Source organism: Diplotaxodon limnothrissa, linkage group LG14 (assembly GCF_057381915.1).
Source record: "Diplotaxodon limnothrissa isolate DT_005_m linkage group LG14, D_limnothrissa_male_GT1.1, whole genome shotgun sequence".
Taxonomy (NCBI): Eukaryota; Metazoa; Chordata; class Actinopteri; order Cichliformes; family Cichlidae; genus Diplotaxodon; species Diplotaxodon limnothrissa.
In genome coordinates, this window is record NC_140609.1 from 37,811,064 (window position 1) to 37,883,152 (window position 72,089).

The 72,089-nt window shown below is 40.6% G+C and overlaps 2 protein-coding genes and 4 pseudogenes across 2 annotated transcripts; 3 read left to right on the top strand and 3 right to left on the bottom strand.

Moving 5' to 3' along the window:
• Positions 1-1,442, bottom strand: part of LOC146619384 (uncharacterized) — a 1,750-nt pseudogene extending 308 nt beyond the window's left edge.
• Positions 1,443-10,977: 9,535 nt separating this feature from the next.
• Positions 10,978-30,506, top strand: LOC146619385 (uncharacterized; annotated as a pseudogene).
• A 13,420-nt stretch (positions 30,507-43,926) lies between these two features.
• LOC146619386 (uncharacterized) lies at positions 43,927-45,703 on the bottom strand (annotated as a pseudogene).
• A 12,644-nt stretch (positions 45,704-58,347) lies between these two features.
• Positions 58,348-59,276, top strand: LOC146619387 (tubulin alpha chain-like; annotated as a pseudogene).
• Positions 59,277-62,738: 3,462 nt separating this feature from the next.
• On the top strand, positions 62,739-65,311 carry LOC146619388 (uncharacterized). The gene is made up of 6 exons (XM_085371223.1): positions 62,739-62,936; positions 63,246-63,508; positions 63,704-63,894; positions 64,028-64,121; positions 64,303-64,496; positions 65,117-65,311. The coding sequence occupies exons 1-6, from the start codon at positions 62,739-62,741 to the stop codon at positions 65,302-65,304; spliced, it is 1,128 nt and encodes a 375-aa protein (XP_085227349.1). The 3' UTR covers positions 65,305-65,311.
• Positions 65,312-65,383: 72 nt separating this feature from the next.
• On the bottom strand, positions 65,384-67,715 carry LOC146619389 (uncharacterized). The gene is made up of 6 exons (XM_085371222.1): positions 67,506-67,715; positions 67,115-67,243; positions 66,715-66,908; positions 66,071-66,218; positions 65,771-65,975; positions 65,384-65,688 (listed from the first exon to the last, which is right to left on the bottom strand). Exons 1-6 carry the CDS (start codon positions 67,713-67,715, stop codon positions 65,384-65,386), a joined length of 1,191 nt encoding a protein of 396 aa, XP_085227348.1.
• Positions 67,716-72,089: the final 4,374 nt, after the last annotated feature.

Sequence of the window (72,089 nt, forward strand, 5' to 3'; positions counted from 1 at the left end):
AACAGTTCAGGAGGCCGGGCAGGTGGGAGGCACCGGCGGAGCAGATCAGGAGGCCGGCCGGGCGGGAGGCACCGGCGGCAACCGAGCAGATCAGGAGGCCGGGCGGGCGGGAGGCACCAGCGGCGACCGAGCAGATCAGGAGGCCGGCCGGGCGAGAGGCACCGGCGGCGACGTAGTTCAGGGGGCTGTCCATGACGGCGGCGTAGTTCAGGGAGCCGGCCATGATGGCAACGACGTCCAGTCATCGGCCGGACCGGACGTACAGGACAAGCAGGCCGGACGGGACGGAAGGAACGTGCAGTCCGAGCAGGCCGGACGGGACGTGCAGGACCAGACAGCATGGGGACCTCAGGCGCAGACGAAGCGAGACCGAGCGAGGCTGGACCAGGAAACGCAGAGGCTGAGGCTGGACTAGGCGGAGCTGCAGAGGCTGGACCAGGCGGGGCTGAAGACTCGGAGGCTGGACCAGGCGGAGCTGCAGAGGCTGAGGCTGGACCAGGCGGAGCTGCAGAGGCTGGACCAGGCGGAGCTGAAGACTCGGAGGCTGGACCAGGCGGAGCTGAAGCTGAAGACTCGGAGGCTGGACCAGGCGGAGCTGCAGAGGCTGGACCAGGCGAGGCGGAAGCAGATGCTGCGGGCGGTGTGGATGTTGAGGTTGCAGGCAGTGGAGCCGGTGGTGGCTGAATGGCCTCGCCAGAACCGTCAACAGACACTGGGATGTGCTGGCTGGGTCCTCCCGGACCCCCAGCTGAAGAGGCAAGAGGCTGAACGGGCCCCTCGGACCCTCCAGCGGAGACAGGAGGCTGAACGGGCCCCTCGGACCCCCCAGCGGAGACAGGAGGCTGAACGGGCCCCTCGGACCCCCCAGCGGAGACAGGAGGCTGAACGGGCCCCTTGGACCCTCCAGCGGGAACAGACGGCTGAAGCGGTCCCTCGGACCCTCCAGCGGAGGCAGGTTGCTGAACGGATGACCGAGGAGAGGAGTGACGGTGGCGTCGCTTCCTTCTAGACGAGGGAACAGGAACCGGTGGAGAAATGGAGACCTCATCCTCTGACCACATGGCCGCCAGGAAAAAGGCAGGCGAATGGACAGGCGAACAAGGTCCCGGCTGGTGTGAGGAAGGAGAGGCAGTCTGAGGTAGCGACGAGGCAGGTGGTGAGTGTGCGTTGTCCTGGGGTGGCGGTAAAGAAGTGGAGGTGGAGGTAGAGAGAGCAAGCTCGCCAGCCCTGACTTGCTCCCTCCAGGCAGCTATGGAGCTGCCCAGCACAGTGTCCATAGAAAGCTGAGTAAGCCGAGGGTTGCTCCGAATGATGGCATCTACAGCGCTTAGCCCAACGGCCATGGTCCTCAAATCATTGGCCTGAGCAATGCGGTCAAGGAGCTTAATCATCCGCTCCATCTCAGCGTTGAATCCAAAAGCTGAAAAGTCTGCGGGGTCCATGTTCTGGTCGTGATCTTCTGTCAGGTTAAGGCTGTGTGCAGGTAGGAGTGGAAGTAGAAGGACCCAAAGTGCAGACACTCGGAGGCGGAAAGTGGCTCAAAACTCAGCTGTTATTGCTGGATGGCAAAAAAGTGGCAAAATGTAACAGAAATCCAAAATCCAAATAAACTTACATGACCAGGCAAACGGACCACACAGCATAAATGAGAGTAGATCACGACACAGACACAAAGAAACACGCGGCTTAAATACACAGAGGGAGCAATCAGGGAATGGGTAACAGGAGGGAAACACAGCTGGGGCAAATCAGGCCTAACGAGACAAGGGGAAGCAAAACCAGACACATTAACATCAGACATGGACTTTCAAAACCAGAACACTAAAACTCTAACCAAACCCCACCCAGAGAACCTAAACTAAGAATGATCCTAAAACCCATAAAGCAAAGCTAGAATATAATGAAATAACAAAATCAAAGAACCAAAAACACAAAACACTGGGTCAACGACCCAGGGACCCTAACAGAGATATCTTGCAGAGGGATGCAGCAGTCTCAAAATTGCAAAGCTTCTGAAGCGTGATCATCGAACAATCAAGCGTTTCATTCAAAATAGTCAACAGGGTCTCAAGAAGCGTGTGGAAAAACCAAGGCGCAAAATAACTGCCCATGAACTGAGAAAAGTCAAGCGTGCAGCTGCCAAGATGCCACTTGCCACCAGTTTGGCCATATTTCAGAGCTGCAACATCACTGGAGTGCCCAAAAGCACAAAGTGTGCAATACTCAGAGACATGGCCAAGGTAAGAAAGGCTGAAAGACGACCACCACTGAACAAGACACACAAGCTGAAACGTCAAGACTGGGCCAAGAAATATCTCACGACTGATTTTTCTAAGGTTTTATGGACTGATGAAATGAGAGTGAGTCTATGGGCCAGATGGATGGGCCCGTGGCTGGATTGGTAAAGGGCAGAGAGCTCCAGTCCGACTCAGACGCCAGCAAGGTGGAGGTGGAGTACTGGTTTGGGCTGGTATCATCAAAGATGAGCTTGTGGGGCCTTTTCGGGTTGAGGATGGAGTCAAGCTCAACTCCCAGTCCTACTGCCAGTTTCTGGAAGACACCTTCTTCAAGCAGTGGTGCAGGAAGAAGTCTGCATCCTTCAAGAACAACATGATTTTCATGCAGGACAATGCTCCATCACACGCGTCCAAGTACTCCACAGCGTGGCTGGCAAGAAAGGGTATAAAAGAAGACAAACTAATGACATGGCCTCCTTGTTCACCTGATCTGAACCCCATTGAGAACCTGTGGTCCATCATCAAATGTGAGATTTACAAGGAGGGAAAACAGTACACCTCTCTGAACAGTGTCTGGGAGGCTGTGGTTGCTGCTGCACGCAATGTTGATGGTGAACAGATCAAAACACTGACAGAATCCATGGATGGCAGGCTTTTGAGTGTCCTTGCAAAGAAAGGTGGCTATATTGGTCGCTGATTTGTTTTTGTTTTGTTTTTGAATGTCAGAAATGTATATTTGTGAATGTGGAGATGTTATATTGGTTTCACTGGTAAAAATAAATAATTGAAATGGGTATATATTTGTTCTTTGTTGAGTTGCCTAATAATTATGCACAGTAATAGTCACCTGCACACACAGATATCCCCCTAAAATAGCTAAAACTAAAAACAAACTAAAAACTACTTCCAAAAACATTCAGCTTTGATATTAATGAGTTTTTTGGGTTCATTGAGAACATGGTTGTTGTTCAATAATAAAATTATTCCTCAAAAATACAACTTGCCTAATAATTCTGCACTCCCTGTAATTAAAACTTTTTGAATAGTTTTTTAGTTTCAAAACCAAATAAAAAATGTTGTTTCTTATGTGATCCTTCATAAAGCATCACATATTTTCCAACATAATTCAGGGTTTGGTTTGGTCTAAGTAAGCAGAGAAGTCCAGCCATCCAGTTTTCATGCAGATGTTTACATAACGCTCATCATCTGATGATGAAACTTACTTTGCACCCAAGCAGCCCAACCAGAAATTGAAAGTGTACATGCATCAAGGGACGGAGCGCATCCCGTCAATAGTTCCAAAGTGCAATCGAGGCTAATCCCATGATCTTCTTATTTTCTTGTAGACCGAAGTTGAAAATCTGGCAGTATTTATTTTTGTGATTTTTTTTCCACTCTCAGCCGTCCTTCTCCTGTATTTGGGTCTGTTTGTTAATTTATTTCAATCATGTAAACAATATACAGGTACATTTAGCAAAGAAAATTAGAGAAAAAAATACTATACAAAATAAAGTTAATACATTTCAATATTGCTTCTGTTCTGATTCATTTATATGTCGAAAGGGAGAGGGAAGAAGTACACACTTATTTAATCCCACCCCTTTGCCATAAGTTATCCGTCAACATTTAGTCAGCTTCCTTACTGATATAATCTGTAATAAAAAATAGTGAACAGATTTCTGATATAATATAATTTATTTTCATTCAGAAATTTATTTTCACTGACTCTTTCAATATCAACACCATTTAGTTTAATCTTAGCATTGTATTTAAAGTACTATTTCCAAATAACATAATTTTAGTTTTATTCAAATTTAATGATAATTTGTTTTTATCAAGCCTGTAGTTTATGAAATGGTGTTTGTTGCCAGATTTGTATAGAGGTATAACTTTTGCTATTTTCATTCTGTCTGGAAATCGACCAGTTTGAAATGATAAATTACAGATGTACGTAAACGGTTTTATAACAGCCTTACTATATCTTTTAACCACTCTCATATCAATATCAATTGGGTTCCGGCTTGAGTGAACGCTGGCGCGCCTGGCTACCGCTACTCACTGGTACATTTTCGATTATTTGGATTCAGATTTGAATGAACAGGGACATTCACACTCAGGACCAGATCGATCTCTGCCAGGGATTGATTTGCAACGCTTGTCCTCAACATCTGCTATTTCAGCTGAATGTGCTCTTACGTCGTCTTCTCAGTGAGCTGCACTAGCTTAACTGTTTGAACTATTTTAGCCTACCTGTTCGTCGCTCCGGCTGGCTCGGCTCCTTTTCCTCCACATAATCGACTCTTGGTGGCGCTGTCACTTGGTGTTCGCTCGCTCTGCGGTAGAGTATCACTCCCTGTTCCTGCTCAAACACAGTGGTGTTTCTGAGTAGCTTATTTGCTTAGCAATTTAATTAACAACTTTTAAATACATTCTTTTTCATAGTATAATCTTCACGTGCTTCATCCGAAGCACACTTTCTGTGTACTCACTACCTAATTTATAGCCAAAGTATTCACTCACTGTCTCTGTACTGTTTCGCTAGCTTAGCTTAGCTCGTAGCCGACTCGTTAGCACCATGGCTACTTCACCTGTCCCTCCTGCACTTTCTTGCTCATTGTGTCAGATGTTTAGTTACTCCTCAGCCTCCTTTAGCAATAATGATATCTGTAACAAATGTAGCATATTTGCAGCTCTGGAGGCCAGGATTACTGAATTGGAGACTCGGCTTCGCACCCTTCATTCACCCATAGCTATCCAGGCCCCTGAAGCTGGTGCAGCCGAAGATAGCGTAGGCCCCGCTAGCTGTTCCCCGGCAGACCCCAAGCAGCTGGGGAAAGAGGGCGGCTGGGTGACAGTGAGGAGGAAGCATAGTCCTAAACAGAAGCCCCAGGTACACCACCAACCCGTTCATGTGTCTAACCGTTTTTCCCCACTCGGAGACACACCCGCCGGGGGTCAAACTCTGGTAATTGGTGATTCTGTTCTCAGACATGTGAAGCTAGAGACACCGGCAACCATAGTCAATTGTCTTCCAGGGGCCAGAGCAGGCGACATTGAAGGAAATTTAAAACTGCTGGCTAAGGGTAAACGTAAATTCAGTAAGATCATAATTCACGTCGGCAGTAATGACAGCCGGTTACGCCAATCGGCGGTCACTAAAATCAATATTGAATCGGTGTGCAACTTTGCCAAAACAATGTCGGACTCTGTAGTTTTCTCTGGTCCCCTCCCCAATCAGACCAGGAGCAACATGTTTAGCCGCATGTTCTCCTTAAATTGCTGGCTGTCTGAGTGGTGTCCCAGAAACGATGTGGGCTTCATAGATAATTGGCAAACCTTCTGGAGGAAACCTGGTCTTGTTAGGAGAGACGGCATCCATCCCACTTTGGATGGAGCAGCTCTCATTTCTAGAAATATGGACAAATTTATTAAACCCCCCCAAAATATGACTATCCAGAGTTGGGACCAGGAAGCAGAGTTGCAGTCTTACATGCCTCTCTGCAGCTTCTCTCCTCCTGCTACCCCCCCAAAAACCCATCTCCATAGAGACTGTGTCAGCTTCCAAAAAGACAAAAAACAAACTAAAAACCAGCAACAAACAACTTAAACATAAACAATTACAAAGAAAGAACAATACAGTATCCACATCTGAACTAAAGAGTAAAACAGTGAAATGTGGATTATTAAATATTAGGTCTCTCTCCTCCAAGTCTCTGTTAGTACATGACTTAATAATTGATCAACAAATTGATTTACTCTGCCTTACAGAAACCTGGTTGCAGCAGGATGATTATGTTAGTTTAAATGAATCAACACCCCCGAATCATTCTAACTACCAGAAATCTCGAAGCACAAGCCGAGGGGGCGGTGTGGCAGCAATTTTTCACACCAGCCTATTAATCAACCAAAGACCAAGACAGACTTTTAATTCATTTGAAAGCCTGATGCTTAGCCTCGTCCACCCCAGCTGTAAAACTCAGAAACCAGTCTTACTTGTTATCATCTATCGTCCACCTGGGCCTTACACAGAGTTTCTGTCTGATTTCTCAGACTTTTTACCTAATTTAGTTCTGAGCTCAGATAAAATAATTATTGTGGGTAATTTTAACATCCATGTAGACGCTAAAAATGACAGCCTCAACATGGCATTTAATCTGTTATTAGACTCAATTGGTTTCTCTCAAAATGTAAAAGAACCCACCCACCACTTTAATCACACTCTAGATCTTGTTTTAACATATGGCATAGAAACTGAACATTTTACAGTGTTTCCTGAAAACCCTCTCCTGTCTGATCATTTCCTGATAACATTTACATTTACAATAATTGATTACACAGCGGTGGAGAGTAGACTTTATCAAAGTAGATGTTGTTCTGAAAGCGCTGTAACTAAGTTTAAGAATATAATCCACCCACTGTTATCATCTTCAATGCCCTGTACCAACACAGAGCAGAGCAGCTATCTGAACGCTACCCCAACAGAGGTCGATTATCTTGTTAATAATTTCACCTCCTCACTACGTACGACTCTGGATACTGTAGCTCCTGTGAAAACTAAGGTCTCTAATCAGAAGTACCTGACTCCGTGGTATAATTCTCAAACACGTAGCCTAAAGCAGATGACTCGTAATCTGGAGAGGAAATGACGTGTCACAAATTTAGAGGATCATCATTTAGCCTGGAGAAATAGTTTGCTGCTTTATAAGAAAGCCCTCGGCAAAGCCAGAACATCTTACTATTCATCACTGATTGAAGCAAATAAGAACAACCCCAGGTTTCTCTTCAGCACTGTAGCCAGGCTGACAAAAAGTCAGAGCTCTGTTGAGCCAACCATCCCTTTAACGTTAACTAGTAATGACTTCATGAACTTCTTCACAAATAAAATTTTTATCATTAGAGAAAAAATTACCAATAATCATCCCACAGATGTAATATTATCTACAGCTACTCTTAGTACCACTGATGTTAAGTTAGACTCTTTTTCTCCAATTGATCTTTCTGAGTTAACTTCAATAATTACTTCCTCCAAACCATCAACGTGTCTTTTAGACCCCATTCCTACAAAACTGCTCAAAGAAGTCCTTCCATTAATTAATTCTTCAATCAACCTATCTCTAATGATCGGCTATGTACCACAGGCCTTCAAGCTGGCTGTAGTTAAACCTTTACTCAAAAAGCCATCTCTAGACCCAGCAGTCTTAGCTAATTATAGGCCAATCTCCAACCTTCCTTTCATATCAAAAATCCTTGAAAGAGTAGTTGTCAAACAGCTAACAGATCATCTGCAGAGGAATGGTTTATTTGAAGAGTTTCAGTCAGGTTTCAGAGCTCATCACAGCACAGAAACAGCTTTAGTGAAGGTTACAAATGATCTTCTTATGGCCTCTGACAGTGGACTCATCTCTGTGCTTGTCCTGCTAGACCTTAGTGCAGCATTCGATACTGTCGACCATAATATCCTATTAGAGCGATTAGAACATGCTGTAGGTATTACAGGTACTGTGCTGCAGTGGTTTGTATCATATCTATCTAATAGACTCCAATTTGTGCATGTAAATGGAGAGTCCTCTTCACACACTGAGGTTAATTATGGAGTTCCACAGGGTTCAGTGCTAGGACCAATTCTGTTTACACTATACATGCTTCCCTTAGGCAGCATCATTAGAAGACATAGCATACATTTACACATGCAGATGACACCCAGCTCTATCTGTCCATGAAGCCAGATAACACACACCAATTAGTTAAACTGCAGGAATGTCTTAAAGACATAAAGATCTGGATGGCCGCTAACTTTCTGCTTCTTAATTCAGATAAAACTGAGGTTATTGTACTCGGCCCTGAAAATCGTAGAAATATGGTCTCTAACCAGATTCTTACTCTGGATGGCATTACCTTGGCCTCCAGTAACGCTGTGAGGAACCTTGGAGTCATTTTTGACCAGGACATGTCCTTCAACGCACATATTAAACAAATATGTAAGACTGCTTTATTCCATTTGCGCAACATCTCTAAAGTTAGAAATATCCTGTCTCAGAGTGACGCTGAAAAACTAGTTCACGCATTTATTACTTCCAGGCTGTAATTCATTATTATCAGGATGTCCTAAAAACAGTTTATCCTGATTACAAACGTTAGGGTAAGTGAATCCAGATGATGGAAAGATAGCCCGGGTCTGCTGATGAGCACTGTCTGCTCTAACACTGACTTTGTTTGTGTTTCCTGGAGTCCCGTCAGTCCTGTAAATCAGCGTCCCCAACCTTTTTTGTGCAATGGACCGGTTTATGTATGCAATATTCTCATGGACCAGCCTTTAAGGTGTCGAGGATAAATACAACAAAATAAAACCAGTACTGCTGCCAAAAAAAGAAGAGTTATTCAAACCCCTGAAAAACATCAATTTCACACCCGACCTCAACTCTCGCGGTCTGGTTCCAAATGATTTACGGACCGGTGCCAGTCCATGGCCTAGGGGTTGGGGACCGTTGTTGTAAATAAAAGAAACCCCTGCTTGGACGCTGTGCAGAGCAGCTGGACCACACATTGTCACTTAATGTTTCTCATCATATTAATATTTATTTGTAAAATTGTAACTTTTAGTTTTAATGTTCATCAAATAAAATTACATTATTGAATACTACGTGCTACGCAATAATAGTAATAATATTAACTGTAATAATCGTAATGGCAGTTGTTGTCATCATCATGCTGTTAATATCATGACTTTTAAATTCATAGTTTTTCATTAAAACATTTTTAATTCATCAAAATGAAATATTAAAAAAAAAACCTAAACTTTAAACTCTGCCACAAACAAAAATAGAATAAAAATAATAAATGATAACCATGTGCAGCTTCTCTCGTCTTCCATTTTTCCATAATATGTTTCACTCTACATGTTAAAGTGTGTTGGCTGCATGTTAAGTTCAAAACGCTGATTATTCATTTGAAGTCAAAGTTTAGGAGCTCTGATCCAGTTGACTGATATACTCTGCTCTACATCCTGCACTGAAATATGTGGATTGTGTGTTTATTAAAATTAAAAATCATCGTGGAGTCATTGACAGAAGAGCATCAACATTCAGCCTGTTAAATTATATTTAGATATTTTTATTTCAGAAATGTTTCCTGACATAAATGGAGAATATAAAAACACAATCAAAGCAGTCAAGTCCATATTATGAAGTGTTTGCTGTATCAGACAATCATGTTTATTCACAACAATGAAAACAATATAGTGCAGATAAACATGGCGCTGCAATGAATCTGCTCTTAAACACAATAACAAAATACATTTTCCAAGAGAGATGATAATGATTCACATCAGAGTGAAGAACGAATACATTTACTGGTTTCTAACATTTCTTATAGATCGAACTGATCACTGATAGAAACAGAAGAATATTCAAAATGATACTCTGAGAGATACATGAATGATAATAATAAATGCTGATGAGCATATTAAGTGTGTGTCTGCGCTGAAAGCTGCTCTCCTCTCCTGGTTTTCTGTATCACACAGACCACAACAACACAAAGCATCACCTGCAGACCGCTGAGCAGTATCCACCTGACTTTGTAGAAGGTCGAGTAAACCCCAAAGGGCTCTCTGTAGATCAGAACTGTTTTTTCTCCTGACACACACTCATCATCTGACTTCAAACCTGTACACATATACTCTCCTGCATCTTCCAGTGAGACATTAGAGATTATCAGGCTGTCATGGGAACAAGTGATTCTGTTGTAATTGCAGAACTCATCATCGTACACAATTTTACCTTCTGTTTGAATCGACTTAATGAACCAAACGGATAGAAATCCAGCTTTACATCTCATAGTGACTTCATCTCCCTCTGAGAAAACCTTTACTACAGGTGGACCAAATTTAGGGCACACCAAAAGCCAGTACGCATGTGTTACTTTTTCACCTTCACAACTGTAGATACCTGAATCATTTAACATTAGTGATGGAAGTACCAGCGAGAAGTTTCGACCAACTTCTTGATCAGTATCCAGGGAAATTGCTACCTTCATCCAAACTGGGGGCTGGTCATGAATGGGGTCCATGAAGGGACACTCCAGCACAGCTGTGTCTCCCTCTGAAGCATAACGTAGCTTTGTTTTTTTGGTCAAACGTACAGAGTAAGTGCTCACACACTGCTGTTGGTTCATCAACAGGCAGATGTAAACAGTTTGTTGTCCATTGAAGACATGAAGAAGAGATGCGTTTTTTGCCTCCAGGAAACTTTCTTGGACTTTATTCACCTTCAAAATTGTTCTGTCTTCAAAACTACTCGGCTCGGCTTGTTGCCACTTACTGTCATGTCTGATCCAACGCACCGTCAGATTCTCACCTGCTCCTTTACATTGTACGTCTACAGTGTCTTCAAGACTTGCGATAGATTCTTCCCCCCTTACTGTCTTACACACAGTCAGGCTGATGTTTCTCTCATATGTCATGTTGCCCTGAGTCCAGCACACATCTTGGTACAGTCCAGAGTCTGAGTGGGTCAGGTTGTTGAGAGTAAATGAAGGAGAACCATGAAATGTCTCAGGAAATGAGCGTCGTCCTGTCAGGTCTTCATGTACTGTGAAGTTTCTGTTCCAGGGGTCAGAGATGTTCCACAGGACCAGAGTATCTTCACCAACACGTCTGGAGGTGATGCAGGAGCTGTTTCGATCTGGGAGCTTGAACTGTAAAGAGCCTCCTTCTTCTCTTATGGCGATAAATTCATCTGCATGAATGTTGCTGATGAGAGTGAACAGCAGGGAGAAGCAGAGCTGTGCGACTGCAGCCATCCTGCTCAGAGGTCTCCTGGTGAGTGTCGTGCTTTCACTCTTCACAAGCCAAAGTGTGGACATGGGTTTTTTTATACTTCGTTGCATGGGTCCAGGGGTATCAAACATGTGGTCTGGAGCACAGAACCGGCCAGTCACAGTGTCCAATCTGAACCATTACAAGTCAGATAATGTCAGCTTTACCACACAGCCATGAATATTTATGAAAATCCTTTCTAAACTATTTAAAACTTTTTGAATAGTTTTTTAGTTTCAAAAACAACTAAAAAATGTTGTTTTCTATGTGATCCTTCATAAAACATCACATATTTTCCAACATAATTCAGGGTTTGGTTTGGTCTAAGTAAGCAGAGAAGTCCAGGCATCCAGTTTCCATGCAGATGTTTACATGAAGCTCATCATCTGATGATGAAACTTACTTTGCACCCAAGCAGCCCAACCAGAAATTGAAAGTGTACATGCATCAAGGGACGGAGCGCATCCCGTCAATAGGTCCAAAGTGCAATCGAGGCTAATCCCATGATCTTCTTATTTTCTTGTAGACCGAAGTTGAAAATCTGGCAGTATTTATTTTTGTGATTTTTTTTCCACTCTCAGCCGTCCTTCTCCTGTATTTGGGTCTGTTTGTTAATTTATTTCAATCATGTAAACAATATACAGGTACATTTAGCAAAGAAAATTAGAGAAAAAATTGTATACAAAATAAAGTTAATACATTTCAATATTGCTTCTGTTCTGATTCAGTTACATGTCGAAAGGGAGAGGGAAGAAGTACACACTTATTTATTTAAGTTATCCGTCAATATTTAGTCAGCTTCCTTACTGATAAGGAAGGACGATCGTGGCTCAAGAGTTGGGAGTTCGCCTTGTAATCGGAAGGTTGCCGGTTCGAGCCCCGGCTTGGACAGTCTCAGTCGTTGTGTCCTTGGGCGAGACACTTCACCCGTTGCCTACTGGTGGTGGTCAGAGGGCCCGGTGGCGCCAGTGTCCGGCAGCCTCGCCTCTGTCAGTGCGCCCCAGGGCGGCTGTGGCTACAATGTAGCTGCCATCACCAGTGTGTGAATGACTGGATATGTAAAGCGCTTTGGGGTACTTAGGGACTAGTAAAGCGCTATATAAATACAGGCCATTTACCATATAATCTGTAATAAAAATAGTGAACAGATTTCTGATGTAATATATAATATAATATTACACCATGAAATTTTCTAAATAGCGACAATTCACTTAATTTCAACATTTTCCCTCTTCTTTATAGCTCAAGAAGATCATATCTCTATAACTCTTGTTGAACTGTTTTATGTTTGGATATTGCTTCAATTTCATATTCAAACTGTTCCACAGCTTCACTCCATGCACTGAAACACAAAAGCTTTTTCCTGTTGCACGTACCTTCCCTGTTTTGAGTTACAAAAACCCCTTAAATTATAACTTACTCCTTTAAAAAAAACATACTCTGAATATAATCTGGCAGTTCCTTATTTTTTGCTTTGAATATAATTTGTGCTGTTTGGAATTTCACTAGATCAGCAAATTTCAATATTTCAGACTGCAAAAATAGTGAGTTTGTATGTTTCCTATAACCTGCATTGTGGATGATTCGAACTGCTTTTTTGTTGAAGAGTAAAAAGTGAAAGTAATGTGGTTTAATAGTTGTTGCCCCAGACCTCTGCACAAAAGCTTAAGTATGGTGAAACCAGTGAACAGTAGAGAATATGAAGTGATGTCCCGTGTGATACCTGCTTTGCCTTGTTTAGTACTGCAATGCTTCGTGATACTTTGGAATGAATATATCTTACGTGAGCACTCCAGTTTTTCATCTATTATTACCCCCAGAAATTTATTTTCACTGACTCTTTCAATATCAACACCATCCATCCATCCATCTTCATCCGCTTTATCCGAGGCCGGGTCGCGGGGGCAGCAGCCTAAGCAGAAAGGCCCAGACCTCCCTCTCCCCAGCCACCTCCTCCAGCTTATCCGGGGGAACACCAAAGCGTTCCCAGGCCAGCCGAGAGATATAATCTCTCCAGCGTGTCCTGGGTCTGCCTGCTGGGCATTCCCAGTTATGTAAAAATAGAAAACAATGATCCACGCTGCAGTTTCACACCTTGCATTTCCATCCACTGGGACAAATTGGACCCTTTGCCATCCTACTTATGGGGGATTTTAATATTATTTAAATAAACTGCCAAACGTGTTTTGAATTTGCCCTAAAATAAAGTCATTAAAAAAATTTCCACTTGGAGTTAAAGTGGACATTAAACACCACGTGTATAAAGATTAATTTGCACCATGAAGCCCTGCTGTCACAAACTTGCATAGATGTAACATTGTCTGTGAAGTTAGATTTAAGAGAGAAGTCCTTGAAGTTTTTACAACAGAACGTGACGTCATCAGGTTGGTGGGTTGGCTGCAGCTCATAGACTTACATTATATTAGAAAACCAGTGAACCTCAGTGGAAAACAAGATTAAAACTAACAAGTCTAAGGGGGGTCACTTTGGTGCTCCCCCTGGTTACAGCAAAGAGTTTCATGTTAAGAAACCAAAGATGTACTGTCCACTTTCACTCTGTGTCTCCTAAACAGTCAGTGTTTCCTTGTTGTTTGGCTAGCTGTGAAACGGGAAAATCCACCTGTTGGCTGTAATGTTCATGCAGGTGGCAGCAGGGAAAGTGGATATTTGTTACTCAACATGCGTCTGAGCTTATATTGACACCATAGGAGGTAAACTCTGTCGTGGAAGTAGGTTTCCATCTAAGTTAATGTCAGCTGTGACAGTTCTAACAGTTGTGCTGCTTGTTGTAGATCAGAAATAAATATAAACAGCTTATATTAAGTTGTGCCCAGTAGCTCAGCAGATACTCTAAAGCTCATGATGTAATGAGGAAAAGAAAACAGGCTGATATCCAGATTGACGTTTTGGAAACTGATTTTGCTTCTGCAGCATCCTGTGTGCAATCCTGTTAGAATATGTCTGATCAGGGCGATGGTTGGATCCTGTTAAATACCCCAATTCTTTGATCTTTGGGCTGAAAGAAGAACGACACTTGGTGTTTAATGCTCAATCAACAATCTCTTTAGACCATACAACCCTTTAGGCATAAACGTCTGGATGGGAGATTTGCACAGGAGGTGGAGTTTTCCATCTACCCAGCTCCCCAAGTGTCCACTGCTGTGGTTGAGCCATACAACTCCATCCTGACCACCCACACCACCCTAGAGCACTCTGACTGTGCCTTCATGGTAGATAACGAGGCAATCTATGACATCTGCCGTAGGAACCTCGATATCGAGCGTCCTTCCTACACCAACCTGAACAGGTTGATCAGCCAGATTGTGTCCTTCATCACTACTTCGCTCCGCTTCGATGGCGCCCTCAATGTTGATCTGACAGAGTTCCAGACCAACTTGGTGCCCTACCCTCGTATCCATTTCCCCCTGGCCACCTATGCCCCCGTCATCTCTGCAGAGAAAGCTTATCACGAGCAGTTAACTGTATCAGAAATCACAAACGCTTGCTTCGAGCCAGCCAATCAGATGGTGAAATGTGACCCTCGCCACGGCAAGTACCGGCCTGCTGCCTTTTGTACCGTGGCGAAGTGGTGCCCAAAGATGTCAACGCTGCCATTGCTACCATCAAAACCAAGCGCACCATCCAGTTCGTGGACTGGTGCCCCACCGGTTTCAAGGTCGGCATCAACTACCAGCCACCCACTGTGGTTCCTGGTGGAGACCTGGCCAAGGTCCAGAGGGCTGTGTGTATGCTGAGCAACACCACCGCCATTGCTGAGGCCTGGGCACGACTTGACCACAAGTTTGACTTGATGTACGCCAAGCGTGCATTTGTTCACTGGTATGTGGGTGAGGGAATGGAGGAGGGTGAGTTTTCTGAGGCTAGAGAGGACATGGCAGCTCTAGAGAAGGATTATGAAGAGGTTGGAGTTGACTCTGTTGATGGGGAGGGAGATGAGGAAGGTGAGGAGTAGGTTCATTGCAATAAAATCATCAAAGTTATGCAAGTTCGCTCAGAAGCACTGTTACGTTGTTCTACCAAATCTTGTTACACATTCCTGTGTATATTTTTCAACTTTAAATAAATGTGTTTGAAAATGTGATGTTTTAATGCTATGTGAGAGTGTAACATGGAGACATGACCACTTTGTTGTTATTAAGGTGCTGCTTAATAAAGAGTACATGAGCTGTTTAATCACTGGTGTGCTTAATTTTAACCCCCCAAAATCTAGAAAAGAAAGTTAACCGCTAGGTTAATTCTGAATAAAGTAAAATAACGTAAATAAACTAGAAAGTGCATTTTCTGAAGAAACTGCAGTGTGAATGCTTGAATCTGAATGTATGCATTGAAATGAAATAATTACTGAATTTTGAGTTAAAAATATTGAATGAGATAAAAAAAAAACCCCGAATTTAACCTGAAAACAAAAGTGCTGAACTGCTAAAAGCTGAAGGTTACACAGAAGAAGAAGTTGGAAAAAAGCTGAAAATGTTTTAATTGTAAATTAGAAAAACCTAAGAAATGAGAAAAGAACATTTAGAGTCAGAAAACATCTGAAAGAATATTAAAAGGTCATATTCTTTGAATCACTGAATGACTCAAATGTGATCCCTCCACTTGGACCCACACAGTTTAAAAAGTTTACATCTCTGAGCTTTGAAAGACAAGATGTTGGAAAAAGAACAACGATGGCGACGTTTTGAGGGTAAAATGATGGCTTTAACACTCCACAGTGTTAAAGCCATCACATCATCAGTTGAAAGAGAAGTGTTTAAGATGAATTTTGGCAGAGTGGCAGAGAGAGCTCGTTAAGCAGGCAGGTGTGAGCCTGGTTGCTATAGTGACCGCACCCAATGGCTCCATACACACGGACACAGACATGCACCTCACTTTTGCTGCTTAAAATGAACAGAAAAGTCAGGCCGAAACAAATCGTTCCCAAATGAAAAGTAAAAGTCGTATTGACAAAATTCTTTCACTGTGAGCGACAGCAATGTCTAGTCTACCAAATTCTCAGTTTTCATGTCTGTGGAGTTTATTATATGGACGTGGTGACAGTGGAAAGACACCATGCTCTTCTGATTTTCAAACGAACCTTCTGAGCCATTTTAACATTAGAGTCTATGGAAGAGTTGGAGGGAGGAGGCTGTGCATTGGTGACATTTATGAAAGAACCATAACACCTAGTACAATAGTAAACACATTGGATGAAAGAGGACAGCCATGGCTACGTTTTGAGGGTAAAATCATACCTGTAGAGCAAACGCTGCGGACACAGCAGCAGTTTTAAAAAAGATTTTAAGATTATTTTTTTTGCTCCTCTCACTCTAGCAGTTGAGCTGCCTCACTCTAGCCCCAACATTCCGTCCCATACACACCCATTATAAACTCTGAAACGGGTGAAAAAACATCATGAAACTTAAACTGGAACTGAAGAAAAAGTATAATAGATATTGAAAAGATAAATGCAAGTTGAATAGTTGAATGTCTTGTCTTCGTTTTAAAGTTTGAATGGTGGCTCTATGTCAATGTATGTGGAAGTAGTAAGAGTTTAAAAATGAGTAAGTTGAATGAGGATTTGAAGGGTCTCCCCATTGAAATACATTATAAATTTTTGTTGAATAAAGTTGAATAAAATTAAAAATATAAATGTTAAAAATATGAAAAATGGAAGCAGTGTTGTCCAAAAGAATAGGAATCTAACGGTGTTGGAATGGTTTTTCTAAGTTGAACGGTTTTGAAGGAGTAGGATTACAAAAAACGTACGGAATACAGAATAAAATATAACTAGAAAAATTTGCATTTCCTGCGAAAATGCTGTGTGGATGCCTTAACGCTGAAGAAGTCTGCAGAAAAAAGCTGAAAAAAAATGTTGCCCTGAGCAGGATTCGAACCTGGCCCTTCTGGTCTAAGGGCAGCTATTTAGCTCACTGAGCCAATGTCATTATCACAAAGAAGAGGTGGAGAGATTGACAATTGTGCTGAAATGATTTGGCACAAGTACTATGATTTAGTACAAATACTATGATTTGGCAGAAATACTATGCCTTAGTAGTAATACTATAACATAAGAGATATACTATGGTTTTGCAGACATATTATGTTTTTGCACAAATACCATGATTTGGCACAAATGCTATGATTTAGCAGAAATACTATGAATGGGTACAAATACTATGATTTGGCAATAATACTGCATTTTAACACAACTACTGAGATTTGATTGAAAAAACTATGATTTAGAAGAAATATTATTACTCCATACAAGTACTATGATTTAGTACAAATACTATGAATTGGCAGAAATACTGTGACTTAGTAGTAATACTATAAAATAACAGACATACGGTGATTTTGCAGAAATGCAATGTTTTTGCACATATACTATGATTTTGCTCAAATACTATGAAATTGCAGTAGTACTATGATTTTGAAGGAATACTATGATTTGGCAGAAATACTGTGATTTGGCAATAATACTGTGTTTTAACACAACTACTGAGATTTGATTGAAATACTATGATTTAGAAGAAATACTATTACTCCATACAAATACGATGCTTTGGGACAAATACTATGTTTTGGTTCCAATACTATGATGTGCAACAAATACTATGATTTGGCACAAGTACTATGATTTAGTACAAATACTATGATTTGGCAGAAATACTCTGATTTAGCAGAAGTACTATCTTTTGGTAGAAATTCCTGCTAAAAGGTAGTATTTCTGCGTTTTAGCAGAAATACTGTAATTTGGCATAAATACTATGATTTGGCATAAATACTATGCCTTAGTAGTAATACTATAACATAAGAGATATACTATGGTTTTGCAGACATACTATGTTTTTGCACAAATACCATGATTTGGCACAAATGCTGTGATTTAGCAGAAATACTATGATTGGGTTCAAATACTATGATTTGGCAATAATACTGCGTTTTAACAACAACTACTGAGATTTGATTGAAATACTATGATTTAGAAGAAATACTATGACTCCATACAAATACGATGCTTTGGCACAAATACTATGATTTGGCAGAAATACCATGACTTAGTAGTAATACTATAACATAACAGATTTCCTAAAAAAAACTATGAAATTGCATTAATTCTATGACTTGGCAGAGATACTACGTTTTAGCACAAATACTATAACAACGCAGAAATACTATGACTTAGTAGTAATACTATAACATAACAGTTCAATGTTCTTGCACAAATACCACAATATGGCAGAAATACTATGTTTTAGCACAAATACTGTGATTTGGTATAAATACTATGATTTGGCACACATACTATATTCCGCAGATACACTATATTCTACGACTTAGTAGTAATACTATAACATAACAGAATTATTAATTGGGCACAAATACCACGATTTGGCAAAAATACCATGATTCGGCACAAATACGATGACATGGCAAAAATACTATGATTGGGTACAAATACTATGATTTGGCAATAATACTGCATTTTAACACAACTACTGAGATTTGATTGAAATACTATGATTTAGAAGGAATACCATTACTCCATACAAATACGATGCTTTGGGACAAATACTATGTTTTGGTTCCAATACTATGATGTGCAACAAATACTACGATTTGGCACAAGTACTATGCCTTAGTAGTAATACTATAACATAAGAGATATACTATGGTTTTTCAGACATACTATGTTTTTGCACAAATACCATGATTTGGCACAAATGCTATGATTTAGCAGAAATACTATGATTGGGTTCAAATACTATGATTTGGCAATAATACTTCGTTTTAACAACAACTACTGAGATTTGATTGAAATACTATGATTTAGAAGAAATACTATGACTCCATACAAATACAATGCTTTGGAACAAATACTATGATTTGGCACAAGTACTATCATTCAGTACAAATACTATGATTGGGCAGAAGTACTATGTTTCAGTACAAATACTATGATTTGGCAGGAATACTCTGATTTAGCAGAAATACTATGTTTTAACATAAATACTATCTTTTGGCAGAAATTCCTGCTAAAAAGGACTATTTCTGCTTTTTAGTAGAAATACTATAATTTGGCATAAATACTATAATTTGGGATAAATACTATGATTTGGCACATAATATATTCACCACATATATTATAAAATAACAGAAATATTATGATTTGGCCTCAAAACCATGATTTTGCACAAATACCATGATTTTGCAAAAATACTATGAGTTAGCAAAAATACTATGATTTAGCTGAAGTACTAAGATGTAGCAGAAGTACTTTGTTTTAGCAGAAATACTATGATTGAGGAGTAATACTTAAACATAGGAGAAATACTGATACACAGACACACATACACAGACAGTAAAGGGAACAGGAGCTGTGGAGAGTCTGGGCTTGGTATATGTAGGTCAGTTAAATTAGCTGCACCTGCTGTAGTCAGCCCTTACACACACAGACACAGACACAGACACAGAGAGAGGTGTGAGTTTTCTTCAGTGTATTTCTGACATTCAGGATTCCCCTCGAACAAATGGCCATAATTTCCTAACCGTAGAGGCTAGAACGGTCATTCAGACATCGTTTTATTCAGAAGAGATGGGGGAATCTTCAGGTCTTCATAATTCAGAGATAAACTATAAATTATTAAAGATATATGACTTGTAATACACTGTAACTGTGTAGAGGCGAAGCAAAAACTGCCTTGACTTGCTCTCAAACAACCTTTGGTAACTCTAAATCTATATGGAGCATCAAAATCATTCTTTCACCGTAAGAAACAGCAGGCTTTGGTGAACAGTCATGGAAATTTTCAGGGCTCTGTGGAAATCCATCAAAAAGATATCATGAGAGAAAAAAGTGGCTCATTTCCAGAATTTGAAATCTCATGAAATCTGAGCGAGGGACAAATTTCCTACCCTCAAACAAGTCTAACTCATCTCCTAACGGTAATAGGTGAGAAAATAATTCTTGAATTGTGAGCATCAGAAGTGTCTGACGATATATTGGGACAAGCCTTATGTCTTAACTTTGCTTCGTTAAGGAGATATGACAATTTGAAAATGCCTCTCATTACAGGAATCCAGCGGTGATTTTGAACAAACTCTCCATTGACTTTATATGGAGAGTTTTCTGACTTTGTGTTACTCTGAGGAGATTTGCAAAATATCTATGTGTCCCACAACAATGATAGGGACATTTTCTGAAAGCCAGCAAAAATACCTACGTTTTGATGTATAATTTGTGGGGCTTGAGTGGAAATTGAGCGAGTAGCAAGAAGTTGTTCGGACATGAAGAGAAAATTCAAACAGTTTCACTGTCCCCTCTGAGTTAATTGCATAGCAACCATAGCAACGCATGTATTTTCTGAAAAATCACAATTTTGCAACTGAAGACTTAAAGAGAGATAAGATGAAAACGGTAGAAGATCTGAAAAAGCTGAATCACACAGGAATAGCCCAATAATTTGAGAACGTTTTAAAGTTTGAATGGAGTTTCTAGGTGAAAGTATGAGGCAGTAGTTAAGTTTCAAAGACAAGAAAGTTTTAGCAAAATTGTGGAAGTTTCCCATTCATTTCAATGGGACAAATTAAAGGAAAAAAGTGTAATATTTTAAAAAGTATAATAGTAATAAACACCAAAAGTCATAGCCGGCATTAGCAGAAAGAGCAGAACAGTTTAGAGTTTGAACGGTGAAAATAGCACAAAAATTGTGGAAGTAGTTCTGCGGCGAAAAGTGTACGGAAACACCCGGAATAATAAAGAATAAAGAGAAACAGGAACTCAATAGTGTGGATGCCCATTGAGGGCATCCACACAATAATAATAATAATAAAGATTACAACAACAATACTGTGAATGCTTTTCAAGCATTCACACTAATTAAAAATATAATAATTTAACATTATAATAACTAAAAGCGACATTTTTAGTGAATCTATATCTTTCTTAACCCCCCTAGTTCACAAAGCCTTAAAGTTTACTCTTCGGGCGCCCCTCATCCCCCGTTTTTTTCCGCCAAAATTATCCACACCCACTGCCGCGCTATGCATTCTGGGATATGTTGGGCCACGAAGTCTACACCGCCACATCCTTAAAATTCAGGAAAATGAAGGACGCATTTGAGGGCCGGATTTCGAGCAGCCTTCGAAGTGGGACAGCCTTCGTCGCGTCGCTGTGACGTAATCGGCCTTAAAATGCGGCCTTTAAGGCTGCAGACCCTGAATTGGGAAACAGCCATAGCCTAACATATGAAACAGGAAAAGACGGCCGTGTAATCCCTTTATTTCCCTTGAGAGAGAAATGGATCTGAAACCACAGAAATCAGAGTGTTTGCAGAGTGCAGACACACAGATAATGAAGACATGCTGCTCGGAAATGTTAGATACAGATAAAAATGGTGTGTGTGTGTGTGTGTGTGTGTGTGTGTGTGTACTGAGCCAAGATTGCAAAACAGCCCAACTGCCTCAGTAATTATGGACCTTATAGTCCTTACAAACACTGTTTCACTAACTTCATTAAACATTTTACATACATATGTCACTGCTGTATAATTTACAGCAAACGCCGTGAACGCAGCGGTGCACGAGCCACTGCAGTGGAGCTCACGTACAGCTTTGTGGGCTCAAAATGTGGTTAGAAATATTTTGTACTTGTACTTTTGTATGTGTAAAAAGAATTTGTGTGTGTGTGTAAAAAAGATTTGTATGTGGACTTAGCCAAAAAAAAAACCCGTGTGAATCTCTGCAAGTTACAAGTACGAATTTTGACCCTATTTTTCTTCCTTTCATCTGATTGGTTAATGTCATGTCAATCACAAATGTAACAATCCAATCAGAGAACAGATGAGTTTGGCTGTCGGAGGGGAGCTTTTTTGAACTGCGGGTTATTACTCTATAATATTACTTACTCTAATATTACTAATAATAATTATTAGTAATATTAATTATTAATTATCTAATAATATACTAATCTAATATTACTTACACCGCACTTTACAGTTATTTATTTGTAAAAAATGTTTGGAATCGTATGATTTTTGTTCCACTTCTCACATGTTTACCACTTTGTGTTGGTCTTTCACGTGGAATTCCAATAAAATTGATTCATGTTTGCGGCTGTAATGTGACAAAATGTGGAAGAGTTTAAGGGGGCCGAACACTTTTGCAAGCCACTGTAAAGAACTTGGAAAGAAAAGCATCTTGCATCAGGACATCCAGATGTTTTTCTTCTCTACAAAGGTGTATTAAAAAAAGAACAGCAAATTATAATATTACAGCGGATGTGTGACCTTAAAGGTTTCTGGCTGAAAAAAGGTCACTGATCAAACTGATTCTTGCTCACAAAAAACATTTTAATCAGATTCTCTGCAGGAAAATTTGAAAACATTTCCTCCTAGCTTCTCAGTATTCACTTATCAGCATTCAGTCAAACGTTCATTTACGGGTGTAGTTAAAAAACTGCTAATAACTGACTTTCCACAGCAGTTGTTTGGTCGGACACAGTAAGAGATGTAATCTTACTCTTCATGTGAGAAAGAAGGTGTCTCTGAGATGTACTAATAGTGTGTTAGTTCCAAATAGTAAATTAGTGAATGTATTTCATGGCAGCTTGATTATTCTTGGACAAACAGTGCAGTCTTCCTCAAAGCATCACTGTGAATATAATCATATAATGTTAAAAATATAATAACAGTCTTTTTATTATTGCTCAATGAAATAAATAAATCCTCTTTATTATCAGAGTGAAAACAGACTTCCACAAACGAACGTCAACTGATGACTCCATAAATATTCAGCCCTTCAAAGGTGACTGACCTGCTTCAACAGCCAAAATCACATATTTCTGGAAGGTCCACTCACTGGTTATTCAGCATGCCAGGCTGCAGTTACACCATGCAGACAAAAGAGCACTCGGAGCAAGTTAAAGGAAAGGTTATTCAAAAGTAGCAGTCTGGGAATGGAGACAGAGGAGTTCACTTAAATCTGTCATTATGAAACGGAAGCAATCAAATCTGCCTAAATCTGACACTCAAAGGTAAACTGGATACCTGGCTGACCATCACGTTCACGACCAGGTGAGGACGGATCAAAGATCAGGAGTCGATTTCAGGCTTGGGCTTGCTTTCATCATATTAGTCCAATCCAACTTGAATCCAGATGATGGAAAGATAGCCCGGGTCTGTTGATGAGTCTCCACTTAAACACTGACGTTGTTTGTGTTTCCTGGAGTCCCGTCAGTCCTGTAAACCAGCGTCCCCAACCTTTTTTGTGCCACGGACCGGTTTATGACCGACAATATTCTCAAGGACCGACCTTTAAGGTGTCGAGGATAAATACAACAAAATAAAACCAGTACCGCTGCCAAAACAAGAAGAGTTATTCAAAACACATGGGAAAAGACCCAGGGAAACAGAGTTAATGATTAAAAAGATTTTAAAAAATAACGCTAAAACCCCTGAAGAGCATCAGTTTCACACCCAAACCTCAACTCTCGCGGCCTGGTACCAAACGACCGGTGCCGGTCCGTGGCCCGGGGGTTGGGGACCGCTGCTGTGAATAAAAGGAATCTGTTTGAAGGCTGTGCAGAGCAGCGGGACCACACATTGTCACGTAACGTTTTTCATCATATTAATATTTATTTGTAAAATAGTAAATTTTAGTTTTAATGTTCAGTAAATAAAATTACATTATTGAATACTACGTGCTACGCAATAATAGTAATAATATTACTTCTAATAGTCGTAATAGCAGTTATTGTTTTTGTTGTCATCATGCTGTTAAAATTGTGACTTTTAAAATTTTAATTAATTAAAATAAAATATTTAAAAAATTTTTTTTTAACTCTACCACCAAAAACCGAATACTAAAAAATAATAATAAATGATGATAACATGTATTTATTATGTTGCTCCTTGTTTGATTTCTCTTCTGTTTTTTTTCTCCATACAGGTGATCCAGGTGTTTTGTTTGTTTTTCTTTTTGTTCCTTCCCCCCTTTCTCATCATCTCTTCTCCCCTCTGTTTTTTCTTTCTCTCCCTCTTTCTTTCATTCTTTCCTTCTCCCTGTCCTTTCCCCCAGTCATGTCTGTCCCGTCTGTAACAACTGATAATAAAATAAAATAAATACACAATTATAATAAAGGTCAATCAAATGGACCAACATGGCATCTTTCTTGGCCTTCAAACAACAATTCTGATGGCTAAAGATCCAAATGGGACAGGCAAATAAATAAATAAATAAATGATGATAACCATGTGCAGCTTCTCTCGTCTTCCATTTTTCCCTGATGTGTTTCACTCAACATCAGACACGTGTTAAAGTGTGTTGGCTGCATATTAAGGTCAAAATGCTGATGAGCTCTGATCCAGTTGACTGATATACTCTGCTCTACATCCTGCACTGAAATATGAGGATTGTGTGTTTATTAAAATTTAAAATCATCATGGAGTCATTGACAGAAGAGCATCAACATTCAGCCTGTTAAATTATATTTAGATATTTTTATTTCAGAAATGATTCCTAATAAAAATGGAGAATATAAAAACACAATCAAAGCAGTAAAGTCCATATTATGAAGTGTTTGCTGTATCAGACAATCATGTTTATTCACAACAATGAAAACAATATAGTGCAGATAAACATGGTGCTGTAATGAATCTGCTCTTAAACACAATAACAAAATACATTTTCCAAGAGAGATGATAATGATTCACATCAGAGTGAAGAACGAATACATTTACAACTGGTTTCTAACATTTCTTATAGATCGAACTGATCACTGATAGAAACAGAAGAATGTTCAAAATGATACTCTGAGAGATACATGAATGAGATATGGATAAACATCAAATCACATAAAACAAAAAAGCACAAAATCACTATAACTGAAATAAAATATGAGCAGAAATATAGAAGAATTAAGTAAAAAGATAGAAAAAGGCAAAATGTTTAAAATATATAATCACATAAGAGACTGAACCGTCCAGTCAGGTCACAGATTCATATCTACAATAATATTTTTCTTTGTTTTTGTTTTGATTTAATCACTTCTATGTATTATTATTATCATCATCATCAGCATATTAAGTGTGTGTCTGAGCTGAAAGCTGCTCTCCTCTCCTGGTTTTCTGTATCACACAGACCACAACAACACAAAGCATCACCTGCAGACCGCTGAGCAGTATCCACCTGACTCTGTAGAAGGTCGAGTAAACCCCAAAAGGCTCTCTGTAGATCAGAACAAATTTTTCTCTTGACACACACTCATACTGTGACATTGAACCTGCACACATATACTCTCCTGCATCTTCCAGTGAGACATTAGAGATTATCAGGCTGTCATGGGAACAAGTGATTCTTTTGTCACTGCAGAACTCAATATCGTACACAATTTTGCCTTCTGTTTGGATCAACTTAATGAACATAAAGCCCGAAGTACTATTTTCCCAATCATCAGAGCATCTCATAGTGACTTCATCTCCCTCTGAGAAAACCTTTACTGCAGGTGGACCAAATTTAGGGCACACCAAAAGCCAGTACGAATGTATTACTTTTTCACCTACACAGCTGTAGATATCTGAATCATTTAACATTAGTGATGGAAGTACCAGCGAGAAGTTTCGACCAATTTCTTGATTAAAACTGTAGAAAGCTGCTTCCTTCATCCAAACCGGGGGCTGGTCATGAATGGGGTCCATGAAGGGACACTCCAGCACAGCTGTGTCTCCCTCTGAAGCATAACGTAGCTTTGTATGTTTGGTCAAACGTACAGAGTAAGTGCTCACACACTGCTGTTGGTTCATCACCAGGCAGATGTAAGACGTTGGTTGTGTGTTGACATGAAGAAGTGATGTGTTTGTCACCTGCAGGAAACTTTCTTGGACTTTATTCACCTTCAAAATTCTGTCTTCGAAACTACTCAGCCCGGCTTGTTGTTGCCACTCCCCGTAATGTCTGATCCAACGCACCGTCAGATTCTCACCTGCTCCTTTACATTGTACGTCTACAGTAGCATCAGAAGCTATGATAGATTCTTCCCCCTTTACTGTCTTACACACAGTCAGGCTGATGTTTCTCTCATATGTCACGCTGCCCTGAGTCCAGCACACATCTTGGTACAGTCCAGAGTCTGAGTGGGTCAGGTTGTTGAGAGTAAATGAAGGAGAACCATGAAGTGTCTCAGGAAATGAGAGTCGTCCTGTCAGGTCTTCATGTACTGTGAAGGTTCTGTTCCAGGGGTCAGAGATGATCCACAGGACCAGAGTATCTTCACCAACACGTCTGGAGGTGATGCAGGAGCTGTTTTGATCTGGGAGCTTGAACTGTAAAGAGCCTCCTTCTTCAATTATGGCGATAAATTCTTCTGCATGAATGTTGCTGATGAGAGTGAACAGCAGGGAGAAGCAGAGCTGTGCGACTGCAGCCATCCTGCTCAGAGGTCTCCTGGTGAGTGTCGTACAAGCACTGACTCTGCTCGCTTCATGAGCTTCCTGTTTGTGGTTGGAGGAGGAGGAACGTCACTTCTTTATCACATCATCAAGGAACACTTTGAAGCATTTGGCTCGATATCACGCCGTATATCTGCTTTCACTCTTCACAGGTCAAAGTGTGGACACGGTTTTTTTTATACTTCGTTGCATGGGTCCAGGGGTATCAAACATGTGGTCTGGAGCACAGAACCGGCCAGTCACAGTGTCCAATCTGAACAGTTACAAGTGAGATAATGTCAGCTTTACCACATAGCCATGAATATTTCTAAAAATGTAAAAGTCCTTTCTAAACTATTTAAAACTTTTTGAATAGTTTTTTAATTTCAAAAACAACTAAAAAAATGTTGTTTCCTATGTGATCCTTCATAAAACATCACATATTTTCCAACATAATTCAGGGTTTGGTTTGGTCTAAGTAAGCAGAGAAGTCCAGGCATCCAGTTTCCATGCAGATGTTTACATAACGCTCATCATCTGATGATGAAACTTACTTTGCACCCAAGCAGCCCAACCAGAAATTGAAAGTGTACATGCATCAAGGGACGGAGCGCATCCCGTCAATAGGTCCAAAGTGCAATCGAGGCTAATCCCATGATCTTCTTATTTTCTTGTAGACCGAAGTTGAAAATCTGGCAGTATTTATTTTTTACAAAATAAAGTTAATACATTTCAATATTGCTTCTGTTCTGATTCAGTTACATGTCGAAAGGGAGAGGGAAGAAGTACACACTTATTTAATCGCACCCCTTTGCCATAAGTTATCCGTCAATATTTAGTCAGCTTCCTTACTGATAAGGAAGGACGATCGTGGCTCAAGAGTTGGGAGTTCGCCTTGTAATCAGAAGGTTGCCGGTTCGAGCCCCGACTTGGACAGTCTCGGTCGTTGTGTCCTTGGGCGAGACACTTCACCCGTTGCCTACTGGTGGTGGTCAGAGGGCCCGGTGGCGCCAGTGTCCGGCAGCCTCGCCTCTGTCAGTGCACCCCAGGGCGGCTGTGGCTACAATGTAGCTGCCATCACCAGTGTGTGAATGGGTGGATGACTGGATATGTAAAGCGCTTTGGGGTACTTAGGGACTAGTAAAGCGCTATATAAATACAGGCCATTTACCATATAATCTGTAATAAAAATAGTGAACAGATTTCTGATGTAATATATAATATAATATTACACCATGAAATTTTCTAAATAGCGACATTCACTTAATTTCAACATTTTCCCTCTTCTTTATAGCTCAAGAAGATCATATCTTTATAACTCTTGTTGAACTGTTTTATGTTTGGATATTGCTTCAATTTCATATTCAAACTGTTCCACAGCTTCACTCCATGCACAGAAACACAAAAGCTTTTTCCTGTTGCACGTACCTTCCCTGTTTTGAGTTACAAAAACCCTTAAATTATAACTTACTCCTTTAAAAAAAACATACTCTGAATATAATCTGGCAGTTCCTTATTTTTTGCTTTGAATATAATTTGTGCTGTTTGGAATTTCACTAGATCAGCAAATTTCAATATTTCAGACTGCAAAAATAGTGAGTTTGTATGTTCCCTATAACCTGCATTGTGGATGATTCGAACTGCTTTTTTGTTGAAGAGTAAAAAGTGAAAGTAATGTGGTTTAATAGTTGTTGCCCCAGACCTCTGCACAAAAGCTTAAGTATGGTGAAACCAGTGAACAGTAGAGAATATGAAGTGATGTCCCGTGTGATACCTGCTTTGCCTTGTTTAGTATTGCAATGCTTCGTGATACTTTGGAATGAATATATCTCACGTGAGCACTCCAGTTTTTCATCTATTATTACCCCCAGAAATTTATTTTCACTGACTCTTTCAATATCAACACCATCCATCCATCCATCTTCATCCGCTTTATCCGAGGCCGGGTCGCGGGGGCAGCAGCCTAAGCAGAAAGGCCCAGACCTCCCTCTCCCCAGCCACCTCCTCCAGCTTATCCGGGGGAACACCAAAGCGTTCCCAGGCCAGCCGAGAGATATAATCTCTCCAGCGTGTCCTGGGTCTGCCTGCTGGGCATTCCCAGTTATGTAAAAATAGAAAACAATGATCCACGCTGCAGTTTCACACCTTGCATTTCCATCCACTGGGACAAATTGGACCCTTTGCCATCCTACTTATGGGGCATTTTAATATTATTTAAATAAACTGCCAAACGTTTTTTGAATTTGCCCTAAAATAAAGTCATTAAAAAAATTTGAATGTCCACTTTAAAAAAAAAGTGGACATTAAACACCACATGTATAAAGATTAATTTGCACCATGAAGCCCTGCTCTCACAAACTTGCATAGATGTAACATTGTCTGTGAAGTTAGATTTAAGAGAGAAGTCCTTGACGTTTTTACAACAGAACGTGACGTCATCAGGTTGGTGGGTTGGCTGCAGCTCATAGACTTACATTATATTAGAAAACCAGTGAACCTCAGTGGAAAACAAGATTAAAACTAACAAGTCTAAGGGGGGTCACTTTGGTGCTCCCCCTGGCTACAGCAAAGAGTTTCATGTTAAGAAACCAAAGATGTACTGTCCACTTTCACTCTGTGTCTCCTAAACAGTCAGTGTTTCCTTGTTGTTTGGCTAGCTGTGAAACGGGAAAATCCACCTGTTGGCTGTAATGTTCATGCAGGTGGCAGCAGGGAAAGTGGATATTTATTATTCAACATGCGTCTGAGCTTATATTGACACCATAGGAGGTAAACTCTGTCGTGGAAGTAGGTTTCCATCTAAGTTAATGCCAGCTGTGACAGTTCTAACAGTTGTGCTGCTTGTTGTAGATCAGAAATAAATATAAACAGCTTATATTAAGTTGTGCCCAGTAGCTCAGCAGATACTCTAAAGCTCATGATGTAATGAGGAAAAGAAAACAGGCTGATATCCAGATTGACGTTTTGGAAACTGATTTTGCTTCTGCAGCATCCTGTGTGCAATCCTGTTAGAATATGTCTGATCAGGGCGATGGTTGGATCCTGTTAAATACCCCAATTCTTTGATCTTTGGGCTGAAAGAAGAACAACACTTGGTGTTTAATGCTCAATCAACAATCTCTTTAGACCATACAACCCTTTAGGCATAAACGTCTGGATGGGAGATTTGCACAGGAGGTGGAGTTTTCCATCTACCCAGCTCCCCAAGTGTCCACTGCTGTGGTTGAGCCATACAACTCCATCCTGACCACCCACACCACCCTAGAGCACTCTGACTGTGCCTTCATGGTAGATAACGAGGCAATCTATGACATCTGCCGTAGGAACCTCGATATCGAGCGTCCTTCCTACACCAACCTGAACAGGTTGATCAGCCAGATTGTGTCCTTCATCACTACTTCGCTCCGCTTCGATGGCGCCCTCAATGTTGATCTGACAGAGTTCCAGACCAACTTGGTGCCCTACCCTCGTATCCATTTCCCCCTGGCCACCTACGCCCCCGTCATCTCTGCAGAGAAAGCTTATCACGAGCAGTTAACTGTATCAGAAATCACAAACGCTTGCTTCGAGCCAGCCAATCAGATGGTGAAATGTGACCCTCGCCACGGCAAGTACATGGCCTGCTGCCTTTTGTACCGTGGCGATGTGGTGCCCAAAGATGTCAACGCTGCCATTGCTTCCATCAAAACCAAGCGCACCATCCAGTTCGTGGACTGGTGCCCCACCGGTTTCAAGGTCGGCATCAACTACCAGCCACCCACTGTGGTTCCTGGTGGAGACCTGGCCAAGGTCCAGAGGGCTGTGTGTATGCTGAGCAACACCACCGCCATCGCTGAGGCCTGGGCACGACTTGACCACAAGTTTGACTTGATGTACGCCAAGCGTGCATTTGTTCACTGGTATGTGGGTGAGGGAATGGAGGAGGGTGAGTTTTCTGAGGCTAGAGAGGACATGGCAGCTCTAGAGAAGGATTATGAAGAGGTTGGAGTTGACTCTGTTGATGGGGAGGGAGATGAGGAAGGTGAGGAGTAGGTTCATTGCAATGAAATCATCAAAGTTATGCAAGTTCACTCAGAAGCACTGTTACGTTGTTCTACCAAATCTTGTTACACATTCCTGTGTATATTTTTCAACTTTAAATAAATGTGTTTGAAAATGTGTTTTAATGCTATGTGAGAGTGTAACATGGAGACATGACCACTTTGTTTTGTAGTTCTGTTCTTTCAATATCAGCACTTTCTTTTATTAAGGTGCTGCTTAATAAAGAGTACATGAGGTGTTTAATCACTGGTATGCTTAATTTTAACCCTCCAAAATCTAGAAAAGAAAGTTAACCGCCAGGTTAATTCTGAATAAAGTAAAATAACGTAAATAAATTAAAAATATAATAATTTAACATTATAATAACTAAAAGCGACATTTTTAGTGAATCTATATCTTTCTTAACCCCCCTAGTTCACAAAGCCTTAAAGTTTACTCTTCGGGCGCCCCTCATCCGCTGTTTTTTTCCGCCAAAATTATCCACACCCACTGCCGCGCTATGCATTCTGGGATATGTTGGGCCACGAAGTCTACACCGCCACATCCTTAAAATTCAGGAAAATGAAGGACGCATTTGAGGGCCGGATTTCGAGCAGCCTTCGAAGTGGGACAGCCTTCGTCGCGTCGCTGTGACGTAATCGGCCTTAAAATGCGGCCTTTAAGGCTGCAGACCCTGAATTGGGAAACAGCCATAGCCTAACATATGAAACAGGAAAAGACGGCCGTGTAATCCCTTTATTTCCCTTGAGAGAGAAATGGATCTGAAACCACAGAAATCAGAGTGTTTGCAGAGTGCAGACACACAGATAATGAAGACATGCTGCTCGGAAATGTTAGATACAGATAAAAATGGTGTGTGTGTGTGTGTGTGTGTACTGAGCCCAACTGCCTCAGTAATTATGGACCTTATAGTCCTTACAAACACTGTTTCACTAACTTCAGTAAACATTTTACATACATATGTCAATGCTGTGTAATTTACAGCAAACGCCGTGAACGCAGCGGTGCACGAGCCACTGCAGTGGAGCTCACGTACAGCTTTGTGGGCTCAAAATGTGGTTAGAAATATTTTGTACTTCTACTTTTGTATGTGTAAAAAGAATTTGTGTGTGTGTAAAAAAGATTTGTATGTGGACTTAGCCAAAAAAAAAAACCCGTGTGAATCTCTGCAAGTTACAAGTACGAATTTTGACCCTATTTTTCTTCCTTTCATCTGATTGGTCAATGTCATGTCAATCACAAATGTAACAATCCAATCAGAGAACAGATGGGTTTGGCTGTCGGAGGGGAGCTTTTTTGAACTGCAGGTTATTACTCTATAATATTACTTACTCTAATATTACTAATAATAATTATTAGTAATATTAATTATTAATTATCTAATAATATACTAATCTAATATTACTTACACCGCACTTTACAGTTATTTATTTGTAAAAAAATTTTTGATTGATTGAATCTTTATTTTGAACATGTTGAAAAAGTACAACAAAATAGAATTAAAAGAGACAAATGAACAAAGCAAAACAAAAGGAAAACGAGCAACCACAACTCCAAATAACGTTCATGTTCAAAAAGGAGCAGGAAGAAGCATAAGCTTATTTAATCCCACCCCTTTTCCACTATCTAGTATCAATAGACTACAGAAATACCTCCTTGCAATTACATTATATGTCATGTGTATTTATTTATTTTTTTAATATATATACATATATGTTTCTATCTATCCATACATATGTATACACACATACGCACATATACACATTTTCAATAACCCCATTAACACCTCAAGGATACACAACCCATACCAACATACCCGTGCACCTGCACACACATGAAAATATTAGACAAGAACACCCTATCAAATCTCTACCTTTTCCCTGTACCCTGTAAAAACCATATCCTTAAACCGCTTTTTAAACTGTGCCATGCTCAGACATTGCTTCATATCTTTACTTAGTCTGTTCCACAGCTTCACTCCACACACAGAGATGCAAAAACTTTTTAATGTTGTACGGATACGAGGATGTTTTAAATTTAATTCCCCCCTCAAATTGTATCCCCGTTCCCTTTTAGAAAACATTTTTAGAATATTGTCAGGAAGCAGGTTATTTATTGCTTTATATATAATTTGTGCTGTGAGAAAATGAACCAGATCTGTGAATTTTAGAATTTTTGATTTTAATCTTTAATTTTAGTGGATGTTTGGAATCATGTATGATTTTTGTTCCACTTCTCACATGTTTACCACTTTGTGTTGGTCTTTCACGTGAAATTCCAATAAAATTGATTCATGTTTGCGGCTGTAATGTGACAAAATGTGGAAAAGTTTAAGGGGGCCGAAACACTTTTGCAAGCCACTGTAAGGAGCTTGGAAAGAAAAGCATCTGGCATCAGGACATCCAGATGTTTTTCTTCTCTACAAAGGTGTATTAAAAAAAAGAACAGCAAATTATAATATTACAGCGGATGTGTGACCTTAAAGGTTTCTGGCTGAAAAAAGGTCACTGATCAAACTGATTCTTGCTCACAAAAAACATTTTAATCAGATTCTCTGGAGGAAAATTTGAAAACATTTCCTCCTAACTTCTCAGTATTCACTTATCAGCATTCAGTCAAACGTTCATTTACGGGTGTAGTTAAAAAACTGCTAATAACTGACTTTCCACAGCAGTTGTTTGGTCGGACACAGTGAGAGATGTAATCTGTTACTCTTCATGTGAGAAAGAAGGTGTCTCTGAGATGTACTAATAGTGTGTTAGTTCCAAATAGTAAATTAGTGAATGTATTTCATGGCAGTTTGATTATTCTGGGACAAACAGTGCAGTCTTCCTCAAAGCATCACTGTGAATATAATCATATAATGTTAAAAATATAATAACAGTCTTTTTATTATTGGTCAATGAAATAAATATTCAGCCCTTCAAAGGTGACTGACCTGCTTCAACAGCCAAAATCACATATTTCTGGAAGGTCCACTCACTGGTTATTCAGCATGCCAGGCTGCAGTTACACCATGCAGACAAAAGAGCACTCGGAGCAAGTTAAAGGAAAGTTTATTCAAAAGTAGAAGTCTGGGAATGGAGACAGAGGAGTTCACTTAAATCTGTCATCATGAAACGGAAGCAATCAAATCTGCCTAAATCTGACACTCAAAGGTAGAGTTGGATGTCTCGAGACCGGTCTCAAGACCACTTTTACGTGGTCTTGGTCTCGTCTTGGTCTCGACGGACTTTTGTCTTGGTCTCGGTCTTGGTCTCGACGGACTTTGGTCTTGGTCTTGTCTTGGTCTCGCTGTTTCGGTCCTGTGTTCTCAAATCGACATAGTGTTCGGGAGATTTGGAGTCAACCATCAGCGGAGCGGGGGGGTGGCTTACTGGGCTTAAGCCCGGGTCATTTTTTCAGAAGCATGGGGTCTTTTGGAGTGTAATTTGTTAGTTAGATGCCTGACTGACAACTGTATAAAACAAGAACAACACACGAAGCACAGAGCGCACCGTCGTAAATTCCCCCTAATTTTGGTATGATCCGAGCTCAGGCACTAGGCGACTGAGCACAGCACCCATGTGAGCGAGGGGGGAGAAGCTGCTGCCTGCGAGTTTGCTGCAGACTAGTGATGGGATTTCCGGCTCTTTTTAGAGATCCGGCTCTTTCGGTTCGGCTCACTAAAAAGAGCCGGCTCTTTCGGCTCCGAACCGGCTCTTCAGGTTGTTTTGTTGCTTTAATTAATTTATTATTAACAATAATATAAAATTATGCACAAAAGGAATTACTAACGTAAAAACAAGTGGTTTTATTTATATATGTTTATATATAAATATATGCGGTGGCCCCTAGAGACAAAACACGTACAAACTCCAAAACACATTTCTAGCATGAACTGAACTTCCAAAGCAGAGCTACTAGATCACTTAAATTACACAATTGAAAGCATGTGTGTATTGTTTGTATATTTATACACAGGCACTCATATATATATTCAAATAATTTAAAAAAAAAGTTCATTTACCTGTTATTACCACACACCAAATCCGGTCGTTGGTACTTGCTGGCTTGTGTAGCCACAAGATAACAAAGGCTCAACACTGCGCCCAGCATCCTGGAGCACTTCTGTTGTCTTTTGTACGTGTTTTGAGTTTTTATGTGCTTCTGAGTTTTTATATGCTTCTGAGTTTTTACGTGCTTCGGAGTTTGTACGTGTTTTTACGTGTTTTTGGAGTTTTTACGTGTTTTGGAGTTTGTACGTGTTTTGGAGTTTGTACATGCTTCAGAGTTCGTACGTGATTTGAAGTTTGTATGTGCTTTGTCTCTAGGGGCCACCGTAAATATACTTTTATTTATTCACTCCACATAAAATGTAATAAATAAATCATATAATACAAAAATCAACTATTCACATTTCAAGTTTTAACTATTTAAATTTTCAGCTTTTTCCTTTCACAAATTTAAAGTGAAAAGAACACAAAACACTGCAAACCACAACACAATTAAATATAAATTATAATATGAAAACTAAAAGAACATGCATATTCTCTGTCATATGGACCTGCATGAATAAACTTTCTCAATCCTTTATCATCTGCAACCGAAAATAGTTGTGGATGATTACTATACCTTTCTAATGTTGTTGTCCCTGCCTCTCTTTCTCTCTCTCTGGCTCTGTTCCTGTGCTACTGAGTGTAACTACCGCCCCTCCCCCCTCTGCCCAGCGTAAAGCACAAGGCTCGCGTGCAGAGTGAAGCGGAAAAAAAGTGCGAGAGAGAGGCTGAGAGAAAGAAAGAAAAAAAAAAACCCACGTGACGGCTCGCGATAAGGAGCCGGCTCGCGTCGTTCACGTCAAAGAGCCGGCTCTAAGAGCCATTTCGTTCGCGAACGACCCATCACTACTGCAGACAGAGGAGAGCTTAAGTTTGACCAGGTACCAAAGCAAATCATTCGTACTGAACTAATAATGTAAATATGACGGTGTATCACAAAAGATTGATATCAAACTTATCACTTGGTTGCGTTACTTGCTCTTCGAGTGAATCAACAAATGGATAAATAAAAAGCCGAACAGCAATGCTGATTTTTTAGAGAGTCTTAGCTTACATTTCATATTTTCAGTTGTTTCCCTCCACGGCTAAACAAACTCTCTAAATCGGTTTCAGTTGTGTACTGATGTACACAACAATGGACATACGGAGCTTCTTTCAAAGAAAAAACTCAGGTAGATGTTATTTTATATATTATGCTTTGGATGTTGTTCAGTATATCTATGCAAAACAGGAGGAATTTCAATACACAGCAGTATATTCACAGTTGAAACCAGATATTTACATACACTTTATGGAGAAAACATAAAAACTTTTTTTTACTGTTAAACATCAATTTAGAGTAAACTTTTGTTTTAGATAAATAAATGTTGAAATATCTTTTGAATTAGTGAAATGTCGGAATAAAAAGAGGGAGCTGTCTATTTTAATCACTTTCATCAAATGTAGGAGTACATGTACACTAAGTTTATTGTTAATTAATAAGAAACTCCAGACGATTCGATTCTGAGCTGAAGAAGCTTCTGATAGGTTAGTAGAGTCCATGTGAGTAAATTGGTGGCACAGCTGTGGATGCATATAAGGCAAAACACAGAGCCTGTTTCTTTGACATGGGAACATCAAGACATGTCAACCAAAACACCAGGAAAAGAATTGTGGAGCTCCATAAGTGTGGCTCAATTTTGAATACAATTTGGTGCCATTTGCAATTAAGAAATACAGATAGTTTCTCTCTTTACTCTTAAAGTTAACAAATATGTTTTTTATATTTATCAATCTAAAAAAATAAACATTTAGTCTGATTTGATGTTACAATTAAAAAAGTGTTTGTGTTTTTATCTGAAGAGTACATAAATATCTGGTTTCAACTGTATATTTGATGTTGGTGTTTAGCTTGTCAGCACAAAGAGGGAGAGAGAGAGGAGCAGAGAGGGAGAGAGAGGAATAGAGAGGGAGAGAGAGAGGAGCAGAGAGGGAGAGAGAGGAACAGAGAGGGAGAGAGAGAGAGGAGCAGAGAGGGAGAGAGAGGAATAGAGAGGGAGAGAGAGAGGAGCAGAGAGGGAGAGAGAGGAACAGAGAGGGAGAGAGAGGAACAGAGAGGGAGAGAGAGAGAGGAGCAGAGAGGGAGAGAGAGAGGAGCAGAGAGGGAGAGAGAGAGGAGCAGAGAGGGAGAGAGAGAGGAGGAACAGAGAGAGAGAGAGAGGAGCAGAGAGGGAGAGAGAGAGGAAGAGCAGAGAGGGAGAGAGAGGAGCAGAGAGGGAGAGAGAGAATGACGACAGAACAGAGATGAACAAGAGCAGGTGAGACACACATGTTAGTCAAATGGTTGTTTGCCAAAACTCATCAGAACATGTACCTAGTGTTTCTTTTTAGATACCATTTGTTACTTTTCAAATTCTATATTTATTAAGTTATGCAGGCTTGTTTGCACAACAAGGCTAAATAATTATATAAACTTTTCTCAATCTAAATATTGTACTTTGGTAGAATTAAAAAATAAGTGTAGTGCAGGTCTATGATGATTTTTAGTGCTACTATCATCTAGTTCTGATTCTGGTTCTGTCTTGGTTACTGTTGTAGTCCTGTTTTAATTCCGGATCAGTTCTGAGTCTGGTTGAATTGGGGTTTAGTCCCTGTGTCTTGATACAGGCCCGACTTTGTTCTGCCTTGCTGCTTAATTAAAAAACTAGTTTAAGGTGTCCTGCATATGTATATAGAATAGCATCTGGCTGCAGTTTAAAGACTTTTTTTGTCTCGGTCTCGGTCTTGGTCTTGTCTTGGTCTCGATACCCTCTGGTCTTGGTCTTGTCTTGGTCTCGGATTAGGCGGTCTTGACTACAAGTCTACTCAAAGGTAAACTGGATACCTGGCTGACCATCACGTTCACGACCAGGTGAGGACGGATCAAAGATCAGGAGTCGATTTCAGGCTTGGGCTTGCTTTCATCATATTAGTCCAATCCAATCCAACTTTATTTATAGAGTACGTTAAAACCAAAATGGTTGAATAAAGTGCTTTCCATCACAAAAACTGAGATAATAGTAAAAAAAAACAAACATAAACAGACAAAGAAAGTGAAATAACAATAAAATAAATACATAAATGAAAAAAAGATTTAAAAATTAAATGCTTAAATATATTAAATATTAAAACTAGTGCTGTCAGTGTTAATCTTGTTAAAATGACGTTAACGCCACGCGGCAAATCTCCGTTAGTGAATTAACGCAGATCGTGTGGTTGTTTGCTGACAACAGAAAAAAAACATCAAAGGAGAAAAGTTGCATCTAAGAACACGTTTTTTTCTTACTGATGCTCATTAGTGAAACACAAAGACATTAGACAAAAATGAAACTTTAGACCCTCTCTTCCCCCAACAGAAGTCAAAGGGATCTTCCAGGAATAGTGACACTATTTTCTGGAGAAGTGATTGGTCAGTACGTCATGATTTCATACCTGCTGATGTCTAATCTGGAACCTAACCGGCACCAGCAGAGTAAAAGACACTTAACAGCTAAATTGAATCAAGCATAAAAACATTTTAGGCATCAAGACAAGTCATATTATCTGTGAATTTCCCTTTTTGTGATTGGTCAGATGCTGCCAACACCTCCCTTTCCTTGTGAAGGTGCATGAGAAACCCTGGATTAACTTTGCTAACCAGCGGTTATCCTGATCACGACTGTTAGTGTAAGTGAATCCAGATGATGGAAAGAAAACCTGGGCATGCTGAAATCACTTCGTAGTATGTGCCCCAGGGTTCAAAGGCCATCCAGTCGCACCATAACAAGAACATGGGAACACTAATGTTGTTTCTCCTTTTACAGTCATAATCTGCATTCATGAATGTTAAAAATGATTTTATTAGAAATGTATTTTGAAACAGAAGAGGTGTTTCAGTTAAGATAACACAGAACTACTTCAGTGATAGTGGACGAGATCTTTCCACTGCTGTGCAGTCCAGATGTACAGCTCACAGACTGATGGCAACCTCTCAGAAAACACGAGTTACAGTAGTAGTGATAAACAGTGAGACAAAGATCCTCTGCTGAAGCAGAAAAGGTTTAATATATTTCCTATGTAACCTGCAGGGGTGATTCTCAAGTCTGTTGGAGCCCAGGCAAAAAGGGACAGGGACACCTGACAGCCCAGTGTGCCCAGCAGAGCTGACATGACGGCTGTTTCAACTGAATCACACACTCTGCTTGCCAGAGGTGAGTGAGTGGAGTCATGTGGGGTTCCTTTAGGGAAGTCAGGTCCAGCGTACTGCCACTGCAGATTCTGCACATTATCGCTGCTGTAGACTCAAATTGTGCTAACAGTGCATTGTGGGTTGTGTTGTATCCGAATCTGCTGGCTGGCATCTTTTTCTCAATCCTGCCAAACTCCGCCCCTTTCATGTAAGCGTGCAGGGAAGACCCTGTGTTAGAGAACTGATAACAAACTCTGTGTGACAGTTTATCCTGATTACAAACGTTAGGGTACGTGAATCCAGATGATGGAAAGATAGCCCGGGTCTGTTGATGAGTCTCCACTTAAACACTGACGTTGTTTGTGTTTCCTGGAGTCCCGTCAGTCCTGTAAACCAGCGTCCCCAACCTTTTTTGTGCCACGGACCAGTTTATGACCTACAATATTCTCAAGGACCGGCCTTTAAGGTGTCGAGGATAAATACAACAAAATAAAACCAGTACCGCTGCCAAAACAAGAAGAGTTATTCAAAACACATGGGAAAAGACCCAGGGAAACAGAGTTAATGATTAAAAAAGATTTAAAAAAATAATGCTTAAAAATTCAAAGTTTTTCATTAAAATATTTTAATTAAAATAAAATATTTTAAAAAAAAATTTAAACTCTACCACCAAAAATCAAAAAATAAAAATAATAATAAATGATGATAACATGTATTTATTATGTTGCTCTTTGTTTGATTTCTCTTCTGTTTTTTTTCTCCATACAGGTGATCCAGGTGTTTTGTTTGTTTTTCTTTTTGTTCCTTCCCCCCTTTCTCATCATCTCTTCTCCCCTCTGTTTTTCTTTCTCTCCCTCTTTCTTTCATTCTTTCCTTCTCCCTGTCTTTTCCCCCAGTCATGTCTGTCCCGTCTGTAACAACTGATAATAAAATAAAATAAATAAACAATTATAATAAAGGTCAATCAAATGGACCAACATGGCATCTTTCTCGGCCTTCAAACAACAATTCTGATGGCTAAAGATCCAAATGGGACAGGCAAATAAATAAATAAATAAATGATGATAACCATGTGCAGCTTCTCTCGTCTTCCATTTTTCCCTGATGTGTTTCACTCAACATCAGACACGTGTTAAAGTGTGTTGGCTGCATATTAAGTTCAAAATGCTGATGAGCTCTGATCCAGTTGACTGATATACTCTGCTCTACATCCTGCACTGAAATATGAGGATTGTGTGTTTATTAAAATTAAAAATCATCACGGAGTCATTGACAGAAGAACATCAACATTCAGCCTGTTAAATTATATTTAGATATTTTTATTTCAGAAATGATTCCTAATAAAAATGGAGAATATAAAAACACAATCAAAGCAGTAAAGTCCATATTATGAAGTGTTTGCTGTATCAGACAATCATGTTTATTCACAACAATGAAAACAATATAGTGCAGATAAACATGGTGCTGTAATGAATCTGCTCTTAAACACAATAACAAAATACATTTTCCAAGAGAGATGATAATGATTCACATCAGCGTGAAGAACGAATACATTTACAACTGGTTTCTAACATTTCTTATAGATCGAACTGATCACTGATAGAAACAGAAGAATATTCAAAATGATACTCTGAGAGATACATGAATGAGATATGGATAAACATCAAATCACATAAAACAAAAAGCACAAAATCACTATAACTGAAATAAAATATGAGCAGAAATATAGAAGAATTAAGTCAAAAGATAGAAAAAGGCAAAATGTTTAAAATATATAATCACATAAGAGACTGAACCGTCCAGTCAGGTCACAGATTCATATCTACAATAATATTTTTCTTTGTTTTTGTTTGGATTTAATCACTTCTATGTATTATTATTATTATTATTATTATTATTATTATTATTATTATTATTATTATTATTATTATTATTATTATTATAAGCATATTAAGTGTGTGTTTGTGCTGAAAGCTGCTCTCCTCTCCTGGTTTTCTGTATCACACAGACCACAACAACACAAAGCATCACCTGCAGACCGCTGAGCAGTATCCACCTGACTCTGTAGAAGGTCGAGTAAACCCCAAAGGGCTCTCTGTGGATCAGAACAAATGTTTCTGCTGACACACACTCATACTCTGACTTAAAACCTGTACACATATACTCTCCTGCATCTTCCAGTGAGACATTAGAGATTATCAAGCTGTCATCGGAACAAGTGATTCTATTGTCACTGCAGAACTCAATATCGTACACAATTTTGCCTTCTGTTTGGATCAACTTAATGAACATAAAGCCCGAAGTACTATTTTCCCAATCATCAGAGCATCTCATAGTGACTTCATCTCCCTCTGAGAAAACCTTTACTGCAGGTGGACCAAATTTAGGGCACACCAAAAGCCAGTACGAATGTATTACTTTTTCACCTACACAGCTGTAGATACCTGAATCATTTAACGTTAGTGATGGAAGTACCAGCGAGAAGTTTTGACCAAGTTCTTGATCAATAATGTCGGGAACTGCATCCATCCACCAAACTGGGGGCTGGTCATGAATGGGGTCCATGAAGGGACACTCCAGCACAGCTGTGTCTCCCTCTGAAGCATAACGTAGCTTTGTATGTTTGGTCAAACGTACAGAGTAAGTGCTCACACACTGCTGTTGGTTCATCAACAGGCAGATGTAAGACGTTGGTTGTGTGTTGACATGAAGAAGTGATGTGTTTGTCACCTGCAGGAAACTTTCTTGGACTTTATTCACCTTCAAAATTCTGTCTTCGAAACTACTCAGCCCGGCTTGTTGTTGCCACTCCCCGTAATGTCTGATCCAACGCACCGTCAGATTCTCACCTGCTCCTTTACATTGTACGTCTACAGTAGCATCAGAAGCTATGATAGATTCTTCCCCCTTTACTGTCTTACACACAGTCAGGCTGATGTTTCTCTCATATGTCACGCTGCCCTGAGTCCAGCACACATCTTGGTACAGTCCAGAGTCTGAGTGGGCCAGGTTGTTGAGAGTAAATGAAGGAGAACCATGAAATGTCTCAGGAAATGAGAGTCGTCCTGTCAGGTCTTCATGTACTGTGAAGTTTCTGTTCCAGGGGTCAGAGATGTTCCACAGGACCAGAGTATCTTCACCAACACGTCTGGAGGTGATGCAGGAGCTGTTTCGATCTGGGAGCTTGAACTGTAAAGAGCCTCCTTCTTTTCTTATGGCGATAAATTCTTCTGCATGAATGTTGCTGATGAGAGTGAACAGCAGGGAGAAGCAGAGCTGTGCGACTGCAGCCATCCTGCTCAGAGGTCTCCTGGTGAGTGTCGTACAAGCACTGACACTGCTCGCTTCATGAGCTTCCTGTTTGTGGTTGGAGGAGGAACGCCACTTCTTTATCACATCATCAAGGAACACTTTGAAGCATTTGGCTCGATATCACGCCGTATATCTGCTTTCACTCTTCACAGGTCAAAGTGTGGACACAGTTTTTTTTTATACTTCGTTGCATGGGTCCAGGGGTATCAAACATGTGGTCTGGAGCACAGAACCGGCCAGTCACAGTGTCCAATCTGAACCATTACAAGTGAGATAATGTCAGCTTTACCACACAGCCATGAATATTTATAAAAATGTAAAAGTCCTTTTTAAACTACAGGGAGTGCAGAATTATTAGGCAAATGAGTATTTTGTCCACATCATCCTCTTCATGCATGTTGTCTTACTCCAAGCTGTATAGGCTCGAAAGCCTACTACCAATTAACTCATTCACTGCCATTGACGTCTATAGACGTCAATTGAAAAACTTACGTTGACTGCCATTGACGTCTATAGACGTCAATTACGTTTTTCAATGGGAGGGGCCAGAATACAACCTCGGGCAGCTTGTCAGTGAATTTTATTTTTTCATATATTTGTAAATAAATTGTTTTGATAAAACATAACCTTTCTCAGTGTTATTTCTGTTTTATAGAAGTGAAGAACTATTTTATATGTTAGAGGTGTCACAAAGCAAGAAATATTAGTGTCAAAGGCACTTTTCTGCTTGAAATGTATTTTTCACAAAAAGCTCGTTTTCTCCCTTTTTTTGGTCAAAACAGGCATTTTTGGTGGAACCCACCTCTCTTCTACAGCTGATTACTAAAGAATGGAAAATGGTAGAAACAAGCTTTTTTTTTGGATGAAAGAAGAGAGTCTGTTCTTCATTTTGGTAGGTTCAGCGTTTATATGATCATAACACACAGTTTTCTGTGGCTCTTCAAAAATGAGTAAAAATGCTCAAAAACCCTGGCAGTGGGGAGTTACCTGATTTGAAAATGGCTGGCAGTGAATGAGTTAAGCATATTAGGTGATGTGCATCTCTGTAATGAGAAGGGGTGTGGTCTAATGACATCAACACCCTATATCAGGTGTGCATAATTGTTAGGCAAAGTCCTTTCCTTTGGCAAAATGGGTCAAAAGAAGGACTTGACAGGCTCAGAAAAGTCAAAAATTGTGAGATTGTCAGGTTAAGGCTGTGTGCAGGTAGGAGTGGAAGTAGAAGGTCCCAAAGTGCAGACACTCGGAGGCGGAAAGTGGCTCAAAACTCAGCTGTTATTGCTTGATGGCAAAAAGTGGCAAAATGTAACAGAAATCCAAAATCCAAATAAACTTACATGACCAGGCAAACGGACCACACAGCATAAATGAGAGTAGATCACGACACAGACACAAAGAAACACGGGGCTTAAATACACAGAGGGAGCAATCAGGGAATGGGTAACAGGAGGGAAACACAGCTGGGGCAAATCAGGCCTAACGAGACAAGGGGAAGCCAAACCAGACACATTAACATCAGACATGGACTTTCAAAGTAAAACAGGAAACATAATACAGACTCACAGGCAGGCACTATAACAAAGGGAACAAAGACGTGGGACCAGGGCAGACATAGACACTGACTGGATGTGGGGATACAGCAGACAGGAGAGACAGCAACTATGGAACACAGACAGAAAACCAGAACACTAAAACTCTAAACAAACCCCACCCAGAGAACCTAAACTAAGAATGATCCTAAAACCCATAAAGCAAAGCTAGAATATAATGAAATAACAAAATCAAAGAACCAAAAACACAAAACACTGGGTCAACGACCCAGGGACCCTAACAGTACCCCCCCCCCCCTTAAGGGCTGGCTTCCAGACAGCCCAAATCAGAACACCAAAAACAAAAAACAACCCAACCAGGGCGGGCGGTGGGGGAAGCAGGACGGAGGGCACGAAACAAATGATACACATCGAGCCATAAACCAAAACACAGGGAACAAAGTCCAAAACAACAGCACTAAGGCCCAGGATCAGTCCAAAAGCAAACAAACAAAAGAGCCCATGAAAGGCGCAGAGGCCCAGGCAACAGTCTCGAAAAAGTTCAGGGGGGCGGCCCGGAGGCTGATGGCACAACAGTCCAAATCCGGGATGGTCAGGGGGGCGGCCCGGAGGCTGACGGTCCAAGAGCCCAGAAAACAGTTCAGGAGGCCGGGCAGGTGGGAGGCACCGGCGGAGCAGATCAGGAGGCCGGCCGGGCGGGAGGCACCGGCGGCGACCGAGCAGATCAGGAGGCCGGGCGGGCGGGAGGCACCAGCGGCGACCGAGCAGATCAGGAGGCCGGCCGGGCGAGAGGCACCGGCGGCGACGTAGTTCAGGGGGCTGTCCATGACGGCGGCGTAGTTCAGGGAGCCGGCCATGATGGCAACGACGTCCAGTCATCGGCCGGACCGGACGTACAGGACAAGCAGGCCGGACGGGACGGAAGGAACGTGCAGTCCGAGCAGGCCGGACGGGACGTGCAGGATGAGCAGGCCGGACGGGACGTGCAGGACCAGACAGCATGGGGACCTCAGGCGCAGACGAAGCGAGACCGAGCGAGGCTGGACCAGGAAACGCAGAGGCTGAGGCTGGACTAGGCGGAGCTGCAGAGGCTGGACCAGGCGGGGCTGAAGACTCGGAGGCTGGACCAGGCGGAGCTGCAGAGGCTGAGGCTGGACCAGGCGGAGCTGCAGAGGCTGGACCAGGCGGAGCTGAAGACTCGGAGGCTGGACCAGGCGGAGCTGAAGCTGAAGACTCGGAGGCTGGACCAGGCGGAGCTGCAGAGGCTGGACCAGGCGAGGCGGAAGCAGATGCTGCGGGCGGTGTGGATGTTGAGGTTGCAGGCAGTGGAGCCGGTGGTGGCTGAATGGCCTCGCCAGAACCGTCAACAGACACTGGGATGTGCTGGCTGGGTCCTCCCGGACCCCCAGCTGAAGAGGCAAGAGGCTGAACGGGCCCCTCGGACCCTCCAGCGGAGACAGGAGGCTGAACGGGCCCCTCGGACCCCCCAGCGGAGACAGGAGGCTGAACGGGCCCCTCGGACCCCCCAGCGGAGACAGGAGGCTGAACGGGCCCCTTGGACCCTCCAGCGGGAACAGACGGCTGAAGCGGTCCCTCGGACCCTCCAGCGGAGGCAGGTTGCTGAACGGATGACCGAGGAGAGGAGTGACGGTGGCGTCGCTTCCTTCTAGACGAGGGAACAGGAACCGGTGGAGAAATGGAGACCTCATCCTCTGACCACATGGCCGCCAGGAAAAAGGCAGGCGAATGGACAGGCGAACAAGGTCCCGGCTGGTGTGAGGAAGGAGAGGCAGTCTGAGGTAGCGACGAGGCAGGTGGTGAGTGTGCGTTGTCCTGGGGTGGCGGTAAAGAAGTGGAGGTGGAGGTAGAGAGAGCAAGCTCGCCAGCCCTGACTTGCTCCCTCCAGGCAGCTATGGAGCTGCCCAGCACAGTGTCCATAGAAAGCTGAGTAAGCCGAGGGTTGCTCCGAATGATGGCATCTACAGCGCTTAGCCCAACGGCCATGGTCCTCAAATCATTGGCCTGAGCAATGCGGTCAAGGAGCTTAATCATCCGCTCCATCTCAGCGTTGAATCCAAAAGCTGAAAAGTCTGCGGGGTCCATGTTCTGGTCGTGATCTTCTGTCAGGTTAAGGCTGTGTGCAGGTAGGAGTGGAAGTAGAAGGACCCAAAGTGCAGACACTCGGAGGCGGAAAGTGGCTCAAAACTCAGCTGTTATTGCTGGATGGCAAAAAAGTGGCAAAATGTAACAGAAATCCAAAATCCAAATAAACTTACATGACCAGGCAAACGGACCACACAGCATAAATGAGAGTAGATCACGACACAGACACAAAGAAACACGCGGCTTAAATACACAGAGGGAGCAATCAGGGAATGGGTAACAGGAGGGAAACACAGCTGGGGCAAATCAGGCCTAACGAGACAAGGGGAAGCAAAACCAGACACATTAACATCAGACATGGACTTTCAAAACCAGAACACTAAAACTCTAACCAAACCCCACCCAGAGAACCTAAACTAAGAATGATCCTAAAACCCATAAAGCAAAGCTAGAATATAATGAAATAACAAAATCAAAGAACCAAAAACACAAAACACTGGGTCAACGACCCAGGGACCCTAACAGAGATATCTTGCAGAGGGATGCAGCAGTCTCAAAATTGCAAAGCTTCTGAAGCGTGATCATCGAACAATCAAGCGTTTCATTCAAAATAGTCAACAGGGTCTCAAGAAGCGTGTGGAAAAACCAAGGCGCAAAATAACTGCCCATGAACTGAGAAAAGTCAAGCGTGCAGCTGCCAAGATGCCACTTGCCACCAGTTTGGCCATATTTCAGAGCTGCAACATCACTGGAGTGCCCAAAAGCACAAGGTGTGCAATACTCAGAGACATGGCCAAGGTAAGAAAGGCTGAAAGACGACCACCACTGAACAAGACACACAAGCTGAAACGTCAAGACTGGGCCAAGAAATATCTCACGACTGATTTTTCTAAGGTTTTATGGACTGATGAAATGAGAGTGAGTCTATGGGCCAGATGGATGGGCCCGTGGCTGGATTGGTAAAGGGCAGAGAGCTCCAGTCCGACTCAGACGCCAGCAAGGTGGAGGTGGAGTACTGGTTTGGGCTGGTATCATCAAAGATGAGCTTGTGGGGCCTTTTCGGGTTGAGGATGGAGTCAAGCTCAACTCCCAGTCCTACTGCCAGTTTCTGGAAGACACCTTCTTCAAGCAGTGGTGCAGGAAGAAGTCTGCATCCTTCAAGAACAACATGATTTTCATGCAGGACAATGCTCCATCACACGCGTCCAAGTACTCCACAGCGTGGCTGGCAAGAAAGGGTATAAAAGAAGACAAACTAATGACATGGCCTCCTTGTTCACCTGATCTGAACCCCATTGAGAACCTGTGGTCCATCATCAAATGTGAGATTTACAAGGAGGGAAAACAGTACACCTCTCTGAACAGTGTCTGGGAGGCTGTGGTTGCTGCTGCACGCAATGTTGATGGTGAACAGATCAAAACACTGACAGAATCCATGGATGGCAGGCTTTTGAGTGTCCTTGCAAAGAAAGGTGGCTATATTGGTCGCTGATTTGTTTTTGTTTTGTTTTTGAATGTCAGAAATGTATATTTGTGAATGTGGAGATGTTATATTGGTTTCACTGGTAAAAATAAATAATTGAAATGGGTATATATTTGTTCTTTGTTGAGTTGCCTAATAATTATGCACAGTAATAGTCACCTGCACACACAGATATCCCCCTAAAATAGTTAAAACTAAAAACAAACTAAAAACTACTTCCAAAAACATTCAGCTTTGATATTAATGAGTTTTTTGGGTTCATTGAGAACATGGTTGTTGTTCAATAATAAAATTATTCCTCAAAAATACAACTTGCCTAATAATTCTGCACTCCCTGTAATTAAAACTTTTTGAATAGTTTTTTAGTTTCAAAACCAAATAAAAAATGTTGTTTCTTATGTGATCCTTCATAAAGCATCACATATTTTCCAACATAATTCAGGGTTTGGTTTGGTCTAAGTAAGCAGAGAAGTCCAGCCATCCAGTTTTCATGCAGATGTTTACATAACGCTCATCATCTGATGATGAAACTTACTTTGCACCCAAGCAGCCCAACCAGAAATTGAAAGTGTACATGCATCAAGGGACGGAGCGCATCCCGTCAATAGTTCCAAAGTGCAATCGAGGCTAATCCCATGATCTTCTTATTTTCTTGTAGACCGAAGTTGAAAATCTGGCAGTATTTATTTTTGTGATTTTTTTTCCACTCTCAGCCGTCCTTCTCCTGTATTTGGGTCTGTTTGTTAATTTATTTCAATCATGTAAACAATATACAGGTACATTTAGCAAAGAAAATTAGAGAAAAAAATACTATACAAAATAAAGTTAATACATTTCAATATTGCTTCTGTTCTGATTCATTTATATGTCGAAAGGGAGAGGGAAGAAGTACACACTTATTTAATCCCACCCCTTTGCCATAAGTTATCCGTCAACATTTAGTCAGCTTCCTTACTGATATAATCTGTAATAAAAAATAGTGAACAGATTTCTGATATAATATAATTTATTTTCATTCAGAAATTTATTTTCACTGACTCTTTCAATATCAACACCATTTAGTTTAATCTTAGCATTGTATTTAAAGTACTATTTCCAAATAACATAATTTTAGTTTTATTCAAATTTAATGATAATTTGTTTTTATCAAGCCTGTAGTTTATGAAATGGTGTTTGTTGCCAGATTTGTATAGAGGTATAACTTTTGCTATTTTCATTCTGTCTGGAAATCGACCAGTTTGAAATGATAAATTACAGATGTACGTAAACGGTTTTATAACAGCCTTACTATATCTTTTAACCACTCTCATATCAATATCAATTGGGTTCCGGCTTGAGTGAACGCTGGCGCGCCTGGCTACCGCTACTCACTGGTACATTTTCGATTATTTGGATTCAGATTTGAATGAACAGGGACATTCACACTCAGGACCAGATCGATCTCTGCCAGGGATTGATTTGCAACGCTTGTCCTCAACATCTGCTATTTCAGCTGAATGTGCTCTTACGTCGTCTTCTCAGTGAGCTGCACTAGCTTAACTGTTTGAACTATTTTAGCCTACCTGTTCGTCGCTCCGGCTGGCTCGGCTCCTTTTCCTCCACATAATCGACTCTTGGTGGCGCTGTCACTTGGTGTTCGCTCGCTCTGCGGTAGAGTATCACTCCCTGTTCCTGCTCAAACACAGTGGTGTTTCTGAGTAGCTTATTTGCTTAGCAATTTAATTAACAACTTTTAAATACATTCTTTTTCATAGTATAATCTTCACGTGCTTCATCCGAAGCACACTTTCTGTGTACTCACTACCTAATTTATAGCCAAAGTATTCACTCACTGTCTCTGTACTGTTTCGCTAGCTTAGCTTAGCTCGTAGCCGACTCGTTAGCACCATGGCTACTTCACCTGTCCCTCCTGCACTTTCTTGCTCATTGTGTCAGATGTTTAGTTACTCCTCAGCCTCCTTTAGCAATAATGATATCTGTAACAAATGTAGCATATTTGCAGCTCTGGAGGCCAGGATTACTGAATTGGAGACTCGGCTTCGCACCCTTCATTCACCCATAGCTATCCAGGCCCCTGAAGCTGGTGCAGCCGAAGATAGCGTAGGCCCCGCTAGCTGTTCCCCGGCAGACCCCAAGCAGCTGGGGAAAGAGGGCGGCTGGGTGACAGTGAGGAGGAAGCATAGTCCTAAACAGAAGCCCCAGGTACACCACCAACCCGTTCATGTGTCTAACCGTTTTTCCCCACTCGGAGACACACCCGCCGGGGGTCAAACTCTGGTAATTGGTGATTCTGTTCTCAGACATGTGAAGCTAGAGACACCGGCAACCATAGTCAATTGTCTTCCAGGGGCCAGAGCAGGCGACATTGAAGGAAATTTAAAACTGCTGGCTAAGGGTAAACGTAAATTCAGTAAGATCATAATTCACGTCGGCAGTAATGACAGCCGGTTACGCCAATCGGAGGTCACTAAAATCAATATTGAATCGGTGTGCAACTTTGCCAAAACAATGTCGGACTCTGTAGTTTTCTCTGGTCCCCTCCCCAATCAGACCAGGAGCAACATGTTTAGCCGCATGTTCTCCTTAAATTGCTGGCTGTCTGAGTGGTGTCCCAGAAACGATGTGGGCTTCATAGATAATTGGCAAACCTTCTGGAGGAAACCTGGTCTTGTTAGGAGAGACGGCATCCATCCCACTTTGGATGGAGCAGCTCTCATTTCTAGAAATATGGACAAATTTATTAAACCCCCCCAAAATATGACTATCCAGAGTTGGGACCAGGAAGCAGAGTTGCAGTCTTACATGCCTCTCTGCAGCTTCTCTCCTCCTGCTACCCCCCCAAAAACCCATCTCCATAGAGACTGTGTCAGCTTCCAAAAAGACAAAAAACAAACTAAAAACCAGCAACAAACAACTTAAACATAAACAATTACAAAGAAAGAACAATACAGTATCCACATCTGAACTAAAGAGTAAAACAGTGAAATGTGGATTATTAAATATTAGGTCTCTCTCCTCCAAGTCTCTGTTAGTACATGACTTAATAATTGATCAACAAATTGATTTACTCTGCCTTACAGAAACCTGGTTGCAGCAGGATGATTATGTTAGTTTAAATGAATCAACACCCCCGAATCATTCTAACTACCAGAAATCTCGAAGCACAAGCCGAGGGGGCGGTGTGGCAGCAATTTTTCACACCAGCCTATTAATCAACCAAAGACCAAGACAGACTTTTAATTCATTTGAAAGCCTGATGCTTAGCCTCGTCCACCCCAGCTGTAAAACTCAGAAACCAGTCTTACTTGTTATCATCTATCGTCCACCTGGGCCTTACACAGAGTTTCTGTCTGATTTCTCAGACTTTTTACCTAATTTAGTTCTGAGCTCAGATAAAATAATTATTGTGGGTAATTTTAACATCCATGTAGACGCTAAAAATGACAGCCTCAACATGGCATTTAATCTGTTATTAGACTCAATTGGTTTCTCTCAAAATGTAAAAGAACCCACCCACCACTTTAATCACACTCTAGATCTTGTTTTAACATATGGCATAGAAACTGAACATTTTACAGTGTTTCCTGAAAACCCTCTCCTGTCTGATCATTTCCTGATAACATTTACATTTACAATAATTGATTACACAGCGGTGGAGAGTAGACTTTATCAAAGTAGATGTTGTTCTGAAAGCGCTGTAACTAAGTTTAAGAATATAATCCACCCACTGTTATCATCTTCAATGCCCTGTACCAACACAGAGCAGAGCAGCTATCTGAACGCTACCCCAACAGAGGTCGATTATCTTGTTAATAATTTCACCTCCTCACTACGTACGACTCTGGATACTGTAGCTCCTGTGAAAACTAAGGTCTCTAATCAGAAGTACCTGACTCCGTGGTATAATTCTCAAACACGTAGCCTAAAGCAGATGACTCGTAATCTGGAGAGGAAATGGCGTGTCACAAATTTAGAGGATCATCATTTAGCCTGGAGAAATAGTTTGCTGCTTTATAAGAAAGCCCTCGGCAAAGCCAGAACATCTTACTATTCATCACTGATTGAAGCAAATAAGAACAACCCCAGGTTTCTCTTCAGCACTGTAGCCAGGCTGACAAAAAGTCAGAGCTCTGTTGAGCCAACCATCCCTTTAACGTTAACTAGTAATGACTTCATGAACTTCTTCACAAATAAAATTTTTATCATTAGAGAAAAAATTACCAATAATCATCCCACAGATGTAATATTATCTACAGCTACTCTTAGTACCACTGATGTTAAGTTAGACTCTTTTTCTCCAATTGATCTTTCTGAGTTAACTTCAATAATTACTTCCTCCAAACCATCAACGTGTCTTTTAGACCCCATTCCTACAAAACTGCTCAAAGAAGTCCTTCCATTAATTAATTCTTCAATCAACCTATCTCTAATGATCGGCTATGTACCACAGGCCTTCAAACTGGCTGTAGTTAAACCTTTACTCAAAAAGCCATCTCTAGACCCAGCAGTCTTAGCTAATTATAGGCCAATCTCCAACCTTCCTTTCATATCAAAAATCCTTGAAAGAGTAGTTGTCAAACAGCTAACAGATCATCTGCAGAGGAATGGTTTATTTGAAGAGTTTCAGTCAGGTTTCAGAGCTCATCACAGCACAGAAACAGCTTTAGTGAAGGTTACAAATGATCTTCTTATGGCCTCTGACAGTGGACTCATCTCTGTGCTTGTCCTGCTAGACCTTAGTGCAGCATTCGATACTGTCGACCATAATATCCTATTAGAGCGATTAGAACATGCTGTAGGTATTACAGGTACTGTGCTGCAGTGGTTTGTATCATATCTATCTAATAGACTCCAGTTTGTGCATGTAAATGGAGAGTCCTCTTCACACACTGAGGTTAATTATGGAGTTCCACAGGGTTCAGTGCTAGGACCAATTCTGTTTACACTATACATGCTTCCCTTAGGCAGCATCATTAGAAGACATAGCATACATTTACACATGCAGATGACACCCAGCTCTATCTGTCCATGAAGCCAGATAACACACACCAATTAGTTAAACTGCAGGAATGTCTTAAAGACATAAAGATCTGGATGGCCGCTAACTTTCTGCTTCTTAATTCAGATAAAACTGAGGTTATTGTACTCGGCCCTGAAAATCGTAGAAATATGGTCTCTAACCAGATTCTTACTCTGGATGGCATTACCTTGGCCTCCAGTAACGCTGTGAGGAACCTTGGAGTCATTTTTGACCAGGACATGTCCTTCAACGCACATATTAAACAAATATGTAAGACTGCTTTATTCCATTTGCGCAACATCTCTAAAGTTAGAAATATCCTGTCTCAGAGTGACGCTGAAAAACTAGTTCACGCATTTATTACTTCCAGGCTGTAATTCATTATTATCAGGATGTCCTAAAAACAGTTTATCCTGATTACAAACGTTAGGGTAAGTGAATCCAGATGATGGAAAGATAGCCCGGGTCTGCTGATGAGCACTGTCTGCTCTAACACTGACTTTGTTTGTGTTTCCTGGAGTCCCGTCAGTCCTGTAAATCAGCGTCCCCAACCTTTTTTGTGCAATGGACCGGTTTATGTATGCAATATTCTCATGGACCAGCCTTTAAGGTGTCGAGGATAAATACAACAAAATAAAACCAGTACTGCTGCCAAAAAAAGAAGAGTTATTCAAACCCCTGAAAAACATCAATTTCACACCCGACCTCAACTCTCGCGGTCTGGTTCCAAATGATTTACGGACCGGTGCCAGTCCATGGCCTAGGGGTTGGGGACCGTTGTTGTAAATAAAAGAAACCCCTGCTTGGACGCTGTGCAGAGCAGCTGGACCACACATTGTCACTTAATGTTTCTCATCATATTAATATTTATTTGTAAAATTGTAACTTTTAGTTTTAATGTTCATCAAATAAAATTACATTATTGAATACTACGTGCTACGCAATAATAGTAATAATATTAACTGTAATAATCGTAATGGCAGTTGTTGTCATCATCATGCTGTTAATATCATGACTTTTAAATTCATAGTTTTTCATTAAAACATTTTTAATTCATCAAAATGAAATATTAAAAAAAAAACCTAAACTTTAAACTCTGCCACAAACAAAAATAGAATAAAAATAATAAATGATAACCATGTGCAGCTTCTCTCGTCTTCCATTTTTCCATAATATGTTTCACTCTACATGTTAAAGTGTGTTGGCTGCATGTTAAGTTCAAAACGCTGATTATTCATTTGAAGTCAAAGTTTAGGAGCTCTGATCCAGTTGACTGATATACTCTGCTCTACATCCTGCACTGAAATATGTGGATTGTGTGTTTATTAAAATTAAAAATCATCGTGGAGTCATTGACAGAAGAGCATCAACATTCAGCCTGTTAAATTATATTTAGATATTTTTATTTCAGAAATGTTTCCTGACATAAATGGAGAATATAAAAACACAATCAAAGCAGTCAAGTCCATATTATGAAGTGTTTGCTGTATCAGACAATCATGTTTATTCACAACAATGAAAACAATATAGTGCAGATAAACATGGCGCTGCAATGAATCTGCTCTTAAACACAATAACAAAATACATTTTCCAAGAGAGATGATAATGATTCACATCAGAGTGAAGAACGAATACATTTACTGGTTTCTAACATTTCTTATAGATCGAACTGATCACTGATAGAAACAGAAGAATATTCAAAATGATACTCTGAGAGATACATGAATGATAATAATAAATGCTGATGAGCATATTAAGTGTGTGTCTGCGCTGAAAGCTGCTCTCCTCTCCTGGTTTTCTGTATCACACAGACCACAACAACACAAAGCATCACCTGCAGACCGCTGAGCAGTATCCACCTGACTTTGTAGAAGGTCGAGTAAACCCCAAAGGGCTCTCTGTAGATCAGAACTGTTTTTTCTCCTGACACACACTCATCATCTGACTTCAAACCTGTACACATATACTCTCCTGCATCTTCCAGTGAGACATTAGAGATTATCAGGCTGTCATGGGAACAAGTGATTCTGTTGTAATTGCAGAACTCATCATCGTACACAATTTTACCTTCTGTTTGAATCGACTTAATGAACCAAACGGATAGAAATCCAGCTTTACATCTCATAGTGACTTCATCTCCCTCTGAGAAAACCTTTACTACAGGTGGACCAAATTTAGGGCACACCAAAAGCCAGTACGCATGTGTTACTTTTTCACCTTCACAACTGTAGATACCTGAATCATTTAACATTAGTGATGGAAGTACCAGCGAGAAGTTTCGACCAACTTCTTGATCAGTATCCAGGGAAATTGCTACCTTCATCCAAACTGGGGGCTGGTCATGAATGGGGTCCATGAAGGGACACTCCAGCACAGCTGTGTCTCCCTCTGAAGCATAACGTAGCTTTGTTTTTTTGGTCAAACGTACAGAGTAAGTGCTCACACACTGCTGTTGGTTCATCAACAGGCAGATGTAAACAGTTTGTTGTCCATTGAAGACATGAAGAAGAGATGCGTTTTTTGCCTCCAGGAAACTTTCTTGGACTTTATTCACCTTCAAAATTGTTCTGTCTTCAAAACTACTCGGCTCGGCTTGTTGCCACTTACTGTCATGTCTGATCCAACGCACCGTCAGATTCTCACCTGCTCCTTTACATTGTACGTCTACAGTGTCTTCAAGACTTGCGATAGATTCTTCCCCCCTTACTGTCTTACACACAGTCAGGCTGATGTTTCTCTCATATGTCATGTTGCCCTGAGTCCAGCACACATCTTGGTACAGTCCAGAGTCTGAGTGGGTCAGGTTGTTGAGAGTAAATGAAGGAGAACCATGAAATGTCTCAGGAAATGAGCGTCGTCCTGTCAGGTCTTCATGTACTGTGAAGTTTCTGTTCCAGGGGTCAGAGATGTTCCACAGGACCAGAGTATCTTCACCAACACGTCTGGAGGTGATGCAGGAGCTGTTTCGATCTGGGAGCTTGAACTGTAAAGAGCCTCCTTCTTCTCTTATGGCGATAAATTCATCTGCATGAATGTTGCTGATGAGAGTGAACAGCAGGGAGAAGCAGAGCTGTGCGACTGCAGCCATCCTGCTCAGAGGTCTCCTGGTGAGTGTCGTGCTTTCACTCTTCACAAGCCAAAGTGTGGACATGGGTTTTTTTATACTTCGTTGCATGGGTCCAGGGGTATCAAACATGTGGTCTGGAGCACAGAACCGGCCAGTCACAGTGTCCAATCTGAACCATTACAAGTCAGATAATGTCAGCTTTACCACACAGCCATGAATATTTATGAAAATCCTTTCTAAACTATTTAAAACTTTTTGAATAGTTTTTTAGTTTCAAAAACAACTAAAAAATGTTGTTTTCTATGTGATCCTTCATAAAACATCACATATTTTCCAACATAATTCAGGGTTTGGTCTAAGTAAGCAGAGAAGTCCAGGCATCCAGTTTCCATGCAGATGTTTACATGAAGCTCATCATCTGATGATGAAACTTACTTTGCACCCAAGCAGCCCAACCAGAAATTGAAAGTGTACATGCATCAAGGGACGGAGCGCATCCCGTCAATAGGTCCAAAGTGCAATCGAGGCTAATCCCATGATCTTCTTATTTTCTTGTAGACCGAAGTTGAAAATCTGGCAGTATTTATTTTTGTGATTTTTTTTCCACTCTCAGCCGTCCTTCTCCTGTATTTGGGTCTGTTTGTTAATTTATTTCAATCATGTAAACAATATACAGGTACATTTAGCAAAGAAAATTAGAGAAAAAATTGTATACAAAATAAAGTTAATACATTTCAATATTGCTTCTGTTCTGATTCAGTTACATGTCGAAAGGGAGAGGGAAGAAGTACACACTTATTTATTTAAGTTATCCGTCAATATTTAGTCAGCTTCCTTACTGATAAGGAAGGACGATCGTGGCTCAAGAGTTGGGAGTTCGCCTTGTAATCGGAAGGTTGCCGGTTCGAGCCCCGGCTTGGACAGTCTCAGTCGTTGTGTCCTTGGGCGAGACACTTCACCCGTTGCCTACTGGTGGTGGTCAGAGGGCCCGGTGGCGCCAGTGTCCGGCAGCCTCGCCTCTGTCAGTGCGCCCCAGGGCGGCTGTGGCTACAATGTAGCTGCCATCACCAGTGTGTGGATGACTGGATATGTAAAGCGCTTTGGGGTACTTAGGGACTAGTAAAGCGCTATATAAATACAGGCCATTTACCATATAATCTGTAATAAAAATAGTGAACAGATTTCTGATGTAATATATACTATAATATTACACCATGAAATTTTCTAAATAGCGACATTCACTTAATTTCAACATTTTCCCTCTTCTTTATAGCTCAAGAAGATCATATCTCTATAACTCTTGTTGAACTGTTTTATGTTTGGATATTGCTTCAATTTCATATTCAAACTGTTCCACAGCTTCACTCCATGCACTGAAACACAAAAGCTTTTTCCTGTTGCACGTACCTTCCCTGTTTTGAGTTACAAAAACCCTTAAATTATAACTTACTCCTTTAAAAAAAACATACTCTGAATATAATCTGGCAGTTCCTTATTTTTTGCTTTGAATATAATTTGTGCTGTTTGGAATTTCACTAGATCAGCAAATTTCAATATTTCAGACTGCAAAAATAGTGAGTTTGTATGTTTCCTATAACCTGCATTGTGGATGATTCGAACTGCTTTTTTGTTGAAGAGTAAAAAGTGAAAGTAATGTGGTTTAATAGTTGTTGCCCCAGACCTCTGCACAAAAGCTTAAGTATGGTGAAACCAGTGAACAGTAGAGAATATGAAGTGATGTCCCGTGTGATACCTGCTTTGCCTTGTTTAGTACTGCAATGCTTCGTGATACTTTGGAATGAATATATCTTACGTGAGCACTCCAGTTTTTCATCTATTATTACCCCCAGAAATTTATTTTCACTGACTCTTTCAATATCAACACCATCCATCCATCCATCTTCATCCGCTTTATCCGAGGCCGGGTCGCGGGGGCAGCAGCCTAAGCAGAAAGGCCCAGACCTCCCTCTCCCCAGCCACCTCCTCCAGCTTATCCGGGGGAATACCAAAGCGTTCCCAGGCCAGCCGAGAGATATAATCTCTCCAGCGTGTCCTGGGTCTGCCTGCTGGGCATTCCCAGTTATGTAAAAATAGAAAACAATGATCCACGCTGCAGTTTCACACCTTGCATTTCCATCCACTGGGACAAATTGGACCCTTTGCCATCCTACTTATGGGGGATTTTAATATTATTTAAATAAACTGCCAAACGTGTTTTGAATTTGCCCTAAAATAAAGTCATTAAAAAAATTTCCACTTGGAGTTAAAGTGGACATTAAACACCACGTGTATAAAGATTAATTTGCACCATGAAGCCCTGCTGTCACAAACTTGCATAGATGTAACATTGTCTGTGAAGTTAGATTTAAGAGAGAAGTCCTTGAAGTTTTTACAACAGAACGTGACGTCATCAGGTTGGTGGGTTGGCTGCAGCTCATAGACTTACATTATATTAGAAAACCAGTGAACCTCAGTGGAAAACAAGATTAAAACTAACAAGTCTAAGGGGGGTCACTTTGGTGCTCCCCCTGGCTACAGCAAAGAGTTTCATGTTAAGAAACCAAAGATGTACTGTCCACTTTCACTCTGTGTCTCCTAAACAGTCAGTGTTTCCTTGTTGTTTGGCTAGCTGTGAAACGGGAAAATCCACCTGTTGGCTGTAATGTTCATGCAGGTGGCAGCAGGGAAAGTGGATATTTGTTATTCAACATGCGTCTGAGCTTATATTGACACCATAGGAGGTAAACTCTGTCGTGGAAGTAGGTTTCCATCTAAGTTAATGCCAGCTGTGACAGTTCTAACAGTTGTGCTGCTTGTTGTAGATCAGAAATAAATATAAACAGCTTATATTAAGTTGTGCCCAGTAGCTCAGCAGATACTCTAAAGCTCATGATGTAATGAGGAAAAGAAAACAGGCTGATATCCAGATTGACGTTTTGGAAACTGATTTTGCTTCTGCAGCATCCTGTGTGCAATCCTGTTAGAATATGTCTGATCAGGGCGATGGTTGGATCCTGTTAAATACCCCAATTCTTTGATCTTTGGGCTGAAAGAAGAACAACACTTGGTGTTTAATGCTCAATCAACAATCTCTTTATACCATACAACCCTTTAGGCATAAACGTCTGGATGGGAGATTTGCACAGGAGGTGGAGTTTTCCATCTACCCAGCTCCCCAAGTGTCCACTGCTGTGGTTGAGCCATACAACTCCATCCTGACCACCCACTCCACCCTAGAGCACTCTGACTGTGCCTTCATGGTAGATAACGAGGCAATCTATGACATCTGCCGTAGGAACCTCGATATCGAGCGTCCTTCCTACACCAACCTGAACAGGTTGATCAGCCAGATTGTGTCCTCCATCACTGCTTCGCTCCGCTTCGATGGCGCCCTCAATGTTGATCTGACAGAGTTCCAGACCAACTTGGTGCCCTACCCTCGTATCCATTTCCCCCTGGCCACCTATGCCCCCGTCATCTCTGCAGAGAAAGCTTATCACGAGCAGCTAACTGTATCAGAAATCACAAACGCTTGCTTCGAGCCAGCCAATCAGATGGTGAAATGTGACCCTCGCCACGGCAAGTACCGGCCTGCTGCCTTTTGTACCGTGGTGAAGTGGTGCCCAAAGATGTCAACGCTGCCATTGCTACCATCAAAACCAAGCGCACCATCCAGTTCTTGGACTGGTGCCCCACCGGTTTCAAGGTCGGCATCAACTACCAGCCACCCACTGTGGTTCCTGGTGGAGACCTGGCCAAGGTCCAGAGGGCTGTGTGTATGCTGAGCAACACCACCGCCATTGCTGAGGCCTGGGCACGACTTGACCACAAGTTTGACTTGATGTACGCCAAGCGTGCATTTGTTCACTGGTATGTGGGTGAGGGAATGGAGGAGGGTGAGTTTTCTGAGGCTAGAGAGGACATGGCAGCTCTAGAGAAGGATTATGAAGAGGTTGGAGTTGACTCTGTTGATGGGGAGGGAGATGAGGAAGGTGAGGAGTAGGTTCATTGCAATAAAATCATCAAAGTTATGCAAGTTCGCTCAGAAGCACTGTTACGTTGTTCTACCAAATCTTGTTACACATTCCTGTGTATATTTTTCAACTTTAAATAAATGTGTTTGAAAATGTGATGTTTTAATGCTATGTGAGAGTGTAACATGGAGACATGACCACTTTGTTGTTATTAAGGTGCTGCTTAATAAAGAGTACATGAGCTGTTTAATCACTGGTGTGCTTAATTTTAACCCCCCAAAATCTAGAAAAGAAAGTTAACTGCTAGGTTAATTCTGAATAAAGTAAAATAACGTAAATAAATTTAAAATATAATAATTTAACATTATAATAACTAAAAGCGACATTTTTAGTGAATCTATATCTTTCTTAACCCCCCTAGTTCACAAAGCCTTAAAGTTTACTCTTCGGGCTCCCCTCATCCCCCGTTTTTTTCCGCCAAAATTATCCACACCCACTGCCGCGCTATGCATTCTGGGATATGTTGGGCCACGAAGTCTACACCGCCACATCCTTAAAATTCAGGAAAATGAAGGACGCATTTGAGGGCCGGATTTCGAGCAGCCTTCGAAGTGGGACAGCCTTCGTCGCGTCGCTGTGACGTAATCGGCCTTAAAATGCGGCCTTTAAGGCTGCAGACCCTGAATTGGGAAACAGCCATAGCCTAACATATGAAACAGGAAAAGACGGCCGTGTAATCCCTTTATTTCCCTTGAGAGAGAAATGGATCTGAAACCACAGAAATCAGAGTGTTTGCAGAGTGCAGACACACAGATAATGAAGACATGCTGCTCGGAAATGTTAGATACAGATAAAAATGGTGTGTGTGTGTGTGTGTGTGTGTGTGTGTGTGTGTGTGTGTGTGTGTGTGTGTGTGTGTGTGTGTGTACTGAGCCAAGATTGCAAAACAGCCCAACTGCCTCAGTAATTATGGACCTTATAGTCCTTACAAACACTGTTTCACTAACTTCAGTAAACATTTTACATACATATGTCAATGCTGTATAATTTACAGCAAACGCCGTGAACGCAGCGGTGCACGAGCCACTGCAGTGGAGCTCACGTACAGCTTTGTGGGCTCAAAATGTGGTTAGAAATATTTTGTACTTGTACTTTTGTATGTGTAAAAAGAATTTGTGTGTGTGTGTAAAAAAGATTTGTATGTGGACTTAGCCAAAAAAAAAACCCGTGTGAATCTCTGCAAGTTACAAGTACGAATTTTGACCCTATTTTTCTTCCTTTCATCTGATTGGTCAATGTCATGTCAATCACAAATGTAACAATCCAATCAGAGAACAGATGAGTTTGGCTGTCGGAGGGGAGCTTTTTTGAACTGCGGGTTATTACTCTATAATATTACTTACTCTAATATTACTAATAATTATTATTAGTAATATTAATTATTAATTATCTAATAATATACTAATCTAATATTACTTACACCGCACTTTACAGTTATTTATTTGTAAAAAATGTTTGGAATCATGTATGATTTTTGTTCCACTTCTCACATGTTTACCACTTTGTGTTGGTCTTTCACGTGGAATTCCAATAAAATTGATTCATGTTTGCGGCTGTAATGTGACAAAATGTGGAAGAGTTTAAGGGGGCCGAACACTTTTGCAAGCCACTGTAAAGAACTTGGAAAGAAAAGCATCTTGCATCAGGACATCCAGATGTTTTTCTTCTCTACAAAGGTGTATTAAAAAAAGAACAGCAAATTATAATATTACAGCGGATGTGTGACCTTAAAGGTTTCTGGCTGAAAAAAGGTCACTGATCAAACTGATTCTTGCTCACAAAAAACATTTTAATCAGATTCTCTGCAGGAAAATTTGCAAACATTTCCTCCTAACTTCTCAGTATTCACTTATCAGCATTCAGTCAAACGTTCATTTACGGGTGTAGTTAAAAAACTGCTAATAACTGACTTTCCACAGCAGTTGTTTGGTCGGACACAGTAAGAGATGTAATCTTACTCTTCATGTGAGAAAGAAGGTGTCTCTGAGATGTACTAATAGTGTGTTAGTTGCAAATAGTAAATTAGTGAATGTATTTCATTGCAGCTTGATTATTCTGGGACAAACAGTGCAGTCTTCCTCAAAGCATCACTGTGAATATAATCATATAATGTTAAAAATATAATAACAGTCTTTTTATTATTGCTCAATGAAATAAATAAATCCTCTTTATTATCAGAGTGAAAACAGACTTCCACAAACGAACGTCAACTGATGACTCCATAAATATTCAGCCCTTCAAAGGTGACTGACCTACTTCAACAGCCAAAATCACATATTTCTGGAAGGTCCACTCACTGGTTATTCAGCATGCCAGGCTGCAGTTACACCATGCAGACAAAAGAGCACTCGGAGCAAGTTAAAGGAAAGGTTATTCAAAAGTAGCAGTCTGGGAATGGAGACAGAGGAGTTCACTTAAATCTGTCATTATGAAACGGAAGCAATCAAATCTGCCTAAATCTGACACTCAAAGGTAAACTGGATACCTGGCTGACCATCACGTTCACGACCAGGTGAGGACGGATCAAAGATCAGGAGTCGATTTCAGGCTTGGGCTTGCTTTCATCATATTAGTCCAATCCAACTTGAATCCAGATGATGGAAAGATAGCCCGGGTCTGTTGATGAGTCTCCACTTAAACACTGACGTTGTTTGTGTTTCCTGGAGTCCCGTCAGTCCTGTAAACCAGCGTCCCCAACCTTTTTTGTGCCACGGACCAGTTTATGACCGACAATATTCTCAAGGACCGACCTTTAAGGTGTCGAGGATAAATACAACAAAATAAAACCAGTACCGCTGCCAAAACAAGAAGAGTTATTCAAAACACATGGGAAAAGACCCAGGGAAACAGAGTTAATGATTAAAAAGATTTTAAAAAATAACGCTAAAACCCCTGAAGAGCATCAGTTTCACACCCAAACCTCAACTCTCGCGGCCTGGTACCAAACGACCGGTGCCGGTCCGTGGCCCGGGGGTTGGGGACCGCTGCTGTGAATAAAAGGAATCTGTTTGAAGGCTGTGCAGAGCAGCGGGACCACACATTGTCACGTAACGTTTTTCATCATATTAATATTTATTTGTAAAATAGTAAATTTTAGTTTTAATGTTCAGTAAATAAAATTACATTATTGAATACTACGTGCTACGCAATAATAGTAATAATATTACTTCTAATAGTCGTAATAGGTCCGTGTACTTTTCGGTATTTGAAGTTTTGTTTCAGAAACCAAAACGAAAAAACGATATTTAAAAGAATTTTCATTTTTTTAATTTTTGATAAAGAATAAAATGGGCGAAAATAACTTGTTTTTTCATTCGGTGGTAACAAATAGCCGTCATACACTTAAAATTAGACGTGCTTTTTTGGATTTCTTCGTGATTCAAATAATGAAAGTATACTAGCGCAAAAACAAAAAAATAGACGCATTTTCAATGTCTGAAACGGGAAGTACTTCTTCTGCGCGTTTTTTTATGGCGCGCGCACACCGTCCCCCACACAAGAGATCGACGGCCTTAAAGTTACACTGGAATAAACAGAGGATGGACCATTACGTTGTTTTTAGGAAAACTAAGAGAGTGACACTCCGGGACGAAGACATGACTGCAGAAAAACTGGGTCGCATCTTTCAGGTAGATATGTAAACTTCGCAAACTTTGCTTTCAGCAGTTTTTTTATGAACGTTATTGTTCTTCCTTACTGCGGAACGGCTAACGTTAACATTTGGTGATTTCATGTAGGCCTACTTTTACTAATACTATGTCTAGCCGTCTTCATTGTGCTAATATGTGAATTGTGCACATGTGCTAATGTGTAAATAGTTATTCATTGACTTTTACCGGCTACTAGCTAATAAGTAAGCCTTTAGAGCCTATTAACCGTGTGCACAGGAGTAACACGTTAGCAGAGCAACGTGATTTACGGAAACTTTTCTTAAACAGGTATCCGCGCATACTCTGTACATCACGGATGATTCAAACGTGGCTATGTTCCCCGGTGCGGTCTCTGGTGTTTTCAGCGCATTAGACCTTACACCCAGAGGTCACTATGAAGTCCACGGAGAAGACATGGAGTCAATTCCAACAGCAGGTTCCAGCGGGCAGCGTTTTGCATTTATGCGAGCACCAGCTGTGGCAGCGTCTGCACCTTCACGTTCACAGCAGGCTACTTCAAGTTCCCCTATGTCCTCCAAAACATTTCAGAGGTAGGATGAGTCTGTGTTCTTGAATATTAAATTACAGAACAGGCAAAATAAAAAGAAACATAAGGTGCATGGATAGTTGAATTGTTAAGAATAGCAAAGCTGTTTTAGTACAATTTGCCTATAGCAATCACTGAATGGATTTGTGGCCTGCTGTCTTTTACAAGATATGTAAAATTATTATGTTTTGTTTTACAGATCAGTGTACTTTGCAGATGTAGTTGGTGGGAGGTTGATTCCCAATAGAATGGTGGTTGTACGATTCCTGGAGTCTGAGGCTACGCTTCAAGGGATAGTAGGAAAAGTGCAAGATGCCATTGGTAATTACAACCCAATAATTTTGACAGATGCACAGGGCAATGCAATTCTGGAGTCGGAGGGCACAACAGGTGAGCCATAATATTACAGCTAAAGCCCATATCTTATGGAGAGACATGTCTTACCAGACTCTTTGTAATATTTATTGGGTAATATGGTATTGGCTTCTAAACAGGTTTCTTTGGTTTTGTTTTTCATCTGTAGGGTCACAGTACTGGAGACAAAATGCACGAAAAATTCTTGCTGTGCCTGAACAAGACTTTAATTGCCTCCAGGGAACAAAGAGGAAGAAACTGAGGTATGTGAATAAATATGTATATACTATAGGATGAACATCAATATAGAAGAATTAATTTGATTTAAATCCTATAATAGCAGTAAGACATCACTACATAAATCATCATCTATCAGTAAGTGATGTGATGTTTCTTTAAGCCAGTAAGTAGCTTTGACATCTGATTATCCATTTTTATTTGTAGCAGCCGTAAAGATGATGACAGTGCCAGTTTGGGAGAAGTGAGTGACAAAATAGAAGAGTTGGTGTTGGCATCTCAAAGTCTGCCAGCTGTCACAGCAGCAATCAAAGAGCTCACTGATCTTGCAGTTGCCCAGAAAGTCACAACCCCCAAGCTGCAGACACTCAAGGAGGGATTTAGCTGCGTGGTTTGTATGAGTATGTTCAAATGTTGCTTAGTAAATACATTACATCTACACTAACATTTTAATTACAATTAAAACAATGTCAAACCACATTCAATCATTACTTTGGACAAACATTTTTTTACCAAACATAGGCTCTTTATTCAGCAGTGTCCATTTAAATACTTAGGCACAGACAATCAAGATGCAGGTCTACTGTAACATAACATTCAAAAGTTTACATGCACATTTAATTTGGGTTCTCCTTGCAATCTTGACTATGAAAGTATAGCTTTTCAAATTGATTACAATGTCAGTATGGGTGACGGTACACTGTTCACAGTAATGTAAAACTAAAAAGTTCACATTTAAAATGGGACTGTAGTTGCATATATTGAATCAAGTACCTGTAACTTTTTCATTTTTCTTGCTTGCTAATTGAGAAAATGTACTGATTTTGCCCCTCATCAATTATAGACAAAAATATAGACAGGGACTTTCTCAGAACAGCGTGAACAAGAGGAATTACAGAATAACCAAAAATATTCTGCATGCTGTCTGTAAATTTATGTCAAGACTGACTTTGAACCTATAGTTTGAACTAAATTCAACATAAATGGATAACAGTCTCACTTATCTGATTTACTTTTGCAGACATCATTGAGGATCCAGTGTTCTCACTGTGCTGCAGAAGCATTATTGGCTGCAAGACATGTGTGGAACAGTGGCAAGAGACATCACAGCACTGTGCAAAATGCAGGGAGAGTAACAACGGAGTTCTACAAATTACTGGTCTAACAGCTGCATTTTCTGTATTGAAATCTTTTTTTGCAGAGGAGTAATGTAGTGTGTACACACAAATGTTTACAGTCAGTTGATTTTTTTTTTTGTCTGTTCTGTACAGTTTACAGATGCAGTGGTTCATACATTTCTCTGAGTTATGTTTATGAGACAGAGCAGAGCTTCTTTGTATGGCATAAAGTCACCATTTACGGCTCTAAAAAACAAATGTGAAATATCAGGATATTTTTCTGCAAAATGACTCTCTGTTCTAAGTTTGTCCTGTTCGGTTGTGAAGGGATCAACTCCAAAAGTCGAATATTCTTTGAGTGCAGATCCCAAGTGCTGCCTGTAAAGGTCTGCTGCTTCAAGTGCATTTGGCAAGAGCTCTGGAGAAATTCTTCTTTTACACCCATGTTCTGCAAAGTGATTTGGTATGCCTTTTCCTGTAAAAAATAGAGGAGGTGTTTAAATGTTCATTATCAGGGTTGTAAGCAATCTGACTTTTTTTTTTTTTTTTTTTTTTACCTGGGATTCTATGAGCATTCCATGATTCTACCACACTTGCAAGACCAATGTTACACAGCTGACAGGTTAGATTGGACACACAGTATCGCACAAGGTTATCCTCCATATCTATCTCCTCCTGGTCCATCAGCTGGAGTAGGGCAGTTTTTAGTGGGTAGTTGACACGGTTGTTGATTTCAGGCCAAATCCTTTCAACTGTGTGGTTCTAAAAGAGTTAAAAGAAACATGTCTTAAATGTACGTAGTAGTACACGTAATAGTATAAGAATTTCAGCTGATGTTAATGGTACTTAAATCTTACTCTTGTGGATGAGGTCTGTAAATAAGGCAGTCTCTCCTGATTGAAGCGATGATGTGACAGCATCTCTTGCATGAACAGTGTTAAATAAAATTCCTTTCCATGGTCTACTCGCACCTGGTCCCACATACCATAGGTGATCACTGCAGGTCTGGTACAGGAAAAATAAAGAACATTTATTAACTATTTTGCTTTAAGACCAGCAAAGGTGTTATTATTTTGAATGTATTCATTCATGTTTTTTTTGGGTAATATTTTAGTTGTAGTAGGACAACATATATTTCTTAAGTTTCTTTGCAATGTCACTGTCATGCTCAGACTTTAGATGTATGTCAGAACAATTGAAAGATATGTGGAAATCCAAGAACCTTGTTCCATTCATAAATGAACACTGATTAATTGCAATAAAGTAGTTAAATGATTCATGTGCAATTCCATTTTATTTATTTTTACATTAATAGAAAATGTTGATCAAAATGTTTGGTAAGTTCTTAATATATTATATTCAGGAACATAACCAGACCCATCTGTTGCATGTCTAATTTAAATTCAAATATTGTAAATTTGGGTGCAGCTCATGTCCAATATGACTAACATGTCCATCAAAACACTTAAGATGAAATAAATGGTTTGAGAGGTTGTATTACCTGAAAACATATTCATAGATGCTCAAGTTGTTTTTGATTGGCATTGTGGAATGACTCACAATCTTTTTACTGAATCCATCTACAGCTAAAACATGGGTGACTCCAAACATTACAAGTTTCTCGTTTTGGTCCAGGTGAACCTTGTGCCCCATGCATTCAGCATGGTACGGTGTGGGATTAAGATTCCGAGCTCCCTTACAAAAAAATCACAAAAATAAATGACAGCTGACTGGATAAAGGCAGATTTGATCATACGTTTGAGGAAGAGTCAAGTAACTGTTAAAGCAGGGCGTACATCTGTTAAACAGAATTAGGCCCTACCATTACATGATGTATATCACAAATATGACAAAGAACATTGGAATACAGTTCTAGTGGAAGATTAAATAACATAGGCTACCTGGCGTCTTGCTTCATGATAAGGTTGATGCACCTCTCTTAAAATTGACCCAATTCGTCCCTCTGCAGCATGTACCCCTTTTGTGGACAGATAGCCCTTCATCATTTTGCGGCCATATGTTGGGCCCACCTGTTTAAAATAAAAGATCATGCTACTACTAGAACAACAAATGTAAAGTAGCTTATTCTGAAAGCAAATGTGTAAAGCTAAAGTATTGTGCTAATTAACTGTACAAATACCAGTGAGAGACATCTTTAAAATAACTAACGTTACCCACCACCCGCAAGACGCTAAAACGCGCGGGCGCGCGCACACAGTCTAGACTAACCCCCTTACAACCCAGTTAAGACAACCATACACAGTCATAAGGTGAAGGAAGAAAGTACCTTACCTCATTTATAGCTTGTGTCACCTCAAGCTCCAACCGTGTGTCCGAGAGTCGACAGCTAGTGATTTGCTCAGCACAAAACTTTCTAACATTTCTCGCAGAAAATCCTCTCACTTCCCCGTGTTCATATGACAGACGCTCTGATATAATTTCCGATGACAGGCCTTGTTTTGCCATCTCCATGATCACGTCTGAGTATTTTTCCAACGTCATGATGTCCACACTACAGTGTTTGCCATAAGTTTGCGCATCACTTGTACAGGTTGTTGACCTACTAAAACTTCCGGTTCAGACAAAATAAATAAAGGGCCCTTTCTCGTTCTTTTTTCTTGGGTTTTTCGTTTCTGATGTGCGAAAGGACAAAATGAAAAAAACAATTGTTTTACGTTTTTCATTTTAGCTTTTTAAGTTGAGAATTAAATAAGTGTCTCATTTTCTTTTTTAAATTATACTTTCTGAAACGAAACTTCAAATACCGAAAAGTACACGGATTGTAATAGCAGTTATTGTTTTTGTTGTCATCATGCTGTTAAAATTGTGACTTTTAAAATTTTAATTAATTAAAATAAAATATTTAAAAAAATTTTTTTAACTCTACCACCAAAAACCGAATACTAAAAAATAATAATAAATGATGATAACATGTATTTATTATGTTGTTCTTTGTTTGCTTTCTCTTCTGTTTTTTTTCTCCATACAGGTGATCCAGGTGTTTTGTTTGTTTTTCTTTTTGTTCCTTCCCCCCTTTCTCATCATCTCTTCTCCCCTCTGTTTTTCTTTCTCTCCCTCTTTCTTTCATTCTTTCCTTCTCCCTGTCTTTTCCCCCAGTCATGTCTGTCCCGTCTGTAACAACTGATAATAAAATAAAATAAATACACAATTATAATAAAGGTCAATCAAATGGACCAACATGGCATCTTTCTCGGCCTTCAAACAACAATTCTGATAGCTAAAGATCCAAATGGGACAGGCAAATAAATAAATAAATAAATGATGATAACCATGTGCAGCTTCTCTCGTCTTCCATTTTTCCCTGATGTGTTTCACTCAACATCAGACATGTGTTAAAGTGTGTTGGCTGCATATTAAGGTCAAAATGCTGATGAGCTCTGATCCAGTTGACTGATATACTCTGCTCTACATCCTGCACTGAAATATGAGGATTGTGTGTTTATTAAAATTTAAAATCATCGTGCAGTCATTGACAGAAGAGCATCAACATTCAGCCTGTTAAATTATATTTAGATATTTTTATTTCAGAAATGATTCCTAACAAAAATGGAGAATATAAAATCACAATCAAAGCAGTAAAGTCCATATTATGAAGTGTTTGCTGTATCAGACAATCATGTTTATTCACAACAATGAAAACAATATAGTGCAGATAAACATGGTGCTGTAATGAATCTGCTCTTAAACACAATAACAAAATACATTTTCCAAGAGAGATGATAATGATTCACATCAGCGTGAAGAACGAATACATTTACAACTGGTTTCTAACATTTATTATAGATCGAACTGATCACTGATAGAAACAGAAGAATATTCAAAATGATACTCTGAGAGATACATGAATGAGATATGGATAAACATCAAATTACATAAAACAAAAAAGCACAAAATCACTATAACTGAAATAAAATATGAGCAGAAATATAGAAGAATTAAGTCAAAAGATAGAAAAAGGCAAAATGTTTAAAATATATAATCACATAAGAGACTGAACCGTCCAGTCAGGTCACAGATTCATATCTACAATAATATTTTTCTTTGTTTTTGTTTTGATTTAATCACTTCTATGTATTATTATTATCATCATCATCAGCATATTAAGTGTGTGTCTGAGCTGAAAGCTGCTCTCCTCTCCTGGTTTTCTGTATCACACAGACCACAACAACACAAAGCATCACCTGCAGACCGCTGAGCAGTATCCACCTGACTCTGTAGAAGGTCGAGTAAACCCCAAAAGGCTCTCTGTAGATCAGAACAAATGTTTCTCTTGACACACACTCATACCGTGACTTAAAACCTGCACACACATACTCTCCTGCATCTTCCAGTGAGACATTAGAGATTATCAGGCTGTCACGGGAACAAGTGATTCTTTTGTCACTGCAGAACTCAATATCGTACACAATTTTGCCTTCTGTTTGGATCGACTTCATGAGCCAAAAGCCCCAAGTACTTTTTTCCAAATCATCAGAGCATCTCATAGTGACTTCATCTCCCTCTGAGAAAACCTTTACTGCAGGTGGACCAAATTTAGGGCACACGAAAAGCCAGTACGCATGTGTTACTTTTTCACCTACACAGCTGTAGATACCTGAATCATTTAACATTAGTGATGGAAGTACCAGCGAGAAGTTTCGACCAATTTCTTGATTAAAACTGTAGGAAGCTGCTTCCTTCATCCAAACCGGGGGCTGGTCATGAATGGGGTCCATGAAGGGACACTCCAGCACAGCTGTGTCTCCCTCTGAAGCATAACGTAGCTTTGTTTGTTTGGTCAAATGTACAGAGTAAGTGCTCACACACTGCTGTTGGTTCATCACCAGGCAGATGTAAGACGTTGGTCGTGTGTTGACATGAAGAAGTGATGTGTTTGTCACCTGCAGGAAACTTTCTTGGACTTTATTCACCTTCAAAATGCTGAGGTTGATATTCATCAAGGATAGTTGCCACTCCCCGTAATGTCTGATCCAACGCACCGTCAGATTCTCACCTGCTCCTTTACATTGTACGTCTTCAGTGTCTTCAAGACTTGTGATATATTCTTCCCCCAATACTGTCTTGCACACAGTCAGGCTGATGTTTCTCTCATATGTCACGCTGCCCTGAGTCCAGCACACATCTTGGTACAGTCCAGAGTCTGAGTGGGTCAGGTTGTTGAGAGTAAATGAAGGAGAACCATGAAATGTCTCAGGAAATGAGAGTCGTCCTGTCAGGTCTTCATGTACTGTGAAGGTTCTGTTCCAGGGGTCAGAGATGTTCCACAGGACCAGAGTATCTTCACCAACACGTCTGGAGGTGATGCAGGAGCTGTTTTGATCTGGGAGCTTGAACTGTAAAGAGCCTCCTTCTTTTCTTATGGCAATAAATTCTTCTGCATGAATGTTGCTGATGAGAGTGAACAGCAGGGAGAAGCAGAGCTGTGCGACTGCAGCCATCCTGCTCAGAGGTCTCGTGGTGAGTGTCGTACAAGCACTGACACTGCTCGCTTCATGAGCTTCCTGTTTGTGGTTCTTTATCACATCATCAAGGAACACTTTGAAGCATTTGGCTCGATATCACGCCGTATATCTGCTTTCACTCTTCACAGGCCAAAGTGTGGACACGTTTTTTTTACACTTCGTTGCATGGGTCCAGGGGTATCAAACATGTGGTCTGGAGCACAGAACCGGCCAGTCACAGTGTCCAATCTGAACAGTTACAAGTGAGATAAAGTCAGCTTTACCACACAGCCATGAATATTTATGAAAATCCTTTCTAAACTATTTTAAACTTTTTGAATCGTTTTTTAGTTTCAAAAACAACTAAAAAAAATGTTGTTTCCTATGTGATCCTTCATAAAACATCACATATTTTGAAACATAATTCAGGGTTTGGTTTGGTCTAAGTAAGCAGAGAAGTCCAGGCATCCAGTTTCCATACAGACGTTTACATAACGCTCATCATCTGATGATGAAACTTACTTTGCACCCAAGCAGCCCAACCAGAAATTGAAAGTGTACATGCATCAAGGGACGGAGCGCATCCCGTCAATAGGTCCAAAGTGCAATCGAGGCTAATCCCATGATCTTCTTATTTTCTTGTAGACCGAAGTTGAAAATCTGGCAGTATTTATTTTTGTGATTTTTTTTCCACTCTCAGCCGTCCTTCTCCTGTATTTGGGTCTGTTTGTTAATTTATTTCAATCATGTAAACAATATACAGGTACATTTAGCAAAGAAAATTAGAGAAAAAAATACTATACAAAATAAAGTTAATACATTTCAATATTGCTTCTGTTCTGATTCATTTACATGTCGAAAGGGAGAGGGAAGAAGTACACACTTATTTAATTGCACCCCTTTGCCATAAATTATCCGTCAACATTTAGTCAGCTTCCTTACTGATATAATCTGTAATAAAAATAGTCAACAGATTTCTGATATAATATATACTATAATATCACATCAGGAAATTTTCTAAATAGCGACATTCACTTAATTTCAACATTTTCCCTTCATATCATATCAATATCAATTGGGTTCCGGCTTGAGTGAACGCTGGTGCGCCTGGCTGAGCTACTCACTGGTACATTTTTGATTATTTAGATTATTTGGATTCAGATTTGAATGAACAGGGACATTCACACTCAGGACCAGATCGATCTCTGCCAGGGATTGATTTGCAACGCTTGTCCTCAACATCTGCTGTTTCAGCTGAATGTGCTCTTACGTCTTCTTCTCAGTGAGCTGCACTAGCCTACCTGTTCGTCGCTCCGGCTGGCTCGTCTCCTTTTCCTCCACATAATCGAAGATGTGGCCCAAGATGTTCCTGAGCTGGTCGGCACTATTTTGGATTCTCCTGACGCTCGTCTAC

Bases quoted from the DNA above. Each gene is read 5' to 3' on its own strand.
- LOC146619388 (XM_085371223.1), top strand. From the start codon at position 62,739: ATGTCTGAAACGGGAAGTACTTCTTCTGCGCGTTTTTTTATGGCGCGC. The intron at 63,509-63,703 runs GTAGGATGAGTC...TTTGTTTTACAG, and splicing joins TCCTCCAAAACATTTCAGAG to ATCAGTGTACTTTGCAGATG. The intron at 63,895-64,027 runs GTGAGCCATAAT...TTTCATCTGTAG, and splicing joins GGAGTCGGAGGGCACAACAG to GGTCACAGTACTGGAGACAA.
- LOC146619389 (XM_085371222.1), bottom strand. From the start codon at position 67,715: ATGACGTTGGAAAAATACTCAGACGTGATCATGGAGATGGCAAAACAA. The intron at 67,244-67,505 runs GTAAGGTACTTT...TATTTTAAACAG, and splicing joins TGACACAAGCTATAAATGAG to GTGGGCCCAACATATGGCCG. The intron at 66,909-67,114 runs GTAGCCTATGTT...TTTTTTTGTAAG, and splicing joins ATCATGAAGCAAGACGCCAG to GGAGCTCGGAATCTTAATCC.